The sequence below is a fragment of the Haliotis cracherodii genome, unplaced genomic scaffold (genome assembly GCF_022045235.1).
Source record: "Haliotis cracherodii isolate W230 unplaced genomic scaffold, xgHalCrac1.p SCAF_1, whole genome shotgun sequence".
Lineage (NCBI taxonomy): Eukaryota > Metazoa > Mollusca > Gastropoda > Lepetellida > Haliotidae > Haliotis > Haliotis cracherodii.
The window spans coordinates 19,796,075-19,857,364 of NW_027266264.1; the positions used below are offsets into that span (position 1 = coordinate 19,796,075).

The 61,290-nt window shown below is 38.7% G+C and overlaps 3 protein-coding genes across 4 annotated transcripts in view; 1 reads left to right on the forward strand and 2 right to left on the reverse strand.

Annotated features, from left to right (window-relative positions):
* Nucleotides 1–3,069: 3,069 nt before the first annotated feature.
* LOC139461422 (dynein axonemal assembly factor 3-like) lies at nt 3,070–5,601 on the reverse strand. Its single transcript, XM_071242995.1, has one exon. It carries the CDS (start codon nt 5,535–5,537, stop codon nt 4,110–4,112), a length of 1,428 nt encoding a protein of 475 aa, XP_071099096.1. The 5' UTR covers nt 5,538–5,601; the 3' UTR covers nt 3,070–4,109.
* A 279-nt stretch (nt 5,602–5,880) lies between these two features.
* On the forward strand, nt 5,881–53,670 carry LOC139474207 (exostosin-like 3). Its single transcript, XM_071257117.1, has 8 exons — nt 5,881–5,943; nt 26,386–29,998; nt 37,701–37,802; nt 47,429–47,583; nt 50,825–50,952; nt 51,547–51,691; nt 52,276–52,404; nt 53,103–53,670. Exons 2-8 carry the CDS (start codon nt 27,943–27,945, stop codon nt 53,310–53,312), a joined length of 2,925 nt encoding a protein of 974 aa, XP_071113218.1. The 5' UTR covers nt 5,881–5,943; nt 26,386–27,942; the 3' UTR covers nt 53,313–53,670.
* Nucleotides 53,671–61,208: 7,538 nt separating this feature from the next.
* Nucleotides 61,209–61,290, reverse strand: part of LOC139461438 (calmodulin-like) — a 20,145-nt gene continuing 20,063 nt past the window's right edge. For both annotated transcript variants that reach the window (XM_071242996.1, XM_071242997.1), the window contains exon 6: nt 61,209–61,290. This exon is cut by the window's right edge and continues 447 nt beyond it. The gene's annotated coding sequence lies outside the window, so the exon portion shown is untranslated.

The window sequence follows — 61,290 nt, forward strand, 5'->3', positions numbered from 1 at the left end:
GTACACCCACTATTAGTGGTGTACATATTCAGAGTCTACTCTTCAGCAACCCATGCTTGCCGTTAAAGGCGACTATGCCTTTCGTAAGAGGCGACTGACGGAATCGGGTGGTCAGGCTCGCTGACATGGTTGACATGACATTGTTTGCCAATTGCGTAGATCGATGCTCATGATGTCAATCACTGGATTGTCTGGTCCAGACTCGATTATTTACAGACTACCATCATATACCGGGACCATTCCAGAGTGGCATTGAACAACAAACAAGCAAACAAAACAGAATCTAATGTGCAAAATTTTGGAATGAATGTACCAGGATGTTCACCATTCAGACTGAATCACCATTCAAGGTCATGGACATGCTCAAATTTATTTATACATCATGGTTTATTTGTGATAGTTACAGGAGATCTTTAATTGGCACTCGGAAGCTGCAGTATCAGTGAAAAGAGGGCTGACGTATAGATTTCAACTTCCTCCTCTCTGTGTGACATTTACATCAGGTGCTACTTTATTCCTACCCACTGGTTGATTAAGGTACTATCACCTGTACCGAAATGTCACACTGAAAGAGTTGTGAAAGTAAGATCCATGTCAACCCTGTCTGGGGGTACGGGTGGCCAAGTCGTCTAAGGCGCCGCGATTTGCTGTGTTTCTGGTGTCCCTTGGGCACACCAGAAACCTATGATTGTGGGTTTGAATCCCGGTTCACCCCGATTATGTTTCTAGGTTTGTCAGCACCATACCCGTGCTCGTAGGTTTCACGGAAGTGGTAAACGTCTGAGACCTGCATCACTTCGGGCATTCCTCCCACATTAAGCTGACACGCCGCGATATGAATGGAATACTGTTAAAAATGGCGTTAAACCCAACTCACTCACTCACTCACTCAACCCTGTCTTCACAGTTACAGAATATGACTTTGTGGCCATGTTCACTGTATTAAGCGCCCCGCTCAAATAAGAGCCTCCTGACCATCTTCAAGATCAGTATGTAAGTAATCTTTTCAAGCTGCATCGTCTTGGGCATATTGCAGGTGTTTTTACATAGTAAACACAGCAGTATAGATAGGGTATGTAACTGCCTGGTAACTATTGTCAAAGATGTTTTAGTTTTATTGATGTGGATGTTTTAGCTAAGTCTGTTCTCAAACGCTTGATCTCTACACACATTTAACTTGTGTATGGTTTTCAAAAGCGCCCCATTTGTCAATGTTCTTAGCACCTGAGGTGCTTGTTACGGTGAATACGGTATACATAATGTCTTGTGTAATGGAGACAAGACAGCAGTCCATAGCCACGACAGCAGGAATTGGCTTGATCATCTTGGGTTGTCAGGTAACCATGCTTCTGAGTCTACCACCTTGACCACATTAGCCTTTGCTACCACAGGACCGCCTTCATCGTCTAGTGGTAGAGCATCTGTCTGGAAAGCGGAAGGTCCGGGGTTTGATCCCTGGCTGGTCGTACCAAAAGACGTTAAAAGATGGTACTTGTTGTTACCCTGTCTGGCGCTCGGCATTAAGGGGCTAAAACAAAGACTGGTCAGTTCAGAGTCAGTATACTGTGTCCGAGTGGGGTATTCATGTTCAACTGAGGCGTGCTATCTCAGTGACCTAGCACTATAAATCGGCATCAGTCCAGACTAGTACAAACAGCCACACACACGTGCATGCATGTCACTATATAAGCGCAATAATCTTTGACACGACCTTAAACCCCATAACATCACCTCACCTTTGCTTCCATATCAGCTAACTTGAATTGCTGAAACTGAAAGATGGTGAAAAAAAGGCTGTAAGCATAACTAACTCAAAAAGCAAAAAGCATCTTCGAATAGTGTAGGATGACATTGTCACTCTGCAACATCAGACCGTCATCAAAGGATTACCCACTCAAGATCATTCTGGTCCCTCCTACATCAAGGGATACTAGGGATCAACTCTACTGGGCAACATCTAGGTTGTTTATTTGCCTTTGCATTCACAAATACTGGTAGTAGTGAAAATATGCAGTCATCCTCAAGGAAATATATCTTTTGCAGTGGAAGACTTTTTGACTGGAATGTTACAAACACAATGTACTTCAGCTTGTGTATTTACATTTGGTCATTTTGATAAACCAGGTTTGGGACTGGGGTTACCAACTGTTGAAATCAACACAAATAAATTCTATGCCACACTTTGCACATCTTGAGTCAGTGATTCAATTAAGAATGGACTTAAATATTTTTTGCGTTTGTACAGACTGGCATCAAGTAAATACTGTGCACAGTGTGAGTACGCGAGTGATTTATGAAGGTATGGACATTGGTGTCCTCCACAAGCACAAAAATTACTGTTGACAATACGAAATCTGACATTGTTCACAAGCCCCACCAATTCTACTTCCAGCCAGTCAGGAAATAGCAGTCTGTTAGTAGGCGTGGCCAAACTTTGTTTCAGTTTATGGCAACCAACACAAAAACTCTTTGCTTTGTTAGTCAATTAAATGCCACGAAATCGCTTGCGATTTATTTATTATCAATTACCCTATCAATGATCGGGACTGAATAAGTAATAGCCATGTAAATAGCAACTTTCTTAAAAATAAAATAGAGACTCAAAACAATATGCAATCATGTTCTTGTCAGACAGATGTACAGCTGGTGCTGTATGTTTTTCCCTGAATACATTACCCTTGTTTACAGAACCTGAAAGAGCGGATTGTCCATGCAAGTCAGTTGGGCAGTCATGCAAATACCAGTAGATGCAAAACTACTGATGCAGCCACTCCTGGTTAGCTGGTATAAGTTATTAAGTGCATCTTTATAATGCACCAATAAAGCTCCACATGATTAATCTGGTCAATGGATCTGTGAGCACTTGATTTTCATTCTCAGCTCCCTGGGGAACATACAATGCAAGCTGCTCGTGAGTTGCTGGAAGGTTATGTCACAAGACCATCTCATCCTACCAGGTACATGTACCTATTCACAAGTCGTTCTTTTAACTCCATACATGTGATGTTGACACAGGAATAAATACAAACAGAATCGGGTTTACCGGTATATCTTTAATTATCTCAACATTTAAACAGTTAACCCACCTTAACACTTAATGTATCCTTCCAGATGGCTGGAGATGAAAACAGTGAATGATTTCAGGAACAATGTTAAATACCTTAATGATTCAGCACCATAATTATTGCAACGTCAATGAGAATAAAGTGCAATTTTCAATCCCAGAATCAACCATTTCAGTCATACTGCCTACTAATGTTTGTTTGTTATTTAACGCCGCACTCAGCAATATTCAAGCTATATGACGGCGGACTGTAAATAATCGAGTCTGGACCAGACAATCCAGTGAGTGACATCATGAGCATCAATCCACACATTTGGAATACGATGACATGCATCAACCAAGTCAGCGAGCATGACCACCTGTTCCCTCAATCGCCTCTTATGAAAACATTTATAGTCACCATAATGAACATGATGAATAGACATATGTTAAAATCATATCTGACCTACCATGAACTCTTACTTCCATGACAAGATAGATCATGACACACTTCAGACATAACCATGAACCAGTGTGTTCATTATGGAAACAGAAACCAACAGAATGAACACTCTTTAGATTCACCTTGTGAATTACATGAACATCATTAACAAGAAAGTCTGAAAACCTGGTAGGTGTCAAAACAGATAAGTGTTTTCATTCATCCAACTTTCAAGACCCAAACAGTGTATTTGAACTATCTTCTGCATTCGAAACAATTCATGCCTTCATCCTTGATAGTCTGGTTTACTTGTGACACACATTAGGAACCTGCTTTTGAAAACGTGACTGGGGTCATTAGAACAACAGACTTTGGTAAAATGTCTTTTCATACTCAATGACGACATGCGTTGAGCTGTTTTCAAGGTGTCATCCAATCACATGAACATGCACCCTTCTCTGTTAGGTGTCAGAATACAAAGTAGATCATGATCCTATCACATGTATGTTGTATAATGGCAAAGTTTCCCATTCAGTGGAGGATTTGTGATTTGCAACCGAATTCAGACTGAGTCATTTGGTCATTTTCAACTGGACAGATTATCACCACAGAAGAATATCTCTATCACTCATCCCCTTTGTAAACATGTCTCGTGAAGCTCTTTGACTTGCAGCCAACTGTCTCCACTTGCTCACACCCTGCTGTTTTGGCCATTGATGCTGTTTTCTTCAGGAATTCTTCTGTTTGTTCCTTCTTAATTTCAATCATAAACTGAGCAGTTTCCAAGATGACTGTACATTGTTTTGCAAATATTTTGCTGACATCTGGAGTAAGCTGGTGGACCATACTATTTGAGAAGTATACAACATCAAAGAATTTCTGGTATTTGCTCTTGGCAGCAACATGATCCTTCACAGGGCCAATTGGTAAGAATGTGACCTTGACATCATCAACAGGGATGGCTTGGTATGGAAGTTCATGTTGTGATGATGATGCCATCTTTTCTTCCTCACTATTTTCTCCTTCTTCTTCTTCTTCCTCTTCCTCTGTAATTTCAGTCAATTTCACCGAGGATGACTGTTTGGATTCTTCCTTCACTGGTTGCTTGTACCTCTCACCTGTTGCAAGTTCATGCAGCATGGCTTGCATATTGAACTGTGAAACATCTTCTGCTGTTTTTGTGTACAAGTTATTACACTTTTTGAATAAAGACTGCTCTTCTGATTCAATTCCTAGTGAAATGTAAGGACTGACAATAATATCTCCCCAGTATCCCATCCTCCCATGCTTTTCTCCCTGATGGTCAAACACTCGAGCAGATGCCATGGTCTTATTTGGGGTGTCATATGTTCCCTCTCTGAACTCGAAAGCAACTCCAGTGTTTCTCCAGGTCTGATATTCGGACTTGTTCACAACGTCGGCGTCTCTTTCTGCGAGTCCCATATGATAGTCCCAGTCAAAAACATTCATTCTTGTGTCGTATCGTGTCTTTAAGTTTTGGCGCATTCGCAAATCCCAACATTTAGATACATCAAATGTGAACTTTGTATTTTGCCACAGTTTGAAGATACCCTCCAGAAAGTCTCGTTCTTTGAACTTGAGCTGTGATAAATCAAACACCGGAAGTTTTTCTTCCAAATAGTCAACATCTGTCACCATCTTGATGAATTCTGTTGCCTTTTTCTGGACGTACTGCATTGTTTGTTCCCTTATAAGTATGTTTCCATACAATTCTAGAAATAGCTCACTCTTTTCTTGCAAGCCCATTCTATCTTGCATTTCAAGGGCTACCGTCATAAGTAGAATATCACGGGCATAGAGTTCTAAGGCTGCTTCGCATACAAACATGTTTATTTTCTTGTGTTTGTGTCTCTTCCTGTTAGCAATTGTCTTCAATATATGTCTTATGTCTCCAGCTCCAACCAACAGAATATTTACCACATCATTTGTATCTTGCAACGACGTTTTCTCCATCAACGCTCCAACATCAGCATCCTGAAAGTCGATGGCAGGACTAAATCCCCACCACGTAATAGTACCTAGACCATCCATCCTTTTGCAGAGGTTACAATACGGGAGACGTAATGTTTCGTATGCTGTGCGAATCTGACGTGCACAAAACAGTCAGCATGCTGGTTCCTGTTTTTCAGTTGCTTAGTAACGCTGGCGACGACTGTTGTAGAGAGTTGTTCCCCTTTGCTCACTTCCGGGCACCTGTAAAAACCTCTAAACCAAATTGTTTGCTTTGTAAACTTTTAATCAGGGCTTACTTTTCTCACAATGCTTTCCTTATAGTTTTGTCATAATATGCAAGACGATAACATCTATAAATAATCATGAGACTAACATATGATCGAGAACTGAGAACAATTGCACATCTCGCGCTGGTTAGCGATTATTACATGGCGTTGACAGTAAACTTACGAAGTGTTGAAAACTGACGACTTCAGTATACATGGTAAGTCAGTCCTCAGACGTTCTTCCGTTGGATCCAGATGATAGCATTTTGATTGAAGATTTATCATTTGGAATATGACTACACGTACTGACTTCATATAATATAGTTCTACTGACCCAAATACACCCTGTACACAAACGAGAACGGTGGTAAAATAAAACGTTAGTTTCACAGCCAAGAAAACATAACTATATACAAATCTCACTCTCTATATATAGATACCAAACATTTAGTATTAGTATCATCACCCCGATCTCTTGATCATGATAGTTCTAATTTGTCTTCAACAGAAATTGTAAATTTAAAAATAACTCTCGTTACCTGATTGTCATCCATCACCGATGCTGAAAGGGTTGTTTGTTTTCTAGGGGCGGCCATTCTGTTAAAAAACTAATTTATAAAATTTAAAAAAATGGACAAAAGGACACAATAAAGGTCAAATATTACGAATAAAGAACTAAATGTAACGGCAACAATGCAGTTTACTGGGCTCAGCCCGAGCTCTACCATCCGCTCAATTACCGCATGCATGTCAATGGGGATTCTAATGACCTGTTAAACGAGCACTGATTACATGTGATAGAGCCTGTGGTCCAGTGGTAGAGTGTCATCTAATTAACGCATTAATTAGCAGAGCCGGTGAGCCCTCCTTGCGCGTTCGAGCCCCCACAGCGCTAATTGGATCTGAAAAAGTGTGCCTGGTAAAGTGCACTACTCCCAATGTAACTAATAAAGGTCAAAATATAAAACAATGAGACGCCGGTTACAAAAATACAAAGTTGAAATAAAGGTCAAGGTACACAATATTAATTGTCAAATGTTACTAAAAGACGTCACAAGAAAAGAAAGAACAATGTGTACGAAAGAATGTCAGTGAGCACGAAAGGACATTTACAATAATAACGTCAGTGAGCACGAAAGGACATTGACAATAAAGAACGCCAGATGGCGCTGCAATTTGTAAAACATTCCGAGTTTAATCGGCTTGTTCTGCCGTGTATATGATTGCCCAGGTGCACAGTGTATTACGTCACTCCTTAGTTGTTGTCCATTAATGCAAGTCAATAACCAGGAAGTGCCTGCTTTGTAAACAATTTCAATTTCCTCAGAATGTTCGATCTTCTGTAAGTAAGGAGTTATTAATGATACTTACTTCTGGCATCTTTTTGCCTTACCCCCCATCTATCAATGGCCAGCGATATAACCCACAGTTCCATAAGTAAACTTTCTCTATCGACCTGAACTAGATCATCTGCATATTCATGGCGACTAATAAGGTTACAAAAGTTACGAAGTCCGCACATTTTTCCCACGTTCTGCCCAGAATTTATTAGGAGATCATAAGGGCCATAATGCCATACTTCACAGGGTTAGAAATTGGCACTAGTCCTATAGTCCTTGCCAAACTGCCCAATAATAAAGGTATCCTAAGCACTAGTAGAAATTAGCCATTTTTAAAGATTTTGCTATATGTTATTATTATAAGAACTAGTGGACTGAAACTGTTAGTTTCTACCGCTGCTTCACTAGTATAAATACATACTTTTGGCATACTAGGAGTGCTTTTTATCTATCTATTGTTAATTTTTAACATTTTTCCATATTTTGACAAATTATTGTCATCTAATTTTTTTTTAAACAATCTTTAAACTTCATTTTTCATATTTTGTTGTTGATTTTTTAAAATATTTTTCTCTTACTTTTCGGTAAATATGCATTGAATACCTATTACTGATAACACATTCAGAATTTTACTAGTGCCGTTTTTGCACTTGTCTGGACAAATCACTTAAGTCTGGCATCATCATACTTAGTGGTTGGTAGAATTATGTCGTGTTTTTGTCCAATTCGGGCCTCCATACACAACTTTTCCCTGTACCGCAATACGATGGAGTTATCTCCCTTGTCAAACTGTGTGCGAGGCCCGGCTTTTATTCTGCGCTACTATTGTAAATATTGAACTTTGATAAGTAAAATATGCATAGTTAGATAAAATCAGTGACATCTGATATAGAGAACACAAATAATCATAAATGTTAGTGGGTGCATTTTGTTCCGTATTTAACAAGCATACTTTTTAGTCTACTCAAACGTACCTGGGTACAAAGCAGTATAAGGTGTGCCAACAGTGATCCTATCAGCATCACTGATACACATGTGTCAAGCTTCATGGTGTGTGACAACATTGTTTGTGCTATGTCAATACTTAACATGATGAACCATATGCAAGTGGGGAAAGATGGAATTGCTGAATTGATGCCACAGCATTGGTATATTTTTATCTTCAGCTTACATTTTTTAGGAATGACTGAAGACATAGTTTTATTATTGTCTATGCTGACCCAACTGTTTATTGTAGCTATGTGATGCTGTGCTTGAACCATCTCGCATCTGTTGGTCACTCTTACATAGCTACAAATCCCTCCTACATAAACTCTGAAAGAAGCAAACTTAGACAGTCAAAACACACCAGGTCAGTGAAGTGTGACATGAACTGGAGACAAGTAGCAAATCAGCAGACATGTTTGAGCTGAAACAGAACTTAAACATGTTAAGGGTAGCCTCCATCATGTGTCTATAGCAGCTTAATGCCCCAAGCAAGGCTTACTTTTCAGCATCATTAGGGTTTTCTTACCATTCCAGTAAATACTTTTGTGAAGTGACTTTACCTTATAGTCAAGATGTCAACTCCCCTAATTTCCATCAATCTATGTGCTGTGTAAAATATAATATGGTATTTGTTTCTGTAGGCATGGTAGGGCTTCCAGCTTTTTATGTATCAATAGATGGCTTCCTTTATATTGTTTATTTAATCAGGATAGATTATTTGTTATTCTTTCAGTGTTGGTAACACTGTTTTCTGTGAGCGGTAAAGCATCTGTATTCTTGGTAATAGTGATCAAAGCATTCACGCATGCATATCTGATTTCTGTACCTCGAAAACAAGGATAGTCATGGGAATATATATAGCTGTGCCATTATATTGTTGTGGATATTTGATACATTTTCAAATAGAGGCATTAAAGAAATAAAGCAGAATCATTTTAGAAAGATGACATCTGATTGGCCCAAGAACCCATGTATACTTCATCTTGATTTGGCAGTCAATCGTTGCTCAGGATTCACCTGACACGACCGTCTATAGGGGTGTTCTTGGATCTTAATGCAGAGAGGTATCATATTGTAACAGAAGATCTGATCTTAATGAGATTGCTTCAGATAAACAAGTGACATGTGTAGATTTAGATCACACAGGATCATTGAAATTATATAGCTACATGCTTCCGTGTGCATGCTAGCTAGTCTGACTAATGCCGTTTTTATAGCGCTAGTTTACTGAGATACCATTACAGAGTTTTAACATGAATATCCCACACAGACACATAGTACTGACTCTGAGCCGACCAGTCCTTATTTTATGTCCTTAATGCCAAAGCACCAGGCAGGGTAACAACAAGTACTCACTCTGGGCAGACACTCTATCGGACCACGGAGTTGGTCAGATGATTTACAGACTGTTGTGATATAGATGGAATATTGCTGACTGTGATGTTCTTTTATTAACACCCTTGGTGTATAACAGAATGTACCAGGAAGTATGTATTAATCATGGAAGCTGATGACTTCAAAGTTCAAGCTTCACAGGCCATACTGGCTATAGTCACTGCAGCTTAAAAGGACAGTACGTTGATGGTTCTGTGTGTTTTTAAATCCATCATGAAATAACTTCTGTATGTGACGTCACGTGCCTGATTCAATTCTCAAACCAAGACATTAGAGCTCCGCATAGCAAAGCTGACAAGGCAAACACTGTTTGAAATATCTCGCTTTGGTCATGTTTTTATTAGAGCTTAGAAAAGGCAAATTGGAGAGAAAGCTCGTGATTATTTCTTATGGATTACAAAATACTAATTGCCAGCTTGGTTGGATTAGGTTCACAATAAAAAATTCAAAACAATGGGTCAAATATCAATAGTAAAAGGTGATATAATTAATGTTTGTGCATTCATGAATGTACACTCACACGTCGAGGATATTGTCACTGTTGAATGTTATGAAGGAGGCCTGTACCTGTTTTTGAATACTGATAGTGATGGAAGACGATAAGAATTTGGATCTTCCAAATAGGTATCCAAACTGCACTTTGCAAGTAAATAAGAAACAAGTCAGGTCGAAAATGCCTTGACTTACCCTCTATATCAGTAGAAACTAACATTTTTAGTCCACTGCCCTTATATGATAACAAAACCCTTAAAATTTGCAAATTCCTACAAGTCCCTATGATTACCTTAACTGTTGGGCAGTTGGCAAGGACAACAGGACTAGTACCAATTTCAAACACTGTATATTGGTGCAGCCAGCCTTCTACTAGAAATTATCTCATCCAGAAACCTACCATGTTCATGTATACAACAAGGATGGATAATGCTATTTTTTGTACAAAACCATTCTGGAAAGGTCAACTCAATGCTGTCAACTGCTGTTTAAATCTGGCCACTTATTCAATCATTCGCTTCGACTGACAATTACTACAAGTAAATTTACTACTGTTTTGACCACCAGTCATATTTAGTTTCTTTAGTTCACTGGGCCTGAATGGGTCAGTTACATGCCATCTGGCATCTCTTGAAGTGAATGAGTGAGTATGGTTTAACGCCGCTTTTAGCAATGTTCCAGCAATATGACGGCGGGGGAAACCAGAAATGGGCTTCACACATTGTACCCATATCGGGTATCGAACCCGGGTCTTCGGAGTGACGAGCTAACACTTTAACCACTAGGCTACCCGACCGCCCATAACTAATAGAGCTCTAGATTTATGGCTTTGAAGAAGCAATCTTTATGTCATTGATATTATAACTAATAGCTAGATTTATGGCTTTGTAGAAGCAATCTTTATGTCATTGATATTGGCTTTGTAGAAGGAACCGTTATGTCATTGATATTATAACTAATAGCTAGATGTATGGCTTTGTAGAAGCCACCTTTATGTCATTGATATTATAACTAATAGCTAGATTTATGGCTTTGTAGAAGCAACCTTTATGTCATTGATATCATAACTAATAGAGCTCTAGATTTATGGCTTTGTAGAAGCAACCTTTATGTCATTGATATTATAACTAATAGCTAGATTTATGGCTTAGTAGAAGCAGCCTTTATGTCATTGATATTATAACTAATAGCTAGATTTATGGCTTTGTTGAAGCAATCTTTATGTCATTGATATTATAACTAATAGCTCGATTTCTGGCTTTGTAGAAGCAATCTTTATGTCATTGATATTATAACTAATAGCTAGATTTATGGCTTTGTAGAAGCAACCTTAATGTCATTGATATTATAACTAATAGCTAGATTTATGGCTTTGTAGAAGCAACCTTTCTGTCATTGATATTATAACTAATAGCTAGATTTATGGCTTTGTAGAAGCAACCTTTATGTCATTGATATCATAACTAATAGAGCTCTAGATTTATGGCTTTGTAGAAGCAATCTTTATGTCATTGATATTATAACTAATAGCTAGATTTATGGCTTAGTAGAAGCAGCCTTTATGTCATTGATATTATAACTAATAGCTCGATTTATGGCTTTGTAGAAGCAATCTTTATGTCATTGATATTATAACTAATAGCTAGATTTATGGCTTTGTAGAAGCAACCTTAATGTCATTGATATTATAACTAATAGCTAGATTTATGGCTTTGTAGAAGCAATCTTTATGTCATTGATATTATAACTAATAGCTCGATTTATGGCTTTGGAGAAGCAGCCTTTATGTCATTGATATTATAACTAATAGCTAGATTTATGGCTTTGTAGAAGCCACCTTTATGTCATTGATATTATAACTAATAGAGCTCTAGATTTATGGCTTTGTAGAAGCAACCTTTATGTCATTGATATTATAACTAATAGCTAGATTTATGGCTTTGTAGAAGCAACCTTTATGTCATTGATATTATAACTAATAGCTAGATTTATGGCTTTGTAGAAGCAACCTTTATGTCATTGATATTGTAACTAATAGCTAGATTTATGGCTTTGTAGAAGCAACCTTTATGTCATTGATATTATAACTAATAGCTAGATTTATGGCTTAGTAGAAGCAGCCTTTATGTCATTGATATTATAACTTATAGCTTGATTTATGGCTTTGTAGAAGCAATCTTTATGTCATTGATATTATAACTAATAGCTCGATTTATGGCTTTGGAGAAGCAATCTTTATGTCATTGATATTATAACTAATAGCTAGATTTATGGCTTTGGAGAAGCAATCTTTATGTCATTGATATTATAACTAATAGCTAGATTTATGTCTTTGTAGAAGCAACCTTTCTGTCATTGATATTATAACTAATTGCTAGATTTATGGCTTTGTAGAAGCAATCTTTATGTCATTGATATTATAACTAATAGCTCGATTTATGGCTTTGTAGAAGCAATCTTTATGTCATTGATATTATAACTAATAGCTAGATTTCTGGCTTTTTAGAAACAACCTTTATGTCATTGATATTATAACTAATAGCTCGATTTATGGCTTTGTAGAAGCAATCTTTATGTCATTGATATTATAACTAATAGCTAGATTTCTGGCTTTTTAGAAACAACCTTTATGTCATTGATATTATAACTAATAGCTAGATTTCTGGCTTTTTAGAAACAACCTTTATGTCATTGATATTATAACTAATAGCTAGATTTCTGGCTTTTTAGAAACAACCTTTATGTCATTGATATTATAACTAATAGCTAGATTTCTGGCTTTTTAGAAACAACCTTTATGTCATTGATATTATAACTAATAGCTAGATTTCTGGCTTTTTAGAAACAATCTTTATGTCATTGATATTATAACTAATAGCTAGATTTCTGGCTTTTTAGAAACAACCTTTATGTCATTGATATTATAACTAATAGCTAGATTTCTGGCTTTTTAGAAACAACCTTTATGTCATTGATATTATAACTAATAGCTAGATTTCTGGCTTTTTAGAAACAACCTTTATGTCATTGATATTATAACTAATAGCTAGATTTCTGGCTTTTTAGAAACAACCTTTATGTCATTGATATTATAACTAATAGCTAGATTTCTGGCTTTTTAGAAACAACCTTTATGTCATTGATATTATAACTAATAGCTAGATTTCTGGCTTTTTAGAAACAACCTTTATGTCATTGATATTATAACTAATAGCTAGATTTCTGGCTTTTTAGAAACAACCTTTATGTCATTGATATTATAACTAATAGCTAGATTTCTGGCTTTTTAGAAACAACCTTTATGTCATTGATAACAGGAGGAATAAATACAAAGAGGTTGTAATGCCTTGTTATGTATTATTGCATTGAATCCTGTCTCCTAATACAATGTTAAAATAGGCCTGCCTCTGAATAGTAAAAATATGGGAACTTAAAAATTATCTCAATTGTGAACAAAGTAGCTATTTTTTCCCATTTTGCCAGCCAGGGGAACATAGTTTACAGTCATGGATATATCCCTGTCTGTTGTTACGTTTGATCACTTGTGATGAACCACTGATGGATTTTTCAATGTTTATGCTTCCTGTGTTGTTGACGAGTACTGACAACCAACAGCTGATCAACAAAAGTACTTATTGTAAAGATGTCACTTCAGTTCTAAAACAATTTCAACAAATGGCTCTGAGACATGATTGTGCTGAGCTACCAACTTCCTTGAGAGAATTTTACATAGATGAATGTATTGCTTGATTTCAGCCATGTTTCACATATGTGTTGTTATAGAGATAGAAACATCAACCTACTTCAGCTCCTTGAGGATCATACTAATAGTGTTCCATTCTTCTACTTACCAGTATTTTCCTTAGAATGTATTGATTATTTGAACATCCGAGTTACTTCTAGATATGTACTACTACTGTGACAACTGGTGAACATTATCAGTGTTAATTTAGACTAGATGGCAAGGTACTTGTGTTGTCAACCCAAACCTGAAAATATAAAATTAGCAGAAAACTTTCAGAATCCCATTAATTTCTAACACTGATCATTATGCAATGTCTATTCTGACTGAGGTATAAACGTTTTGAACAGAAAAACACATACAAATTACTCAGATTTTAATTGTTCATTCGCATAATCAGACAGTCTAATGTTGTGTGCTGGAGTGAGGCTAGTGTTTGAGTTGTCTAGACTATCTGCCACTTGGCACTTGCCAGCAAAATATTGAAATAGAAATAAAAAATCAATATTGGTTTAACTTTTCCCAAGAGTATATTATATTTGGCAAAATAAGAACAGAGTAGAACATTTCAACAACAAATAGTTTGTACAGAAGTGTTTCATGGATTTGTCAAGTTAAACTTCTTGTATGTTTGGATAGCAGCCAATATTCTGTAGAAGCGTTCGAGTTTTCAAGGACTTTTGAAGCAAGTACTTCTTTAATGTCTGCAGTGATCATGGTTATTTTCTGGACCAGACAATCCAGTGATTGACATCATGAGCATCAATCTACTTAATGTCCCAGTGACCCCCAGTAACCATGACACTGATCTTTGCAGTTGTGAGAGCTTTACACTTCTACAATGCACCACCTGTGATACTGCTTGTCTGATGAAGCTGAAATTTGGCATGCAGGTTCATTCTTATGAAGACATGATATTTTGTTCAAGTCAGTGTGATTTTATTGTAATTCATTTTTTTATAATATTTACAAAATCAAATTATGAAAACTGTTTAAAATCTTGTTCTCAAGAACCACGAGGGTACTGTGCTTAAACTTTGTGGGAACGTTATGACCATACATTACTATTTGCATCTAACACAGTTGTAAAAATACTTTATTTTTATTTCGCGGAGTGCGGCGTTAAACAACAAACCAAAAAATATTTGGAAAGTTTAGAAAGTTGAATCCTGACATGGGACATCCTGAACATGTGTGAAGACTGAAACATAAGACAACTGCCTCAGCTGTTTGTCCCGATGTCATGAGAAGGGGCCATCCAAACAGCCTGCTCATGTACTTGCTGTGTCAGCGGTACCAGGCTTACAGACTTTACCATGATTACTGCAATTCCAGAATCATTTAGAGAAATTTAACAGCTCAGCCCAATCACTTTTCAATGTGATGTCAGTAAGATAGTATTACCGTTTGTTATTTCAGGTGGAACATGCACTTGAAAATAACTAGGTTTAGTTTTCACAAACAATATACATTGGTGTTAGCTTTTATGTTGAATGAGATTAGTGGCTAACTAGGAATTGCTGTGTTAGAAACAACATTGAAGGGTAAGTTAGAAATACTTAGTGTTATCAGGGCTTACACTCCTTGATTGTAAAACTTGGAAACCCGGTTTATGACTGTAATGTTTATTTCAGTAGGTTTTTTGTACAGCGGGCATTGGCATGGTGATATTTAATAGCATGGCCTGTATTCTACTTTGTTTATACATTTCTTGACATATGCTTCAATTCCAGATGTCAGGGACTTTGAAGTATGGACATGAATTTATGTTGTCACTCCAGCGTGTCCACACACATAGAAGAATATTGTTTGTCAATTTTCTCACATGTTGTTACTTTTGTACTGACATGAACCTTATTTTGAAAATGTTTTTCTCAGTCAGCTCTATGACTGTTTAAACTCTGTTGAAGATCTTACTGATTATGATCCTCGGTCTGTAATACCTATTCTTTCGGTTTTTCTATCGGGTATATGTCAATGATCTGTCCCATTTTTAGCGTTCCTGCCAGGTAAATGGCATAAATATTGGTGCCAGCATCCACTATTTATAGGTTTGAGGCCAAGATTTGCCCAGTTGTGTTCCTAGATGCTGGCGCCCTTTCCTCAAAAGTCAATCCACTCCCACATGAGGGGGACATAACTGCATGACTGACCACTAACCATGTGGCATTAACACAATCCAAAGCTTAATGCAGTCATTGGCTTATCACTATGTCTCAGCCAATGTCTATACAGTGTTAGAAATTGGCACTAGTCCTGTAGTCCTTACCAAACTGCCCAATAGTAAAGGTATCCTAAGGAATAGTAGAAATTGGCCCATTTTAAGGGTATGCTATATGTTATCATTATGAGGACTAGTGGACAAAAACTATTAGTTTCTAACCCTGCTATATATTGTAAATCTTTGAATAGACGCTTACCTCAAAATCTCTGAACAGATATTCCTTTTGGTGAGTGAGTGAGTGAGTGAGTTGGAATTTACGCCACTTTTAGCTTTATTCCAGAAATAACACGGCAGGGAAAACCAGAAATGGGCTTCAAACATTGTACCCATGTGAGGGCCTTCAGTGAACGAGCGAACGCTTTAACCACAAGGCTACCCCACCGCCCCTGGTAATCAATAAAGTGATTTATGCTAGAATTGCTAGATTTATGGCTTTGTAGAAGCAATCTTTATGTCATTGATATTATAACTAATAGCTCGATTTATGGCTTTGTAGAAGCAATCTTTATGTCATTGATATTATAACTAATAGCTAGATTTCTGGCTTTTTAGAAACAACCTTTATGTCATTGATATTATAACTAATAGCTCGATTTATGGCTTTGTAGAAGCAATCTTTATGTCATTGATATTATAACTAATAGCTAGATTTCTGGCTTTTTAGAAACAACCTTTATGTCATTGATATTATAACTAATAGCTAGATTTCTGGCTTTTTAGAAACAACCTTTATGTCATTGATATTATAACTAATAGCTAGATTTCTGGCTTTTTAGAAACAACCTTTATGTCATTGATATTATAACTAATAGCTAGATTTCTGGCTTTTTAGAAACAACCTTTATGTCATTGATATTATAACTAATAGCTAGATTTCTGGCTTTTTAGAAACAACCTTTATGTCATTGATATTGTAACTAATAGCTAGATTTCTGGCTTTTTAGAAACAACCTTTATGTCATTGATATTATAACTAATAGCTAGATTTCTGGCTTTTTAGAAACAACCTTTATGTCATTGATATTATAACTAATAGCTAGATTTCTGGCTTTTTAGAAACAACCTTTATGTCATTGATATTATAACTAATAGCTAGATTTCTGGCTTTTTAGAAACAACCTTTATGTCATTGATATTATAACTAATAGCTAGATTTCTGGCTTTTTAGAAACAACCTTTATGTCATTGATATTATAACTAATAGCTAGATTTCTGGCTTTTTAGAAACAACCTTTATGTCATTGATATTATAACTAATAGCTAGATTTCTGGCTTTTTAGAAACAACCTTTATGTCATTGATATTATAACTAATAGCTAGATTTCTGGCTTTTTAGAAACAACCTTTATGTCATTGATAACAGGAGGAATAAATACAAAGAGGTTGTAATGCCTTGTTATGTATTATTGCATTGAATCCTGTCTCCTAATACAATGTTAAAATAGGCCTGCCTCTGAATAGTAAAAATATGGGAACTTAAAAATTATCTCAATTGTGAACAAAGTAGCTATTTTTTCCCATTTTGCCAGCCAGGGGAACATAGTTTACAGTCATGGATATATCCCTGTCTGTTGTTACGTTTGATCACTTGTGATGAACCACTGATGGATTTTTCAATGTTTATGCTTCCTGTGTTGTTGACGAGTACTGACAACCAACAGCTGATCAACAAAAGTACTTATTGTAAAGATGTCACTTCAGTTCTAAAACAATTTCAACAAATGGCTCTGAGACATGATTGTGCTGAGCTACCAACTTCCTTGAGAGAATTTTACATAGATGAATGTATTGCTTGATTTCAGCCATGTTTCACATATGTGTTGTTATAGAGATAGAAACATCAACCTACTTCAGCTCCTTGAGGATCATACTAATAGTGTTCCATTCTTCTACTTACCAGTATTTTCCTTAGAATGTATTGATTATTTGAACATCCGAGTTACTTCTAGATATGTACTACTACTGTGACAACTGGTGAACATTATCAGTGTTAATTTAGACTAGATGGCAAGGTACTTGTGTTGTCAACCCAAACCTGAAAATATAAAATTAGCAGAAAACTTTCAGAATCCCATTAATTTCTAACACTGATCATTATGCAATGTCTATTCTGACTGAGGTATAAACGTTTTGAACAGAAAAACACATACAAATTACTCAGATTTTAATTGTTCATTCGCATAATCAGACAGTCTAATGTTGTGTGCTGGAGTGAGGCTAGTGTTTGAGTTGTCTAGACTATCTGCCACTTGGCACTTGCCAGCAAAATATTGAAATAGAAATAAAAAATCAATATTGGTTTAACTTTTCCCAAGAGTATATTATATTTGGCAAAATAAGAACAGAGTAGAACATTTCAACAACAAATAGTTTGTACAGAAGTGTTTCATGGATTTGTCAAGTTAAACTTCTTGTATGTTTGGATAGCAGCCAATATTCTGTAGAAGCGTTCGAGTTTTCAAGGACTTTTGAAGCAAGTACTTCTTTAATGTCTGCAGTGATCATGGTTATTTTCTGGACCAGACAATCCAGTGATTGACATCATGAGCATCAATCTACTTAATGTCCCAGTGACCCCCAGTAACCATGACACTGATCTTTGCAGTTGTGAGAGCTTTACACTTCTACAATGCACCACCTGTGATACTGCTTGTCTGATGAAGCTGAAATTTGGCATGCAGGTTCATTCTTATGAAGACATGATATTTTGTTCAAGTCAGTGTGATTTTATTGTAATTCATTTTTTTATAATATTTACAAAATCAAATTATGAAAACTGTTTAAAATCTTGTTCTCAAGAACCACGAGGGTACTGTGCTTAAACTTTGTGGGAACGTTATGACCATACATTACTATTTGCATCTAACACAGTTGTAAAAATACTTTATTTTTATTTCGCGGAGTGCGGCGTTAAACAACAAACCAAAAAATATTTGGAAAGTTTAGAAAGTTGAATCCTGACATGGGACATCCTGAACATGTGTGAAGACTGAAACATAAGACAACTGCCTCAGCTGTTTGTCCCGATGTCATGAGAAGGGGCCATCCAAACAGCCTGCTCATGTACTTGCTGTGTCAGCGGTACCAGGCTTACAGACTTTACCATGATTACTGCAATTCCAGAATCATTTAGAGAAATTTAACAGCTCAGCCCAATCACTTTTCAATGTGATGTCAGTAAGATAGTATTACCGTTTGTTATTTCAGGTGGAACATGCACTTGAAAATAACTAGGTTTAGTTTTCACAAACAATATACACATTGGTGTTAGCTTTTATGTTGAATGAGATTAGTGGCTAACTAGGAATTGCTGTGTTAGAAACAACATTGAAGGGTAAGTTAGAAATACTTAGTGTTATCAGGGCTTACACTCCTTGATTGTAAAACTTGGAAACCCGGTTTATGACTGTAATGTTTATTTCAGTAGGTTTTTTGTACAGCGGGCATTGGCATGGTGATATTTAATAGCATGGCCTGTATTCTACTTTGTTTATACATTTCTTGACATATGCTTCAATTCCAGATGTCAGGGACTTTGAAGTATGGACATGAATTTATGTTGTCACTCCAGCGTGTCCACACACATAGAAGAATATTGTTTGTCAATTTTCTCACATGTTGTTACTTTTGTACTGACATGAACCTTATTTTGAAAATGTTTTTCTCAGTCAGCTCTATGACTGTTTAAACTCTGTTGAAGATCTTACTGATTATGATCCTCGGTCTGTAATACCTATTCTTTCGGTTTTTCTATCGGGTATATGTCAATGATCTGTCCCATTTTTAGCGTTCCTGCCAGGTAAATGGCATAAATATTGGTGCCAGCATCCACTATTTATAGGTTTGAGGCCAAGATTTGCCCAGTTGTGTTCCTAGATGCTGGCGCCCTTTCCTCAAAAGTCAATCCACTCCCACATGAGGGGGACATAACTGCATGACTGACCACTAACCATGTGGCATTAACACAATCCAAAGCTTAATGCAGTCATTGGCTTATCACTATGTCTCAGCCAATGTCTATACAGTGTTAGAAATTGGCACTAGTCCTGTAGTCCTTACCAAACTGCCCAATAGTAAAGGTATCCTAAGGAATAGTAGAAATTGGCCCATTTTAAGGGTATGCTATATGTTATCATTATGAGGACTAGTGGACAAAAACTATTAGTTTCTAACCCTGCTATATATTGTAAATCTTTGAATAGACGCTTACCTCAAAATCTCTGAACAGATATTCCTTTTGGTGAGTGAGTGAGTGAGTGAGTTGGAATTTACGCCACTTTTAGCTTTATTCCAGAAATAACACGGCAGGGAAAACCAGAAATGGGCTTCAAACATTGTACCCATGTGAGGGCCTTCAGTGAACGAGCGAACGCTTTAACCACAAGGCTACCCCACCGCCCCTGGTAATCAATAAAGTGATACTGAATACAATATGCAAACAAGACATTTTTTATTCCAATTACGCATCCCATCTTCATGTAAATTCAAAGTATTATGGAATATACACCAGGTGAAAGATGTCTCTGAAATAAATAGACGCCCAGTTGTCTGTTCAAGTACACTACATGGTGCTTCATGACTTTTGGTTGGTTAGTAATTCGGCATGTTAACAGTCACAGGGATCTCCGGAATTGGAACCCTGTTCGCCATTTCTCATAGAATTTGCTAGTAATCTAATGGTATTTTTGATGAATAAACTTGATTATCAGGAGGGATACATACACTTAAAGGATCCAGGGCATCTGTTTAGGCTGTCATTGGTTTTGAAGAAACCTTGTTGCTCTTGTTCAATAGTTGTTTGTTTAATTTGCCTGATTACACTGTTTAGTGTTCAGGTCTTAGTTTGTATAGATACTGCTGATCAAGGCATCCCATCCCATTCTGCAACTTGGATACATGTGGGCATGGTGAAGATCTTGCATTACCTTTGTTTGTTTGTTGTTTGATGCCACACTCAGCAATATTTCAGCTATATAATGGCGGTCTGTAAATAATTGAGTCTGGACAAGACAATCAAGTGATTGACATCATGAGCATTGATCCACTCAATTGGGATACGATGACACGTCAACTACGTCAGCGAGCCTGACCACCCGATCCCGTTAGTCGCCTTTTACGGCAAGCATGGGTTGCTGAAGACCTATTGTACCCCGGATCTTCATGGGCATTACTAGACAGTTGCGATATGTATCACGATACTTGCATGTGCTCTTATCTTAAGGGGGCGGTTGGGTAGCCTAGTGGTTAAGGTGTTAGCTTGTCACGCCGAAGACCAGGGTTTGATTCCCGACATGGGTACAATGTGTGAAGCCCATTTCTAGTGTCCCCCGCTGTGATATTGCTGGAATATTGCTAAAACCATACTCACTCACTCACTCACTCACTCACTCACTCACTCACTCACTCACAATGGATGAAAAATTTGAAAATATTCATGTTTTCACTTCTAATTTTAACTACTAACTAGTGTTTGGTGTAACAGTTATCAAACAAATCATTTAAGGTTAGAATCAATATTTTTTACTTAGTGGGCAACTATGGTGGATACTTGTATCGATGCATCGAGGTATAGTCCTACCACTAGCTGCTACCCATCTTCCATACCTTAACCTGATACTTCCAGCTACTATGCCAAAACATGACCTAATCTATATTTACCAGGAGCTGTCTTATTTCTTGGTTGTACAATCAGGTAATTTTCTCTTCCATTCATCATGCTCAAGTTTGTATTTTGGAAGCACCCCAAAAAATGTAAAACTAAATGAGGACAGTAAATTTAAAAAAGAGTGCTTCTACAGGTAATTTTGAGAAAGTAGTAAATCATGGTAATAAATGTTGTAGTTAGGGTGTTGGTGTGTTGGTTGATGGGGTCTGATACAGGCCACAGGTGTGGACTTGGCTGACAGGCCGCATGTTCAAATGTTAAATAACCAGGCGTGTGTTTACATAGGGAAATATTTACCACATTCTGACATCCATTCCCCTCCATCCTTGTCAGGCCTCTAGCCACATCATATCTGGTAATGAGTGGATGGAAATACGTCACATAGGAGTTCTGAGTTGTTGAAACACCAAGTAACGTTCACAAGATCCTTGAACTTGAAAGGGAATCAGCCCTACATTCTAGTGCCTGTTTTCATTGAGTCTCAGTGTTCTGCAAATATGGCCTTGTAATTGAGACATTGTGTTTTGGGTATGAGGGTATTTTTTGACTGCTAGGTTTATCTACATGTAAGCTAACTTGTTAAAGTCAGTGACAGAATGACATTTCTAGCATGTTGCATAAAAGCTCGTAAAGATACTCCCGGTATATATCCATCAAGCAGTTCATGATTAGCCTAGTAAAGCAAACCATTGTCTCAGTTTCAAACATGGCTCTACATCTGGAACACTGTGTGCACACATTGCTTTATAAGACAGCCTTGAATATAGGAGTTAATCTATACAGCACTTCTGTTGCTTAGCTAGTCTATTCTGTGAAAAGATTACCATACTATCTGTTTCAGTTTGGAATACATCAGCACAATTTCAAACTTCTGTCATGGTTTTTTTGTACTGGTACGATGAAATTATGTTCGTAATTCACTGTATCTGGAACCAGTGAAAGTTCTGTATGTTAGTCTACCCTAACTGGCAAGTTAAGATTTTCCACAGATTCTGAAACTCCCATCTCACTGGGGCTTAAATGGAGTTGCTTGTTTCCATCAAAATTATATGTTTTGAGAGACTAAGCGTTAGTCTATAGACTCTACTAAATATCCAATGCTTGCTAGAGCCGACCACGGAGGAGTGGTTTGCCTTAATTGACAACATGTATTCACACAAGTTTTTATTCCTGTGTTTAGATTGCATAGCATGGGTACTTTTTGATGTTTCAACTTTCTATGAACTATGACGTTTTTGGCCCCATAAATGTGTGAGTGAATGTTGTGCTCCTTTTAGCAATATTCCAGCCATAAGATGGCAGATGACATCAAGAGTGGGCTCCACACATTGAATCTCTGTGGGGATTCAAGCCTGGATATTGTGCTACTGTTCTCAACTTTAAGTAATTAGCTTGATAACATGAGTTGATGAAAAAGGCTAGTCGATGCTCTTGCTTGGGAAGCTGCTCTGAGTGTGGTTCCATAAGTTTTGAAAATGATCCCATGTATTTATGCTGAAGGGGTCCCTGTCCCCGTGTCTTCAGTCTCTTGACAGAACACTGCTAACATGTAACATGTCAACCACTCACTGAAAATAATGTGCTTAAAATATCAGATACATTTATGTTGTACAATGAGCTATGAGCCCTCGAACAATGGAATAAGCTTTAAGCAATGAGTGAGTTGGGTTAAGCACTGCTCTTGAGCAGTATTCCAGTTACTGCTTAAGCAACTTCTATATTACAACTATAGATACTGTTTTGACGTTATGTAAAGCATGATCAGTTATATGTCTTATACTTCTAAGTGTCTCATTCAAGAACAGCTTAATGTCATGGTGATGTGGACGTTTACTAGGGTGGAAGCTGTGGGTAACAAAGGATCATAATTAGGGGTGGTTAATCTGGGATTCAAACCCATGATCTTCAGATCCTAACACAGCTAAGGGATGCAACTCGGACATCAAATGGCTACCCTTCTTCCAACAGATCTGTCCCCACACAGACTATTGCTAAAAAAACACACACACTCGCTCTAACAGATCTGGGCTGTTATAAACTATATTCCTTCATTAGAAAATGCATAGAACATGCAAGTTTGACAATAATTGTTAACTGATTTTGTGTCATATACATTGTATGCCATGAATATTCTTAAGACCCGCAACATCAGGCTGATACAGTAGGCTTGAGTATTTTTTCAATGAAAGAACAGCAGTGATGTGAATGTAATTAATACCCAGCTGAAGGCAGTCTGAGATGAGGGCACCTCCTAGTCAAGTGTTATCTTGTCACAGTTTTGGTTGTTGTTTAATGAGGTGCCTGTTTGTGTAGGTAGGTCCCTCCATTTCTCTCACTTAACTGGCTGGATGCCTCAGGAAGCAGTGTGGTGATACATTTATGCTGGTAAACATTCTCTGCAACTACAAATTGTCTGGCAACTGCTTGAAGATGTGTTTTTTTAACTGAATGTACAGAAGTAGTGTTTTGAGGGATTGGTTATTAACAGGTTTGTGTTACCTTAGCTGCAAGAGTCTAAGAAACATCATTGGCTTAAAGTTCCGACATGGACCACCAGGGTTCACTCTAGGAATTTCCTGACATGGGCCCTTTATGTCAAAATTTCAAATATTCCAACTGTATGCCATTCAGCCAAATGTAAATGTGCCCCACTGTATTTGAAAATGTGGGCTTTTTTCAAATTTAAGGGCTAAAAGCACAAAGCCCTGCCCTAGAATTATCCCTGGACCACTACCTGTACAGAACAAGCATCATTTTACAGCTTCCAGTTCTGTTTCACCAAAACAACAGTGTTCCTAGCCAGTGTTTAACAACAACAACAGCAACAACAATAATAACAACAACAATAATATTTAAGATACCCCTAATCCATATCCCAAACTATGCTCAAAGCTCAAAACACCAAAAGTCTCTCGGATCCTTTTTATTATATTTTATGACTATAATTTAACAACTGTTTTTTCTAGATGTTTGTCCACTCAAAGCACTACATTGGAAGTAAATACAAGTGATTACTTCCAGTGCTATAAGCCAATATGTCAGTAATATACGAAAGGAGGCACTGGATAGGTGGTAAAGTTGGGCTTGATGTCACGCATGGATCAATGTTCATGATGTCAATCATTGGATTGTCTGGTCCAGACTCATTTATTTACAGCCCACCGTCAAATAGCTGAAATATTGCTGACTATTGTTAAACAACAAACAAACAAAAACTAGTAACTATTGTTTGTTAGTTTTCTGTTTAATGTCACACTCAGCAATATTCCAGCTATATCATGTATATGACTGCTTTCTGACCAGATAATCTAGTGATTGACATCTTGAGCATTGATCAGTACTATTGTATCGGATACGATGACATGCATCAATCAGGTCAGCAAGTCTGACCACCGATCCCCTTAGTTGCCTGTTATGACAAGACCAACTCTAACCTGTATCTCATGGGGCCACTATGTACTTATGTGACTGGGGACACTGTCATGTGTTACAATGATTGACTTCACTATAAACCTGGCTGTATAATTTATGTGAATGCAGACATGAGAAAGGTGTCACAACTGGGCTTACTATCACTATAAACATGATGAGCTAAAGTCTGCATTGGGTTTAATGTGATAAAGCGATTGAGTCGTGACACCCCTACCTTTAAGGAGTCACCAGCTGCTGGTCACAGCCGGCTTGATATGGATATAAAGCAAAATGTTTGTAGTACAGGAGTGGGAACTTTGGACAAGTGTCACAGCTGTGCTTGATCTTTCTATAAACCAAGGCTATGTATAGATGGAGCAGTAGCATTTGAGTAGATCACTTTTACAGCAGGTTCTGTTTTTGTGTGGCTCGGGGGCTCAGCAACATGGTCTCAGTAATAACACATCAGTGTCAGGGGTAGGGTTATCATGGGGGTTGATGGTTTGGAGGGGAGGGGCTGGGGTGTACTTTAAATCAAAGCCAAGTTGTCAAAGGCACTTGCAAAACAGTTAGATCTGTTCAAGATGTCATACAATTTGTATTAAAAAGAATTTTCGTTCAGAAAGTATTTAAGCAAGATCTATCCATTTATAGCCTTGGAACTCTTAAATCAACTACTTTTACATCTGGAAAAAATATGTTTGTCACATAGCAGCTCATATAGTGATAGGTTTTGGGGAAGTGGCTGTCACTGTGCATTGCCTGTAAATGTAAATGTCAAGCATACTTGATGAAGCCTTATCACATCAGTATTGATTCTCCCTTTTCGTAATAAATTGAAAAATATCTATTGAGTGGATGTTGATGCCAATAGTGTGCCCTTTGAGCTGTTTTGTTTCTTGTTTTTAACCATATCAACAGCATGGGTTTTCGATATCTCATATATTTTTCAGTATTTTATATTTTTTGCACAATGACAGCTTAATGCTAAGATCACAGTCAGAGGCAGATGAAGTCTGACAAATTCTTCTCAAGGTCTTTCATGTGATAAATTTTTAAAAAATAACAAGAGGGACTGTCTTTTCGCTATTCCGGAGCTGATAATTGAAATTCAATTTGTTTTTCTCAAATTAACATTCTTTGGTTAAATCAGAAAAACAAACCTTTGATGTTTTTCTTCAATTGACAGTTTTGACATAGTATTCCTGAGCTTCTGCCCTCTGCAGCAGAGTATTCATGATATATGTTGGACCTATCCATTAGACACCCACACTAACTGATGTTCCCAGCTAGCTGTCCACTGATTGTCTGTTGAGCCACCATCAGCAATATTTCTGTTCCACTGCACAGACTGTCAATCACGACCAGCAGGTTTATTTTCTGACACAACCGTTTCTGTTCCAGATTGCCTCATGGATTGACAAGACACCATCAGTAGCCACGCTACCCCTCCCTAGCAACCAGGGGGGAAAGTAACGACAAGGGGGAAGTGTGCTTCCCACCGCTGGATTTCCTGCAACTCTCAACTGATCCACATAGAAAGAACCCTTGGTTTGGGCTGCTATGTTTGATGTAGATGTCAGGGATGTGGATTTAATCTATCGTGTGTGAGACACAGATTGACAATCGGCAATTGTGTGAGGAACGACTAGATGTGAAATTGTGATGGATAACCTCATTCCCCGAATTCTCTAGTCTCCGTCAACTGAAAGGGGAGACATTTCATGCTACATGTAAAGGATATAGGAAGCTTATAAATACAAGAGATTTCACTGTGAACTCATGAAGCGTTTTATTTTACTTATCTGAAACAACAGCTCTTTGTTAGAAGTGCAAGGATTTATTTATTTGATTATTGAGAAAAACTTGACATTGCGTAAGACATTTGTTTGATATGTGATCACATTTCTTTGATAAGAGGCATATTGCAAGGATGAGATTACATTATTGGTTATGAAGGATATTGACAGAGCGATTCCTGAAGATTAAATAATCAAATAAAGAAATGGAAGTTGAAGTACAAGGAGGATAAAGGAACAGCCAGCTAGAGGGGGAGGATATAATTGCATAACAGGGCAAGCTGAGGAAAAGGATTGTGACCTGATTTATAATAATCGCTTCCTGGGATGGTGGAAATGTGGGGAAATGCTTGAAAGAATGTAGTTAGTGAACGACCGGGGTAATTGAATCACAGAGAGAGGCAGGCAGTGGAAGCTGATACAGGCTGCATGTCAGCCTCATCCAGTATCCAGTGTACACAGACATAATACACTCTGCCTCTCAGCTGGATGTAGTCGCTATCATGCTCCTCAAGGTGTTGTAGTCTTCACTGAGTGCTGCAACAATCTCTAGGAGTAGGGAGATATTTCAGCTGCAGCTGCATCCATTGAGTGACAGTGAAAGCTCCCCATCAATTGACTGCATGACTGGACAGTTGTTGGCTGCCACACAGGATAACATTTGTTACTGCTATTGTGTTGGTGAGAAGACCTGCTTGTTGTTCTGCAACAGGTGACTTGATTACCTGCTTCAGAGATACAGTGTGGAAGTTGGAAGAGTATGGCATTTCTCCCACCTGTGAGCGTTGGCTGAATGACGTTTGAACACATGCCTAGATAGCCTCTTCAAGACAGTACTAGGGATATAACAATTCATTTAAATCAGAAGTCCTATTCCAGTATGCGGGTTTGTGACAAGTGGAGTGTTTTTTCCTGCACATATTTTTCGCTGGAGTAGGTTTCATGGATGAGTAACTTCATAGGACGCCTGAGCCACATGGGGAATAATTACAGTGTCATCAAGTTACTCTTTAGTACCCTGGTATGTGAATAATGGTTTTATTTTCAAAAAATGATTTTAGACAACCTACTTTTAGGTAAATTTACTAAAGTTTTAATGCCATGTTTAACAGTTTTATAGTACTTTTTATATTTATGATTTGACATTCTTCATTCAATCAAAATGAAAGTGGATCGTTCAGGTGCTACGTGGCTGCGTGGTCGAGTGTGTGTGTGTTTACGGCACATGGTCACATCAAAGTGTATTTTGGTATTTTTATGTCTGTTTATAACGGTGCCGCTGGTCGGTCATTACTATCTCTCCAACATTGCTGGGGACATTGACCACCCCATACATCGGTCAAGGACTAAACTGGACTACCCTGACAGTGATATTGATTTAAGTAAAAGCTCAGAGCTCAAACATCAAATTGAAGAACTGCGCCGTATCAAAGCATCTGTTAATAATGAACTGCGTGATTTAGAGAGCAAGAGACAAAAACTTCAAGCTGAAGTTTCAGGGTATACAACTCATATTGACACTCTAAAATCTCAATATGAGACGATAAACAAAGAGGTGAGTCAGCTGAAAATAGCCTTGGACCAGCTACGTGTGGAGAAGGAGGAGACAATTATGCAGTATATTCCCAACATCAAGGCACCACAGAGGATCTTGATGGAGGCCGACCCAAGTGAGAACATTCCATTGCCTATGTCACCCCAGTCCTGCAGAATGCATTCATGTTTTGACTACACCCCGTGTTCACTAGTGTCAGGATTTCCAGTATTTGTGTACAATCCTGAAGGCAGTTTATTTGGATCTCACAAAATTGTAGACTTTGTTCAGTCTTCTTTTATAAGTAGTTTACAAAAAAGTGTGTATGTGACAACAGATCCCATGTCTGCTTGTCTGTTTGTTGTGTTAGTGGGAGAGATAGCAGAAGATCAACTTGTAGATCGAGCCCATTTTGAAAGACAGCTTCACGACCTGCCACACTGGCATGGTGATGGTAGGAATCATATTATTCTTAATCTAGCCAGAAGCCCATCGAACAAAGAGTTCTTTACAGATGTCAACACTGGGCGTGCTATGATGGTGCAGTCAGTGTTTGTAAACAGTGTATTCAGGCCAGGTTTTGATGTACTTGTTCCTCCAAACTTTGGCATCGCTGAAGGAGATACATGGCAAGATTTGCCTTCAATGTCACCTGTTAGAAGAAAGTATCTCATTTCATTTTGGGGAGAGGCAATTTCCAGTAAGCTTGCACAGAACATTGAGCAGAACATACAAAGTATTCAGAACACAGTGAATGAGAATGGAGGTAATGTGCAGCGAGTGCCACGGTCAGTACAGGAAGTGCCACAGGGAGCAGGACAGGAGGAAGAACTCTCTGAAGAAGGAGAAGATGATGAAGAGGAAGATGGGAACTTTCAGGTCAGGACTCTGAAAGCTGCAGCAGATGCAACCAGGCTGGTGTCCCTTGAGGCATCAGTTGTTGCTGCCTTGAAGAAAATGCATAATCAGATCCCTGACACGCTGTTCCTGCAGTTTTCATGTGATGGACCTCGACCTCAGGGTAGCTATGCTGAGTGGGGTCTTTGTGGGAACAATGAACGAAGAAGCAAAGTACTCTCTCAGTCAACATTCTCCCTGGTGTTGCCACCTACCAACTTCACAATGCTTTCAACAACTGTGTTTCAGATTCGTTTGTACGAATCATTAAAATATGGTGCCATTCCTATCATACTTGGCGATCATGTGCAGCTTCCATTTAGTGAAATCCTTGACTGGAGACTTGCTGCAATATTTCTGCCCGTGTCAAGGGTGACTGAGATTCATTTCTTTCTGAGAACCTTTACTGATAGTGACATCTCACAGATGAGACAACATGGGAGGTTCCTGTGGGAAACATATATGAGTAACTCAAAACGGATCCTTGACACAACGCTAGCTGTTTTCAGAACAAGGCTTCAGATTCCGGCAAAACCAGTTAAAGAAGAGCCAACTCCAAGTGTGTTTAATGCTTCTTTCATTCCCCTGAAGTTCAATGGACCGGAGATGGAGCCAGAGACTGATGAAGTGCTTGGTCCAACTGAAGCCAGGTTCCCTTCCGAGAAGTTCTACAGAAACTACACTCAGTTTATCAACTATAACATCTTCAACAAGCCTGGGGATCCATTCCATCTGTACCCATATCAGCCCTTTGACACTGTGCTGCCATCAGAGGCCAAATATCTAGGTGAGTGAAAACCAGCTTTTACAATAGCCAGGGTGAAGATCCGGGGTAGAATAGGTCTTGCTACCCATGCTTGCCGTAAAAGGCGACTATGCTTGTCGTAAGAGACGACTATCTGGATCAGGTGGTCAAGCCCGCTGATTTGGTTGATACATGTCATCTTATCCCAATTGCGTGGGTAGATGCACATGACTGGATTGTCAAGTCCAGACTTGATTATTTACAGACCGCCGTCATATAGCTTGAATATTGTTGAGTGTGGCGTTAAACAACAAACAAACAAACAAACCTGTTATGATTGTTCACGATGTACAATTTAGCAATACTTGCCACTAGCATTAAAGACAACTTACTAAGGGTTACTATAGTGCAATAGTGTAAGACACTGCTGAAATGGTATTGTAAAGGATGTTCCATTATTGCAGGGCGGTTGGGTAGCCTAGTGGTTAAAGCGTTCGCTCGTCACGCCGAAGACCCGGGGTTCGATTCCCGACATGGGTACAATGTGTGAAGCCCATTTCTGGTGTCCCCCGCCGTGATATTGCTGGAATATTGCTAAAAGCGGCGTAAAACCATACTCACTCACTCACTCACTCACTCACTCACTCACTCCATTATTGCAATAGAAGTGCGGTTGTATGGTCATACCTTCTCATCTTCTAGAGTTCCTGGGTTTTTGTCACATGTAGATCTGACACATCCAGTGTTTCCTAGGAGCGGTAGTTTGCTGGGGAAGTTAGATGTTAAGGGAAGCAGTTCAGATTAGAGAAGCTGAAGTCTCAAATGTTACAGATGGTCAAGTTCTTTCCAGTGGTGTCAATTATTACTCTTGTTTTCATTTTAAAGCATCTGCTGGTATTGAAACAATTGAAAGTCTGGCAACTATTCATATTTTAACTTAGAGTGAGTGAGTGAGTATGGTTTTACGCCGCTTTTAGCAATATTCCAGCAATATCATGGCGGGGGACGCCAGAAATGGGCTTCACACAGTGTACCTATGTTGGGAATTGAACCCGGGTCTTCGGCGTGACGAGCGAACGCTTTAACCACTAGGCTACCCGACCGCCCCTTTTTAACTTAGAGGTATAGCCATTGTCCCATGGACAATTGCAATGCAGTGGTTGTTTGATCCATTGTGACACCCTTACTAACTGTGCTAGACAAATAACGCAACAAATATATTGGAAATAGGAAATATGACATTTTTCAGTATGTATTTATCATGTTTATAATTTTACCATGAGTTTGGAAATAACTCCATTCTGTTTGGTCAGTTAGAGGTATCAATCACAATAACCACCTCTGATGGAAACAACCGTTTTGATGGCACCATCACATATACAGTACCAAACTTTGTTTAACGGCTATTATCATGATTATCAATGTTTCCTTTAGTTACTCAGACATCACACTGAAAACATTGTACTCAACCCATGCAGTATCATTCAGTATCTAATCTTACACCAAAGAGTTCATGTTCAATTTTGTGATAGCAGAATGAAGATATACATTCTGTGTTTTCAGTGTAGAGCTAGGTTACCTGTAGATTTAATCCCAATAAATCTAACATTTGAAACGTCAACCTGCACATTCGATTCCAAAGTCGATTAACACAAATGATCATAGTTAAATCTACAGGTAAGCTATCTCTTCTTTGAAAAAACAGTATGTTTATCTCCTAATTGTATAAGTTCAGAATACTAAATGAACAAACTAACTGAATCCCTAAACTGTATTTATAATAGATCAAAATGTATACAAGCTACAGATGTAGATAGGACATTATTGACTAACTATTGGTCATTACGCAATCTTTACCAATGTTTGTAAAGAAGGTGTTTATGTTGTAGTATTTAAACATCACATGAAAAGTCATTCAATGGTATTATTCTTTGTGGAAGCCCCCTGCTATCTAAGCAGATTCCATGAACTCACTTTGAAATACATAGTCTCAGTAAAGACATTTTAAGTAGGGATGAAAGTCATTTCCTCTCAGCCTGTAGATGGATCCCAGCTGATGTTGGGTCTTGGATGATTGCCATCGATAATAGATACTGCTACACTTTGACTGTAATTTAATGCATGGTTACAAGAAACAGGTAAATGTTCTTTGGCTGATGGGAATATTTGCAATGGAGTGGGGCGACTCATTGGCATTGGCTAGTCAGAGTTTCCAGTGAAATTATTCAGGAATGTTTTACGATACCGTGGTAGTTAGATGTCAGAGAAAATAAAATGAATCACAGATCTATTGGTATCTGCTCTTCAGAGTAGCCAGAGAAATTATTCAGGAATGTTTTACTATGCCATGGCAGTTTGATGAGAGAATGAAATGTTACATTGATTTATTTGGCATTTCTCAAATTTGTTGGATCTTTTTTTTTTGTATTTGAATTTATTTTTTCTAATATAAGCCTTTGTTTAATCTTGAGTATCGTGAAGTTTAGCATTGGCTAGTCAGAGTTGCCAGTGAAATTATTCAGGACTGTTTTACGATACCATGGCAGATTGATGTCAGAGAAAATAAAATGAATCGCAGATCTATTGGCATCTGCTCTTCAGAGTAGTCAGAGAAATTATTCAGGAACATTTTACGATACAGCGGTAGTTTGATGTCAGAGAAAATAAAATGAATCACAGATCTATTGGCATTTCTCAAATTTGTTGGATCTGGATATTTGAATTTCTTTTTTGTAATATAAGCCTTTGTTTAATCTGGAGCATCATGAAGTTTAACATGTTTTGTTTACAAGTCATATGTTGACATTTAGAGAAGCAGATTTGGGTTGTGAAATTATCATGAGGAAAGACTTGTGTTTTGAGTACAAATAAATATCATGAAGGATGATTGTAATTTAAGAATCCCTGATGTGGGTGCATGTTATCATAAACAGCTCATGTTTTTAACTTGTTTATTGTGACATCAGTGCAGATCACTGTCAGGTCATAGTGGAAACATTTAGCTAGGATATGGGTTCTCTCTCCATGGACATGACTTTAACTTTTCCTGTAGCACCAGTGCAGATCACTGTCAGGTCATAGTAGAAGGTTTTAGTCAGGATCCAGGACCTCTCTCTCTCCCACAACCTCATCCTGGTTAAAAGCTGTTTCCTGATGTTATGAAGCTTGAAGTAGCAACTTCAAGCAAAGCAGAGTAACTTATTCTGAAGCAGTAATTGAAAACATCTGTTAACAACTTGGACATCGGGTTTTGCGGTACATTAAAGACTTTATAGGTTAAAAAATGTGTCATCGGGTCATCATAAAAGTCGCTGACATGTGCAAAAAAAGCTCTGACTTGATATTTTGTAGTCCATTGACTAGTTGGTCTCATTTCTTCACTATACTGACTTTAAGATTATCAAGATAATATGAGGCATGCTCAGTCAGAACTTATAAATATTTTTTACCTCCTGTAGAAATTTATCACAATTAACATGTTACATGAAAAGCATATGACATGAAGACCAGAACTTATTGGTAACAGCAGCTGCACATCTAGTTACATAATAATTGTCAACAACAGGTGTTAATTATTTTGGAAAGTTGTCACCCTTTGTTGTATGTGATTATTGAACCTTTATATATGATTGAAACTTACCATCTTCTAGTGTTACCGTATTTTCTTGAGTATAGTGCGCACTTATATTCCTTTATCCATGATTCATCAGTTATTATTTGGATAAAATTTCCAAACAAGAAATTGATATGAAATCTATGATTTATTAATTTTCCTAGTTTAAACATGTTTAAAGTAGATATGTGTTTGTGTTGTTGAAGTGTACAAGTAAAATGTGTTCTATGTCTTGTGAAGGTCTACACCTCTTTTTTATTGTTATCAACATGGATACTGAGAAAGAATGCATTTCGCATGTTTTGTAGGATTTTATTTTCTCTGTTAACACAACCCTTTTATAATACATTTCAAATTACTGATTAATCTTACATTTTCAAGGAATTCCCAACATGTACTGCAGGGGCGGTTGGGTAGCCTAGTGTTTTAAGCATTTGCTTGTCATGCTGAAGACCCAGGTTCGATTCCCCATGTGGGTACCATGTGTGAAGCCCATTTCTGGTGTCCCCCGATGTGATGTGTAAAACCATACTCACTCACTGATGTACTGCATGCAACATGTATAACAGATTAAACAAAATGAAGAAATGTTCATTCACTTACCAGATGTGACAGGAGTATGTCATATTTCATATTTCTCCTTGATGCAATATTCATGGATTTAGCATAATTCATGGAAGGTACAGCACATACGCATGTTCAGCCTGCAAATTTCACACAATACCATACAATGATACAGCTTCAACTTTACATGTTCATGTTGATATTCTCGTTCATGATGTTTGATGCAACTATTTGTGTATTAATGCTTCACATCTGACATATGTCATACCTCTGCAGACTGGGCCAGACTCTAGTTAAGGCATCAAATCATCAGCTAGCCAGGATAGCTGACCATGACTTCCTTGCAGTGCTTGACATTAATACTGGTCCTAGCCTAATATATTTTCTTAAGGACCTGTGAAATGAAATAAATGGTGGTCCGGTCGTCTTGTGTTATTTTGGGTAGGGATGAACAAAGTTATTTTAAGTTTGTACAACTTTGGAATTCAGCAGTATATGACATGTATAAGATAGTCTAAATCCTAAGCACCATTGTGCCTAGTAGAGATCCAACAGGACCAGAAAATATTTTATTGGTGCTGGTCCTTTGGATCACTGACAAATTTTGGTCAGTGTCAACTTGGTCAAGTACTGCCTTGATCTTTCCATTCCATTACCTGGTAATACCAGTGGTCATGAGTTTCACACAAACCTCAGTTACAACTATATGAACATGAAATGGGAAATTTGTAATTACAAATTGGGAGCATCCTCCTCTGTGCAGGTGGACATCTACCACACTCCAACATTTATTTTGACATGCTGTGAAATACTGTTCAACTGTTCTCGCTCGCTCATCCATGGCACCATAGGAATACATCCCCACAGGGAACACCAGGCTTCAGAGGGGGCACTTGGTAGAGGGGGATTCCGGGTAGGAATATAAGACTCCAGCAACCTGAGCTTGTTGTAAGAGGCAACCAAATGGATCAGGTGATCAGGCTCTGTGACTTGGTTGATTACATATCATCATATCCTCATTGCGGGGATCGATGCTCATGATGTCACTGGATGGATTGTCTGGTGCAGATTCAGTTATTTTCAAACTGCTGTTATGTAGCTGGAATATTCGTGAATAAGGCGTTAAAAAACAAACTCACTCCTGTGACATTTAGAGTGAAGCAGACATGCAGTTGCACAACAGAAATATTATTCAAGGCAGTGTTTAGATTAAATTTGCTCTCTCTCCATCTCAGTTAACCTGATTAGTTGCACTTGCCCTGCTCTAATATCAATAATTTGATTTGCCTGCTGAGAGTAATCTGGAATAACCAGAAGCTATTACATTCAGATGAATATCCTTGTATAACTGCTTGCACGACTGAGATGGATATTTGGTGTTTCCTGTCAGTGTGTGTACCTGACTTTCACCTGAGTGGGAGATTATGAGCCTTGATAATGCAATCAAGATGTCGACACTTCACACTGGGGAGTATTATACTCCATAACTTTATTACCTCCAGAATCTCTGTATGTGACTAGTGCCTGGTCGTCCCTTCAGACTTGTTCACAGTCTGTCTCCAGGGGCTGTGTTCTGCCTCAATAGGTGCTTGTATCGTGTATGTCTTGCTTTGCTTCAGTATGATCAGGATGAGAGAGTACATATAGATATGTCTGTACAATGACAGGATATATGTGTATACATGTTGATATATCAGTACAATGATATATCGGTATGATGACAGGATATTTGTATACATGTTGATATATCGGTATGATGATAGGATATGTGTATACATTTTGATATATCAGTACAATGATTTATCGGTATGATGACCATGATGACAGGATATATGTATACATGTTGATATATCAGTATGATCATAGGATATGTGTATACATTTTGATATATTGGTATGATGACAGGATATATGTATACATGTTGATATATCGGTATGATGACAGGATATATGTATACATGTTGCTATATCGGTATGATGACAGGATATATGTATACATGTTGCTATATCGGTATGATGACAGGATATATGTAAACATTTTGATATATCGGTATGACAGGATATATGTATACATGTTGATATATTGGTATGATGACAGGACATATGTATACTTGTTGATATATCGATATGATGTAGATACATCGGTATGATGACAGGGTATTTGTATGCATGTAGATATATTGGTACGATAACAAGATATATGCACACACACACACACACACACACACACAAACAAACACACACACAGAGGAGTGTGCAGGATAATATTCATGATATATACACAAACACAAATAAACCTTGATATATCCAAAGGATGCAATATATGTGTAAGTTAAATGGATATGTACCTACACATAAGTAAACCAACAGGGTATTTTTTAATTTTTTATAAAATCTAAGCGTGGTGAGAAGGGAGGCATTTTGTGTTTTCAGGAGATAAACATACTGTATGATAGGACTGATGATAGGACTAGATAGGCAAGAAGATGCTAATTTCATCAAAATGTTTTAAAAAATGCGAGCCTTGTGAGACAGGAGATAAACGTGATGTGTTTTCAGTGGAGAGCTAGCTTACCCAGACTTAACGGCACCAAATTTGCAGCAAGTTTCTTAATCTGTAGGTACTTTTGGACAATAAAGTGATGTGATGCAGGTGTTTGGTAGAGAGCATGGTGGGATAAAAGTGTAATTATTAAATCAATAATGGCCTGTATACATAACGTACACTTTTAGATGTATTGGCAAGTCTGTGTGTACTGGCAGAACTCATTGCTTCTGTGTCAGTCCCTTCCATGGTATATATGTACTGTTAGATATGGTCATGTGTTTAAAGGGTTAATTCTTATGAATGCAAAACCTGTTTGGCTGTCATCACACTATAAAAGGGGGCACGGGTGGCCCAGTCGTCTAAGGCGCCGCGATTCACTGTGCAGAGTTGCGTCCCTTGGGCACGCCAGAAATCTATGATTGTGGGTTCGAAACCCAGTTCGCCCCGATTATGTTTCTAGGTTTGTCAGCACCACACCCGTGCTCGTGGGTTTCACGGAAGTGGTAAACGTCTGAGACCTGCATCACTTCGGGCTTTCCTCCTACATTAAGCTGACATGCCGCAATAAACCCATGCGGCGTTAAACCCAACTCACTCACTTACTCACTATAAAAATCTTCTGATTTTCAACAGAAGTCCTCTTCCAGCCCAACTGTCTGTAGTAAGTTGTGCAAGTAGCACCCATACCTCATGCACATGGGTGAGGTGGGAAAACCTCAGTTCTTTCCTTTGTGTGAGAAAGAAATTCAGAGTTGTCATGGCACATTATTTGGTAGTTGTCACTAAGATTTAATTGTATCATCAGTTAACGTATTCCACTAAAACTAGACAATCATGATCCTATTTGCATAACAAATTGTTGATATTCTGACACAATCTCTATGTCAGGAGTTAGTAGTTAGAAACATCCTTGACTGACAGTACTCATTAAAAAAATATTTCCCAACAGTACAGTGAAACATAAAAGAAAAGATTATTTAATATTTGTCCTTGATGATAATATCATGTTCTTCTTCCCAGGCTCTGGCTATGGGTTCCGGTCAATCGGGAAGGGAGCAGGTGGATCTGGAAAGGAGTTCAGCGGAGCCCTGGGTGGAAATATCCAGCGGGAACAGTTCACAAGTAAGTAGCCTTAGACTGTACAGTACATTCAGAGTGTGGCAAGAGGCATCAGGACAAATCCTGTATTCAGCAGGACATGCAAGAGATTTAACCCTTTGGACATGTTGGATGCCGAGTTGATTTAAAAGTATTGAAAAGGTGTGCAGCACTGGGTCTAAATCGTACTATAAAATTTAGCAGAGATGTATAACTGGGGAAGGAGAAACAATTCTCTAATATTCAAACCCTGAATCATATTTTAAGCTGGTGTAGACAACTTCATCATGTTTTAATCTCCCTCCATAACATAATATGCTCCTGACCATGCACATGATGTAGTTCACATCTACAATGATTTGAGACCGTCTCCGTAGCCTAGTGGTAGAGAATCTGCTCAGAGAGAGGAATGTCCAAGGTTTGATCCCCGTCCGTGTCATACCAAAAGACATAAAAAATGGTACTTGTTGTTACCCTGACTGGCGCTCTGCATTAAGGGGGTAAAACAAGGACTGGTCAGCTCGGAGTCAGGATACTGTGTCTGGGTGGGGTGTTCATGTTGGGCTAGCACTAGAACATGAGCATTAGTCTGGACTAGTACACGAAGCCACACATAGACACATACACGTGCTTGCACACAGCTATATAAGTGCAATGATCTTTGACGTGATGTTAAACCCAAATGCATCTCACCTTCAATGATTTGAGACAAAAATCCCGTGTGAATATCTTCATGCTACAGACATAGGACAGCAGAGGTGTTCAAGTGTTCACCTGTCTCGCTGATGACATGGGTTTATATCCGTACATGGGTAAAGTATGGAAAACCCATACCTGGTGATCCTGCCATGATATTGCTTGAAAATTGGTAAAGCAGCAATAAGATAGACTCTCTCACTAATTGTGAAAAACATCCAGAACCATTAGCATTAACCAGTACCCTTTGTGTACAATAAGTGATATGGAATGCTGGAACTTAGGCCAAGAAAAAGAATGTTTTGTTGTTACATGGACCAAACAGGTATGGGTCGGTAGGTAGTTTGTTTTATATACCGGGGGGTAATATATATTTTTAACAATCTCTAATGCTAATTATTTGTTTTAAGACTGATGTATGTTTCTTGAATTTGTATGTCAAGGTAGCCACAGTGACAATAATAGGCAGAAAAATCTGATTTGACCTGAATGTTAAATATGTATTTCTTGGTGGCTGGTTCCAGCTGTGATAAACATATTTGGGTCGCAGATGAAACAATGGGACTTTTGGGGAACCTCAAAACAGACCCCCTGCAGAGAGGAATGCGTTTGGACAACTTGAAATCCATCTGTATCAAACGGTGTTATCTTGTATACTTGCACATGTAATGTTTACGACCAGAAATAACTTGTGCCTGGTTAATTGATAAAATAGAGATAACATACAGCCTTTAGGTGATGGTGATGACATGCAGGTGAACCTTCTGTGGACTGGCTGGTGTAGATATGTTGGATGCAGGCACTCATGGTGAGTCTTGCAGACAAACTCCTTGGGGAGTGATACTTATCACTGCTCTCACTGTCATTAGTTAATTCCCCAGAACTAACTATGTGCCACACACACAGACCTTCTCCTCACACTGATAGATGGCTGTGGTACTCTGTCTAGACTATGTCTTGGTCAGGTGGCAGTTAGGTCAATCACCACATGCTTTTGTTCAACTACATATCAGGGGTGAGAGGTAGCCTAGTGGTTCAAACGTCCTTGGTTTTGATTCATTGTGTGAGAAGCCCATTGATTATGTTTTTTGTTTGTTTGTTTGTCTGTTTGTTGTTTAATGTCGCATTCAGCAATTTTCCAGCTATATGACAGGGGTCTGTAAATAATCAAGTTTGGACCAGATAGTCCAGTGATTGATATCATGGACATCGATCCACACAATTTGGATACGAAGACAAGTATCAACCAAGTCAGTGAGCCTGACCACCTGATCCCATTAGTCGCCTCTTATGACAAGCATAGTCGCCTTTTACGGCAAGTGTGGGTTGCTGAAGACCTATTCACCCTATGATAATAGTTTTGAAGTACTAAATGTAAAAACTGTCTGGATACTGGGTTAGAATGTTCTCTCATCCTTGTCCAATAAACCAACTAAATATGATTTAATTTCACTATTTACAACTTGACTTGATTTGTTGTGAGGGTAATTTTACAATGATTTTGCTGGAGACATTCCCCTGTATGATTACCAAGTTTAACCAAAATCTTCCCGACATTTCGGATGACAATCAGTAATGTCCTAGAAAGTGAAATGATCTGAAACTTCTTGTGGTAGAGAGGATGGAAAAGCATCCCCAGGTTGGAGTGGTCCCCAGCCCAGTGGTCTAAGGCACCACAGCTTGCTATCCATTGTTGTGTTTCTCTGCCGTCAGGTGCTGCTTATCATAGGTTCCAAGCTCAGATTCATCCAGAGTCCCGACAATGATCTTTTAGCTGTTAGCATTACAATCTGCGTGTATGGTTCTAACCAGGGTGTATTTGAGCCGACTCACCACAACTTGGCGAGTTGAGTACTGGTGCGATCACTTCTTGTTTCAATCAGGAAAGTACAGTGTAATTTGATTGCACTGCTATTTTTAGCTGACTTGGAACAAGCTATGGTAGTAAACGGTTTCAGGGTATTTATCATAATAGAATAGACATAATTTGCTGGATAATTGAGGATGACTGTCATGTTACTGACATACTATTGAAAACCAAGTTAAAACCGAATTCACACTCACTCAACTCGGAGTGACTGAACGACATGACGTAATACAAATGTATGTAACTCTAACTACTCTTCCAAGCAACACACACTCAATCAATCACATATCACCAGTCATGTGAGTTACTACTTTGGCAGACATTAAACATAACCCACAGCATACGAAGAGTCTACCAGCATGTAAACGTAATGATGCTTGTAGAAGTTAAGACATATGGATACTGGTATCATCCCAAAAGTTACACCCTGTGAGATCAGCGTTAGAAATTGGCACTAGTCCTGTAGTCCTTACCAAACTGCCCAATAGTTCAGGTTTTTGCTACCGGTATATGTTATCATAATAAGGCCTAGTGGACTAAAAATGTTTGTTTCTACTGCAAAGTTGAGGCAGCAGGGCTGGTTTGTGATGGTCGTGTTTGCATCATGCCCTAACATGTAGACTTTTCAATATGGCTTCCTCAGCAGCCACGCTTTTAAACATCTAACTGGATATTCATGATTTGCTATTATGTTCATCAGATGGGATCTATAGAATCAAGAATTTTTATTTGTACAAAAATTCCCATTTGGAACCTGGTACAAAAATAGAACATTTATATGGTGCCTATGAAGCAACAGAAACAACAGGATGATCACATTGAGGACATCCATTAACTTAAAATGTTAACATAAAATCCCCCAAATCGTTGTTCAATGTAGTTTCAAGTCTGAAAAGGGCAGTTTTGCTAGAAGTAAACATATGACTCAGGAAGGCATGATTTAAGAGAGCTTTTCATTTTTCTGTTTACTGTAAGCCTTATGAAAATAAATGAATTTCTTTTCTAAAAGATTTGAAATGAAGAAGGGTGCAGGGAATTTGTCGTTCCACCAGCTGTTTGGACCTTGTCAACTGTCATCAGCACATGGTCCCTGCATCACTGATAGGGGCGTGGCTTGGCTTGGCTTGGCTTGGCTTGGCTAGTGTAATATACTTCTCCTTCTAGGAGTTGGGGGCGAGTGTTACACTTCTCCTTCTCCGGGTTGGCTTGTAATGGTTAAATGTTACGTACAGTGGAAGATAAGCCAGACAGACCTGGTGGTATCAGCAGGAAGAATGTATGTAATATGCAACAGTGTTCTGCTTCTGAGATTTGGATGAGATAACTTAGGTTGTAGGTAGGGTTTGTAGATAAGACTATTGGCAATAGGGAATACCTCTTGATTAGTTTACATGACATTTGATGAAGGAGAGGTTGGGGAATGTGTTTATTGAGATATGTATGATGATAGAGAAGGAAACTTATCAGTTTGTACAAATCATTGCCTGGGCCTCCAGTAGATTTATTTCAGTAATTACTAACAGGACAGATTAGGCTTGAAATGAGTTTCATAACAAACTCAAGGGGGTTCCTGGGGTCTTTGAGGCTTTCTCCCACAGTATTTTATCCTAGGGATACAATGAATGTTTTATTTCTAAATTAGGATTATGGCAAGGACCCTTTGACATTCATGCTTAGTTAAAAACATTATCATCAGTGTTAGAAGTTAGGGTGTCCTGGGTCCTTGAGGTGTGCTCCTGTTGTGCTTAGTGTATGCTCCTGTAGTGTATGATGTGTGCTCCTGGGGTCATTGATGTGTGTTCCTGTAGTGCTTGAAGTGTACTTTAGGGTTCCTCTAGGTGTGCTCCTGTTGTGCTTAAGGTGTGCTCCTGTTGGGCTTGAGGTATGCTCCTGTACTGGTTGGGATGTGCTCCTGTTGTGTTTGAGGTGTGCTTCTGTTGTGCTTGAGGTGTTCTTCTGTAGTGCTTATGATGTGCTGTTGTGCTCCGGGTAGTGCTTGGGGTGTGCTCCTGTTGTGCTTGAGGTGTGCTCCTGTTGTGCTTGAGGTGTGCTCTTGTGCTTGAGGTGTGCTCCTGTAGTGCTTGGGGTGTGTTCCTGTTGTGCTTGAAGTGTGCTCCTGTTGTGCTTAAGGTGTGCTGTTGTGCTTGAGTTGTGCTCCGGGTAGTGCTTGGGGTGTGTTCCTGTTGTGCTTGAAGTGTTCTGTTGTGCTTAAGGTGTGCTCCTGTTGTGCTTGAGTTGTGCTCTGGGTAGCGCTTGGGGTGTGCTCCTGTTGTGCTTGAGGTGTGCTCCTGTTGTGCTTGAGTTGTGCTCAGGGTTAGTGCTTAAGGTGTGCTCCTGTTGTGCTTGAGTTGTGCTAGGGGTGTGCTTGAGGTGTGCTCCTGTAGTGCTTGGGGTGTGTTCTTGTTGTGCTTGAGGTGTGCTCTTGTTGTGCTTGAGATGTGCGCCTGTACTGCTTGAGGTGTGCTCCTGTTGTGCTTGAAATGTGCACCTGTACTGCTTGAGGTGTGCTCCAGTAGTGCTTGAATTGTGCTCCTGGGCTCCTCAAGATATGCCCCTGTTGTGCTTATGATGTGCTCCTGTTTTGCTTAAGGTATGCTCCTGTAGTGCTTGAAGAGTGTTCTTGTAGTGCTTGAATCTCATGACTCCCTAAATTAGTTTTGATGCAACACCTATGACCAGAACCTTAGAATTGTCTGTTTAGATTTAATAACTGTTCATTATTGTGGTGTAGTTTATAAAAGACACATCAGTATAGCGAAACACACAGAAAAAATACTTATGAGACACATCTGTTACAGGATATCAAATAGTTTTGAGGTCAAAATGATTATTGTTGACCCCCAAATTGTTTGCAAGGGTTCATATGACAGGTTCCAGGAGGAAGGTCAGCATTACTACACAAACTAATTGGCTGAAAGGCTGACAATGGCAGGTCACCTCCCTCATGAAGGGTGTCAGCTTAAATGTTACATGGCTTGGATGTCCTCCACTGGCATTGTTTTCCTGCCATTTGATAGACTGACATTTTCTCTAGGATATGGTAGATTTATTCTTTAGCAAAATTATCATTTGCAGGCATTATGGGTGATGTAGAATGATTTATGAGGCGTTAGATGTCAGAACTTCCTTTTTACATTGGTAAGGCAAAAAATAGGCATTTGTGAAAAATAAAAAAATAAAAATAAATAACATGTTGCTGATTGTTTTCTATTATTCCGCATGAGCTGCATGCCTCTAAAATATTTAACACTCTAAAAATCCAACCTTTTTTCAGTCCAAATTAAATTTGTACACACATCATGCCATTCACAGTGTATTATATTCACAGACGGCCCTAGCTGTGGTCACTATGGCCTCAGGGGCGGTCGGGTAGCCTAGTGGTTAAAGAGTTCACTCGTCACGCCGATTCCCGACATGGGTACAATGTGTGAAGCCCATTTCTGGTGTCCCCAGCCCTGATATTGCTGGTATATTGCCAAAAGCGACGTAAAACCAAACTCACTCACTATGGCCTCACCCTTTTCTTCATACTTTGAGCTGTACAACACATAATGAAATAATAAAAGTACAACAATAATATCCTCTTTCCCTCTTTGGTCTATTTTGAAAAAGTCATGAGAAACAAGAATATATTTTATTTGGCCTAACATGGTATTTTGTGGCAGCAGGTTGAACAATGTCATTGTGACAGTGTGTGGTAAAATTTGTAACATTTCTGGTAAGGTTTATGAGATTGGTGGCAGGATTTATCCAAGAACAAATGTTTGGAGTTGTTGGCTGAAGAAGGAGTTTTAGGACTTCCATTATTCCAAACCATTGACTACACACTGAGACTGCTGATGGTGCTGCAGCAGCAGATCGCTCCTCCTCCTCAGTGATGAATATCAGGGATGGAAGTCAGGGGTCCCTGTCATGGGAGAATGTAAACAACTGCTGATTGATGGCATCTGTAGATGATGCAGCTATTACAATGGGGTCAACATGATCAAGGTTCCCAGAACACTGTGTTATGACACTCGCAGCCTTTACCATTATTACAATATGCTTTAGGTGTCATACTTCATGTGGTTGAAGTGTGGTCTAAACTTTAGACTCTAAAGTATACTTGGTGGCTGACTTATTTTTAACATTCAATCACTCTATTTTGATGCTGGTGATAATTCAACATCACAAAATAATTGTCAGATTAATCTCTTTTTATTGTATCACAATTAACTATTATCTGACCTTGCTGGTCAGAAATATGTTTTTAATAGACTTTTGCTGCTGGAAATGGACATCTGACCAGCATGCAGACATTTTACACTGAACATGTGAGGGTCTCAGAAAGTATGTGAAAATCAAGTAATCTAATAAGCCTTAGCTCTTCCACCACATAGCTCTGTCCTGTTTACCATGTTAAGAGCAGGTGCCTGTCACAATCCATTAGACCACAGGTTAAGTTTGACCAGGGAATTCAATACAAGATGTTTTTTTTATGCAAGCTTTGTGCCTCTTATACTGGCAGAGGCACCAGATTTGTTTGTTTCTGGTTATATGATGCTGCCTTGTGTCCAGCTTGGCAGTGGATGAGGACCTCTGGAATGTCTGCTGACCAAACTTACTGACGAGCTGACAGTTGTGTTACAAAACAAGATCCATTTTGTTGGGACATTTTCTGTGATGTGCACTGGAGTACCAGTATAATGTAAAGACTGCTTGTATCAGGTGTCCATGTCAGCTGAAGATGGAAATACAATACAATACAATACAATACAATACAATACAATATGTTTTTTCACATGAACGTATACGTAACTATACAATTAGTTATTTGTGACAACAATGATATGAGTATACTAAGGATGAGAATTAACACCTAGTTCTGCACCATCACTGTGGAATATATGGGTTGCATTAAAACAAAATCAATCTAGATAATCAAAAGGCTTGTCTAGCCAGCACTATTCCACAATCATATGAAATCACCATCAGGAAAAAAATAAATTTAGAGGAGAGAAATGTACTGTGTTATAAAGATTCATCAGAGACCATATAATAGATATCTATTATATGGTCTCTGGATTCATGTATGTTGGTCTACATCAGTGTGGAATATATGTATTTTGTATAACCTAAAGTCTTAAAAAACAAGTCCAGCCTCTACTTTTCTACATCAGCATCAGCACATTTTTTTTTAAGAGGAAATTTATTGTGTAATAAAAGATTTCATAGACTATATGTTTGTTTATACATAACAGTACACTGGTCCTTTGTTCCCTCACCCTGATATTGGTTCATGGTTTCTTGTAAACAACCTCAGGCAATACCTCATGAAATTGTACAGTTAAATCTCATACTGCCATTTGATCAAGTGCAATCAGGAAGAAATGAAGAAAAAATATTTGAATAAATACAACTTTTTTGTGATGTTATTCCTGTGAGTGCGCCCCCTGGTGGGGCGGCCTCCATCTGACACTATGTACATAGCACACGGACGAACGGCTGTTTTCATTCCCCAGATACCTTGCACTTCTCAATATGGAACTGGTTTATGGCCATATCGCTGTGTTCTCCAGCTGGGCTGGGTTTTTCAACAGCTTGCTCTGTGTACATGTGGAACTCAGACCTAGTGCTGGGGTAATTTACGACCACAGCTACAGAAAATCAACATGAAAATAAATACATCCATTATATAAATATGACAAGTCAAATTTTAAAGACGTCTATGAGGTAATTCTATCAGAAGGTGACTTAAACTAAACTTCAAGTGGTTTTTCTCTCTAATCTGCTAATAGGCAGCACATTTTCTAAAATATTAAAGCATGAGTTTTCTCTATGATGTTTGGTCTTTCATGCTTTATGAGTTACTTTAGGTACTTATAATGGTATGGGATTGTGCATTCCAGTCTGTCTATGACATCAGGTTGCAAAGTTTGGTGTATTTCTGAAGATAAGATCAGGTAACAGGTTCGAATACTTCTGCATGTAAAGTGGCAAAACTCCTTCCTGTGACAATCACCTATGTCTCAGATTAGCATGTGCTTTAGCTCAGCTGGAATTACATGCAACATGTTCAAACAGACTTACCTTCGTATTTAGTAGGGACAAATAAGTAGTCTAAACATTCAGTCTAGGAAAACTTTAGTCACAGTGGGTTATGGTAGGTTTCTCTGTTTAATCAACACGTTTAATATACAAGTTATGTTCCCTGCAATGTTAGGTACAGTCATGATCATACTGGTATTCTTTGAGACCTACCAGCATTAGAAATTGGCACTAGTCCTATAGTCCTTGCCAAACTGCCAATAGTGAAGGTATCATAAGGACTAGTAAAAATTTGCCATTGTTAAGGGTTTGGCTATGTGTTATCATTTTAAGGACTAGTAGACTAAAACAGTTTCTATTGCTGCCTACTCTAGGATGACGAGATGGTGGATCATGTCTGTCGTAGAAAAGGCGCTCATGAAAGTTGTTTTTCACTCGAATAAATCCAGTATTTCACTTCCCTGGTACCCTTGCACAGGTTGAGACCCGTGAAGAGTCCGGGGTAGAATAGGTCTTCAGCAACCTATGCTTGCCGTAAAAGGCGACTATGCCTGTCGGGTGGTCAGGCTCGCTGACTTGGTTGATGCATGTCATCGATCCAAATTGAGTGGATCGATTCTCATGATATTAATCACTGAATTGTCTGGTCCATCCTCAATTATTTACAGACCGCCGTCATATAGCTGGAATTTTGCAGAGTGTGGCGTTAAACAACAAACCAACCAACCAACTTGCACAGGTTGCAGTCTGTACTCTAGTTATATTCTTCTAAGATATAGGGGGCACGGGTGGCCCAGTCGTCTAAGGCGCCGTGATTCGCTGTGCAGAGTTGTGTCCCTTGGGCAAGCCAGAAACCTATGATTGTGGGTTCGAATCCCGGTTCGCCCCAATTATGTTTCTAGGTTTGTCAGCACCATACCCGTGCTCGTGGGTTTCACCGAAGTGGTAATCGTCTGAGACCTGCATCACTTCGGGTTTTCCTATAACTAGAATATTGTTAAAAGCAGCGTTTAACTCACTCACTCACTACTAAGATATATCTGACATTATGTTCCACCAGTTGTGATGCTGACATACGAAAGGGAGGCTGTCCTGATCAAGGCGCTGCAGAGACTGAAGGGTCTTCCTTTCCTCAACAAGGTGATAGTGGTCTGGAACAACCCCATCCCACCATCTCCGGAACTGCGCTGGCCTGACATCCATGTGCCCCTTGAGGTAGGTTCAGGCTGTCATTTGTTCTTTGTCAGGATTCAGTTATTTTCTGTTTGAATTCCAGATTTTAACAAACTGAATCCTTGGTCACCATCCTGACTGTGCTGGTAGGTTATATCAATGTCAACTATTAAAAAGTGTGCAAAGAGGCGTCAAACCCAACACTTTCTATCCCTCTTAAAAAAACAACAACCCCAAACCCACATAACCTCCCACCCTCCCACCAACCAACCTACCATACAACCAACCACCTCACCGTGCACCCAACCAACCAACTAACCAACCAACCAACCAAACCACCCACCCAATTCCTACTCATACACCCTCCTCCCCTAATCCCCCCAATCCTACCCTACATGAAAAAACACATCCACTCATACCTTTTGTAAAATGTATTTTTCATTTTATGTAATTAGTTTCCTTAGTGGGAATTTCCATCAGTCAACAGGGAACAGTAAATCTCTGCAACAGGAAATGATTTCCTGCCATAAAGTTAAAGGAAATAAGTGCAGAAATATCTCACAGTTTGTTTGAAATATCTAAACAGGTTTCAATGCACCAAATATGAAGGGACTGGTTCAAAAATCTTTCATATGTTTTTTGCTAGTCATAATTAACATCATTCATGTTATGATCATGAATCATATTGAAAGTAGACTTCATGGAACAAAGCAATGTTTTTGGTTATATAATGATAGCAATTTTTGGTACTAATTTCATTCTAAGTTAGTTTTTCTCAAAATGATAATTTGAGCTTTGAGACAACCCCCTACAGGAGGTGTGGCTCTTCAGGAGTCTTAGCATGTTGATTATGAGGATCAACATTTGAAAACATGATTATATTTGATGGATATCATATGTACATTGTGCAATGTTCTCAAAATATCCTTGTAACTATATCTTAACATTTGATTACTTCAAAGTTTAGTTGCGCTTAATTGTTTCACTTGGAGATAATGGTTTCCTGATGGCTTGTTGTAGGTACTTGTACAGGGTCTTGTTACATAGAGCATAGTTCACTAGTGTCATTCAGGCAGTACGCACACTTCAATTACAGGTTCTGAACACTCAAAACAATCCCCAAATATGCTACTCAAAAGAAGTTAAAGAAAACAGATTCTAGCAGATTAACTATAGTAATATGAAAGAGTCAAGTGTTGTTTGATTTCTTTCAATACCGAGTAATATATATTCCTTTTTTTCCCCTCCAACTATATCAGCCCTTTGGTTCAACTATTCTTCGTTTTAATGAAAAATCAAGTTTGACATTTCTTCAGAATCCTATATATCTTGGCACATAGTACAGAAAAAGTGGTAATGTTGATCTATTTGTGCTTCAGAGAACAAGTGCATGTAGCTTATTTCTGAACATCTAAGTACATGTGCTAATGATTATGATGATCGTTTCCTGATGTACATGGCATAGATGTTTTCTGTTTCTCAAGTGTGCAAATCATCAGGAAATATGTTCTTTAGAACCCTTATTAATTTGCTCTACATAGTTGAAGACTGTATATCATTATATATTTATGGCGACATGTACATATTGAAAATGTAAAGATTTATGTGTTAGAATATGCTTATTGATATAAATGTTGAGGGTGACTAGAGTCACGGGTGGCCCCGTGCTTGTGGGTTTCACTGAAGTGGTAAACGTCCGAGACCTGCATCACTTCAGGCTTTCCTCCCACATTAAGCTGACACGCTTAACTGGAATACTGTTACAAGCGGCGTTAAACCCACCTCACTCACACACTCTCTCACTCTAGGGTGACTATTTGGTAATTTTAATTATTGCAATAGTTAACATTGCCTTCACTTTACCGGAATGCAATTTTCCTGTATTTATTCAACATGATGTTAATTCTAACATTTCCACCATTTCCTAGGGTGCAAGGATCGACATTGTTTGGGAGTTAAGGAAGGTCACTCTGGTTATTGTCTGATAAAATGAAATCAACATGTGTCTACAAATCGGTCTGTCCGCAAGAGTTACTGCCCTTTATCAAAGAGAAGCTACTCTTAACCCTAGCCTATGAGACATCACGTTTGTGTTAGAGTTTGCCTGTCCTATCATAATGTTATGAAGTGCAGTTCAGATGTTCACACAGTGACAAAACGACACAAGGTAACAATTTGGACATGTTTCGGTCAAATCCAACTGTTTTATTTTGGAGAAAAGGTTCCAAGCAGAGGTCACAAGAACAGATATGGAAACTGACCCCACTAGGCTAACATCCTCGCTAAATTGTTTTGCAATTTATATCACCAAAGCTGCCAAAACTTGTAAAATGCCTTACTATTCTTTTGATAATAATAACAATTATCCCAGTAGTTTATCCAGGGTTAGAAATTAACACTTGCCCACTAGCCTGGGGCTAGTACAAATTCCCTCGGCTAGTACAAATTTCCCCATTGTTTTGACATTACAAGGGCATTTTATCCTTACTCAGGCTAATAAAGCTTTAAAGTTTTTAGTTTAGTTCTAACCCTGTAATCACCAGATTCCCGATGGTTAATTCGGACTCGATCACTGAATGACAAAGGAGACACCATGTTTGTTTGTAAACACTGAAAGTAGTCCCTACTGAACCTTGGATATTTGCATCTCTATCGGCATATGACCCCAACGGAGATTGTTTTATCCATGGCTTTATCCTGCCAAGAAACCCACCCATTATATGTCAAAAATGAATATATTCAGGTTCGATTTATTTCTTAGACCAGTTGCTTTTCAGTAGGGGCAGTGGGCCCTTGAAACTAAAACTAAAAATTGTGTGGTCTTATGATACTGAGTGAAAGTGACTTATTGCCAGCCAATGGCGGTAGTGAAACAGGGTACTTGCTTACTTACGGGCAGTAATGCACTCCTTAGACCTCCTCAAAGTGCTTGGACATGAGCCATTGTGTGTAGTAAAGAATAGAATCTCCATGCCAACTTTGAATACAACTAGCCCAATGCTTGATGCATTACCATGGCCAACTATGGTATGATTTGCAGTTGTCAGTGTTGGAAGTGCATCTGTTGAGATGTTATGGAGGTGTCCTATGATGCCATGGAGGGCAGGATGGTTCACATGTTGGAGGATGCTGCAGGTGTTCACAGATCTTCACACAGAGTAGTAACATATTGGAGTGAAGCATGATCTAATTGAGATTTGTTGGCTGGCGTATTTGTTGAGCCTCGCCTCATTATGAGTTACTTTTCTCTATTATTTTCTATGTAGATAATATATGTTTTCAGATTGTCAAGACATTCAAGAACAGCTTGAACAACCGATTCTTGCCCTACGATTCCATCGAGACGGAGGCAATTCTTAGTATTGATGATGATGCACACCTTCGACATGATGAAATCATATTTGGATTCAGGTGAGATGGCATCTGATGTTGAAAATGATGATACAATGTTCACAGTGAGAATGTGGTCAGTTACTCTTTGGAGCCAAATTGAGAAAATGATTCCATAGATAATATCTTTAGTTTCATCCTTGATGCTTGGTTGAGCAGATTCTAGTATTTCCTGTATGAACAGATTAGAGTTGAAAGATAATGTTTTCCATTGTTGCTGTTTATGATGTAAGTCTTGTACTGATGATTACACATGTTTTGCTATACTCAGTTTATGAATCAGACAATTCAAAATTTCTCATATGTTGAATGAAATTCAAATTTTGAGTAATATTTTCCTTCCTGTTAAGACTGTTAATTAACTTCAGAATGAAACTAAACTTCAAAGTAGGTTAATACAGGAATTGAAGTAACCCTTCTCTATATTTTTAACTGCCACAGTTCTCTTCAGAAATCACTAAGAAAACATGTCTCATAATGTTTTTTTTAAAAAGTATGCTTTTGGAAGAAAAACTTGTAAACCATGTGATAAAAAAAAGATGCTGTATCAATGTGATCAGGGTGGGAAAGTATATAATGGGACTGGATGATGTTTCATTTGCATCTTCACTATAGAGTGTGGCGTGAGGAGCGAGAGCGTATTGTGGGATTCCCGGGTCGGTTCCATGCATGGGACTTGAAGCACCAGTCCTGGCTGTACAACTCCAACTACTCCTGCGAGCTGTCCATGGTCCTCACGGGCGCGGCCTTCTTCCACAAGGTACCAACAAACAAGCACTGTCAGAGCTTACATGCAGTACCTCTTTGACATGGGATCAAGACCTTATTTTGCAGTAATGAATGTTCGGGGGGTCTTGGGGTGTCACTCCTGTAGTGTTTGAATCTTCAGTCATTCTCAATTTCTGACATTTTCTAAAACCCTCCATTGATTTTAACACTAATATGGGTTTTCCTCCCAGGATAAATGTTTACTGCATGATCTTGACAAATGCATTGTAATATGAGACCGGTGAGATTCTACAAGAGAAGAAGAGTTTTGCACAGTTGGTTCATGGACACAAAGTATTTCCATATGCATATTTTAAACAAATTGACATATTTGGAGAAAGGAATGTCAAGGAACGTGACCCTTTCATCTAAAGTTAAATGATGGAATGATAAATGGAACTTTAGCAGTAGCAACAGACATTGTCCTCCAAAACAGTTTTGTATTTATAAGGGAAGATAACTCTGTGACTCATAACAGTATCTGTCTCTGATGCAGACAATGCAATGGCCTGAACTAGAATCTTTTAGTTTGTGGATGATACGTGATGTTCCATGAGTGACTTATCTGTGTTCCAGTACTACTCGTACCTGTACAGCTATGTGATGCCAGCCGCTATCCGAGACAAAGTGGACGAGTACACCAACTGTGAAGACATAGCCATGAACTTCCTCGTGTCCCACATCACTCGCAAACCTCCAATAAAGGTAGGCACCAGTGCTGTGCTAACAGTCTTCACTGTATTAGTGGTCTGTTCTGAAACTGTAGAATTATTCAGGGTTCTATGTTAAGATATATCTTCTATTTTTCTCATGCTTCCAAGTGGTACAGAAGTCCATTGGAAACCTGAATCCCTAAAGTACTGTGGGAAATGCTAGAAAAATTATATTTGCCTGTTAAAACAAGATAGATTGTTTCACAGACTGTTGCTATTGTAATGTCAAGTAACTATCGATCAATCAACCTGTGGTTTGAAGTATTTCAATCTCAAGTAGTCTAACAACAACTTTACAGGAGACAAATTCGAACAAAACAAGAAGTTCAGATTATTCAAGTTTATTTAAGTCAAATGAGGGAAGTCTGAAAAGGACTATAGAAATATGAGCATGCAACATGGAATCTGTATTAGGAAATGTGTACAAGTTCTTTACACTTGAGACCAATGAAGATCCGGGTTAGAATAGATCTTTAGCAATCCATGTTTGTCATAAGAGATGACTAATGGGATCGGGTCGTAAGGCTCGCCGACTTGGTTGATGCATCTCATCGTATCCCAATTGCATAAATCGATGCTCATGATGTCAATCACTGGATTGGATGGTCCAGACTTGATTATTTACAGACAGCCGTTATATGGCTTATGTTATTATTTATAAAAGCTGATAATCCCCTCCTAAATCCACAGGTGACATCGCGATGGACGTTCAGGTGTCCGGGCTGTCCACAGACTCTGTCCAGCAATGATTCCCACTTCCAGGAGCGACACAAGTGCATCAACTTCTTCGTGAAGGTGTACGGCTACATGCCCCTGCTGTACACGCAGTACAGGGTGGATTCTGTGCTGTTCAAGACTCGTCTGCCACATGATAAACAGAAGTGCTTCAAATATATATGAGGCTGTGGACGGTGGGGTATCTAATCACAGAGGTATTACAGGGTGCTGTTTGAGACATACTGCCTCAAGACTTAGTGTTGCAAGTGTATAGTATGGAAGGGGTCTTACGGACGTAACATATTGGGCATTGTGGAAGGGAGACAACTCTTTCATAACAGCATCTGTCTCTGATGAAGAGAATGCAGCAAACAACCTTCCACGAAGCGATCCTGGGTCCACTTGCACAAAGCAATCTTAGTGCTGTGATCATAACTCCCAAAAATTGAATATAGACCTATGATAGTCATAGTGCTAAGGTCACTTTGTGCAAGTGGGCCCTGCAGCTGATGGCTTTCAGATGTAGGATAGCTGTAGTGCTGTAGTGCTGTAGTGGTTGTCTTGTGGAACAGGGCCCATGTCTTATGTTCTCCACTGCAGACAGACGAGGAATACACTAAGTGTATAGGAGGACATTCCCTCGTACAGAACAAGATCATGTCAATCATTACCAGGTTTCAAACACAGCGAAGCAGATCATTTTATCACTTCAGAGTGTTAACTCATGTGTGCTTTTATGGGGGAATTCAATGCAGATTATATTCAACGAATCACCAAAAATATTTCAGATATGTATGATTGTATATTTTCATCAAAAATAATATTATGTAAAGGGTGTAGAACAATGGACAGTGATAGAACAATTGTTCTACTGAGGAATGTTTTATCCAACATGCAACCAAAGAGGAGGTGTAGTTCTTGACAATAGCGATGCGGAGGTGTTGAACATGACATCATTATGAGGAGTTCAAGCATCACTGAGATTTCCCACAAACAGCCTTCACCAAAGAAAAGCAAGTCTTCCACTTGTGCAGTTGTGCACTTACAGTTGTGCAGCAGATGTGCTGCAGTGGCAACAAGTGCAGTTGATACTCTTGAGGCTGAGACGCAGCAGATTTAGCCGACTAATCCATAATCGAAACAGCTGTCTGTACTGAATGTGACTTGGAACAGCTGTCTGTACTGAATGTGACTTGGAACAGCTGTCTGTACTGAATGTGACTTGGAACAGCTGTCTGTACTGAATGTGACTTGGAACAGTTGTCTGTACTGAATGTGACTTGGAACAGTGCAGCTGTGCAGTAGCTGCATTCTAGGCTGGGGTCTGATGGTCTGTGAAGCTGTAGAAGGCTGCAGACCATGGGGAGAGACCTGTCTGGGATGAAGTGGAGTTGGGAGACAGAGTGACATACTTGATTCAGGAACCAGAGTTAGGCTAAATTGGGCCTTCGAAAACTGACAAATCCTGTCCAACCAGAACGGGCAAAGGCAGGCATAGATGATTGTCTTTGTCATTAGTCACTAACGACAAAATGAAAAAACCTGGTCACATCGTTTCAGGAACAGAACTGCCAAGAGTGTCAATTGCTATGTTGCCATTGATGTGTTCTCAGACCATTTATTTGGAATGTATAACTATAAGCAACTTTGAATGTGTGGACAGTGAAGAAGGCTGCTTGGTGCTGATGGCTGGATTTCAAGATGACATCAATACAAACAGGATCATCACAATCATACCATCATTTCCCAGAGATTTGATTCAGATTTTAATCATGTACACCCAACACAAACATGTTTTGGCTTCAAGCAACAATTCAATCTATTTCATCAATCAACTTTGGACATATACTTCATACTATCTAGGCAAGATGTATAAGTATAGATATATTATATACATCAGTGCTTTCTCAATTGGAAACTGTTGTAGAATTATGTTTTAGATTCAGAACGCATAATCAGAATTTTAATGATGATCAGTAATATTAAAGAAATGTACAAACGTCACCATGGCAACTGTAGCATTGTTCTGATAGTGTAATAGCCCTGCATAATAACTGTTTTCAAGAGGTGTTATACATCACCATACAGTCATGGTTACAGTGTTCATGGAATAATGGAACAGTGTTGCCTTGGTTTCATTGCTATTTTAGAAAGAGGCAGAGGTTTGGTGTTGGGGATATACAACCTGTTTGCAATGTTGTACTTGTTGTCTCATCTGTCATACATATTGGTAGTTTCTGATTCTTAACTTGTTTGACAGTTTACTGGTTGCATTGTGTCACATATTCTTTTAGTGCTATCGGTGCTGTAACTGTTCAGTGGTCAGTGTATATTGTAATACAAGTTTTATGCAAGTCATCTTTAGACTGGCTTGTTTTAATCCACATTGGTCTACATTTCATCCTTATCAGCCTTCATGTCATATGCACCTCAGTACTACGCATTTCCTACGTCTCAGTACATCAGGTGACTTTTCCTCAGTACATCGAATTTCATTTCCAACATCAGTACATCGCATAACTTTTCCTACATGTTAGTACATCGATTTTCATTTCATACATCTCGGTACATCGGACTATGTTTCATTCGCCTCAGTACATCAAGTTTCATTTCATACGTCTCACTACATCAGATTATGTTTCTTAGATTTCAGTGCATGGAACTTAATTTCATGTCTCAGTACATTGGACTTCATTTAATACATCTCAGTACATCTTGTTCATCAGAACACTATAATAATATCAGCATTTGTACGAGATGGATATTGACACTTGTTAATTTAAATATTGTACATATGACTAGAATGGCATTCACTGTGTGTTCTACCATGTATTCTGCCACACTTGTGCAATGTAAGACTATGGACTATCCTAAACCTGCCACCGACTTGCCATATTATAGGATTAGTGATCAAATTGCATGTCAAATTATCAATATTTCCCAGGCATTTACTACTATGCTTTTCTCTGGTCGTTTGTATGCCCTAAGTGATGCTGTAATTTGAGCTGATCTTCACAGCATATGACTAATAACTGACTTTGGAAACAATTTTCTTTGAACTTTGATGTCAGCAGTTACACCATGTCACCGGGGTCACAGTTACAATCCTTTGTTGTTGATTGCTTATGGTAATGTTGTGCCCTTACATGCCAGGATGTATCATGTCCTGGGTTCTAATCCTGGGTATGCCCTTAGGGTTATCATTGCCTGCAGTGGGTTACTACGACCACTTTAGGCGTTCCTACTCCCTTTGCCTGTCATGTGGTACTTGACTGATGTTGCAGTGTATAATTGCTAAATAACCCAGTTACTTGTAAGGCTTCTGTATTGGCATGTTTATCATAGTTTTACCTTATTGATATTAGATACACCAGGCTATTTCCTTGCAATACACCAAAGTAGTGCAATACACCAAACTAGTTCCATACAATACAGAAATCTAGTTCCACTCATTTTGTTGTGACTGTTATGTAGTCATTTAGTGGTACAAGGTCTAGATAAAAAAAACATGCAATCTTTCATTCCAGTCATTTATATACTTGGGCCATGGTATCTTCATACTAGTATGACTTGGTTGATGCATGTCATCATATCCCAATTCTGTAGATCCATGGCCATATCAATGCTTGGATTGTCTGATCCAGATTCGTTCATTTTCAGACTAACGTCATATAGTGAGAATATTGCTGAGTGAATGTAACTCAAAAAACAAACCAAATCATACTGATAAGATTGTTCTTGATTTTATTTTATCATATTGACATCACTGGTGAAAATATACCACTTGTCATATAACTAGCCACTACAGAACTCCTAACTACATGGCTGTGATAGTCCTGATTCAGCGTTAGATTTTAACTTGCTTTCAAGAAGGGACTTACTGACACAATTCTTTTTATCTATATTTTTATAACAATACAATGGAAACAATCAAAGTTTATTTTCAATAAAATTACAAAATCAAAGTGACATAGTTTCAGACATTGTGATAAAGGTTTGAACAATCATCAATACTTGACGTTATGTTTCGTCACCTGTGAATACATGGACCTCTTTGCGGTTTTGTCGCTACCTGTAACCAATGAGTCGAGCAACAGCCTGAGCAAGAGCGAAGCCAGCACATGGTTACATCACACAAACACTATCGTTGTTTTCCTTGACAGTGTGTGTAACACTGGTGCCAATCCTCAGTCTGCTCTGTGCACTGCCTGAATATTAGGCAATGGAAGAGTCTTACTGTGTTCTTATTTGTTGCCCATGAATGGCCTGATTCCATTAGCTTACTAAAAACACACGTCACTACTACATCAGATAGGGGCTATATGTGTTCACAGGTGATTGAGGAAAGTAGTGTGTACAAGACTGTGAATACTGAGTCTGTTAACAATGAGTGAGACCTGTGAGATTCGACAACAAATAAAAGTCAGGCTATGAAAAAATGTTTTGATGTTTTGTGTTGAATGAAGAATCACTCAAGGGGGATAACTCTTTACACCATAACTGGCCTGACTACTTTGATAAGGGTTTTTATAGTGCTGAAACTGAGAGGAGGCGGATTATACTGCCAGCAGCCTGCTGTATATTGTTGCTGTATCAAATATATACCATGTATCTCATCATTCTTGTATGTTCACTGTGAAAATATAAATATCATGGAATTGTATGTATTAGTCACCATGATAACTGTGGTACCAGCAGTGAGATGTTTTATGAAATACATGGTGACAGTGTTGTTTACAAGTTGTATATTTCATGTTTATAAACATGCTGATCTCATTATGTATGGTGTTGTGTGGTCTTTGTTTGTTTGATAACAGTGTTTGTTTCACCTGATAAAAAAGTGTGTGTGTGTGTGTGTGTGTGCGTGTGTGTGCGTGCTTGTGTGTCACCTGATAAAAATAGTGTGTGTGTGTGTGTGTGTGTGTGCGTGTGTGTGTGTGTGTGAGAGTGGGAGTGAGAGAGTCTGATTGTGCTAGTGCGAACTAATGCCGCTTACATCGTGTGCTAACCCATTGAGATACCATGTCACAGTTTAACATGGATACTCCACTCAGACCCCTTGTACAGCCTCCAAGCCCATCAGACCTACATTAGCTACAGCCACACATATTTCTTAATTTTACTTTTTCTTTTGGAAAAACACCTTACAACAGTGTAATTTTTGTGACAGGCAATTTTGTTTTTCAAAAGTCTAAGGGTGCATAATTACTTACTTTTCGGGTACAGTTTATTTTTACGATATAATCTTAGCCCCCTGCCCCCGTCGAATAGCATCTAGCAAGCCCCGGCCAAGGCTTGATTAGCCTGTCTGGCTCTGACTTTGATTAGAATGCCTGGATTAGACTTTCCAGGATGGCATAGCATGAGTTTCTGATGGGTAAAACTCCATCCTCTCACTCACCTGTTTTGTAGCCAGGTGGGTCAGATTGGGGTTGTAATGTATGATGCCCTTTGCTAACTGCTGAAAACACACTCACATGCGATACAGATTTTCATGGAGAAAAACATGGATTCAAAAACATTTTATTGAAACTGAAGTCAGATTAAGATATCATGATGTGATGTGAATATACACAAATGTGAAATGTTGGTGGCATTGAGAGAAGAATCACAGGCACAGTGTATGGACAGACCAAATACACATCTAGCATAAATACCAGACACAATACAATTTGTTAGCAGCATTTACATTTTCTGAGTTCATTGTTCTGCTATTTTTTTTCACAAAGTTCAATTTAAGAAACAAATAGCAAACTAATAATGAGTTCCAAAATAAACCTTGCACAGATAACAAAGGAGGCAAGAAAGCTTTGATAAGAGGCATGAACAAAGTGGCCACAAATTGGCATGACTTTATTAAAATGGCAAACAAATTCAATTTACAACAAAGTAATTTTCCCAAAATGTTTAATCAACACAGACATGATTTAAAAAAATATGAACAATACTGGTTTCAATTCATTCCCTGTTTTTCATCTTATACCAGGGGGACATGGGTGGCCCAGTCATCTAAGGCGCCGCGATTAGCTCTGCAGAGTTGCGTCCCTTGGGCACGCCAGAAACCTATGATTGTGTTCGAATCCCGGTTCGCCCCGATTATGTTTCAAGGTATGTCAGCACCACACCCGCACTCGTGGGTTTCACCGAAGTGGTAAAGGTCAGAGACCTGCATCACTTCGGGCTTTCCTCCCACATCAGCTGACACGCCGTGAAATAACTGGAATACTGTTAAAAGCGGCGTTAAACCCAACTCACTCACTCACTCTTACACCATGTTTATGACTACGAGGCGTTTACCTCCCTTACATACTGAATTTTATTAACATGGTCTTTCCACGGCCAGGCCATATGTTCGTCGAGCTAACCAGAGGCACTTCCTTGCTTCCAATTAGTGTTGTTCACGTTCTTGAAAATCCATGCATATTTTAGGGTTTAAAGAAAACTGACACTGTACAACCAACAAAATATCGGGAAATTTATGTGAGTGAGAAAGGTTTAACGCCGCTTTTAATAGTATTCCAGTTATACCACGCTGTGTCTGCTTAATGTGGGGGGAAAGACCGAAGTGTAGAATGTCCCTTTGGTGAAACCCACGGATATCGGTATGGTGGTGACAAAACTAAAAACATAATCGGGCAAACCAGGATTCGAACCCACAAACATATGGTCCAAGGTGGGCAACTCTGCACAGCGAATTGCAGCGCCTTAGATTTTGTCACCAGTGCAACTGGGAATTTCAAGATAAAGTAGACCAAATATGGCATGTTATGAACAATTGTTTAAATAAGCTGAAATGCATGTACTTTCTATTCTCTTATCTATAAGTCCTATAGACGTGTCTGAAACCTACCACAACTAGACTAAAGAATTATCTGATGTGTTATCGTGAAAACTTCCCTAACCTACACCCAACTGTACCCTCCTACACCCAGAGGGGACAACGTCTTGAACTTGTGCTGATCCCGACTCATAAATGCCGAGGCAAGTCCAGTTTTGTTGTCAATTAGCTCCCTTGTCGCAGGAATATTTCATAAATGACACTCCATGTTCTTGGCATACTACAAGTTAAAATGAATTCTAAAATGATCCTAATGATCCAGTTTCAATACTTCCTTATCACACAAGCTGAATAATTATTCTACTCATCTTTTCTTTGGGTTTCTCCATGTCCGTGTGAGATAGGATGACGTAATCTGATTAATATGATATTTTGTCATGAAAATACACTATAAAAAAATACCTTTCCTTTCGTGGTTGTCCTGAGGTTCGTAACAGTAAGTGATATCACAATATCCCTTTGAAAGGTTGAGTACACTATTCTCCGAATGTTAAAACAGAACAAAGGGTCCATGCATGTTCCTCTGTTGTACCTGGGATGCTACAAAGGGTCCATGCATGTCTCTCTGTTGTACCTGGGATGCTACAAAGGGTCCATGCATGTCTCTCTGTTGTACCTGGGATGCTACAAAGGGTCCATGCATGTCTCTCTGTTGTACCTGGGATGCTACAAAGGGTCCATGCATGTCTCTCTGTTGTACCTGGGATGCTACAAAGGGTATATGCATGTCTCTCTGTTGTACCTGTGATGCTACAAAGGGTATATGCATGTCTCTCTGTTGTACCTGGGACGCTACAAAGGGTCCATGCATGTCTCTCTGTTGTACCTGGGATGCTACAAAGGGTCCATGCATGTCTCTCTGTTGTACTTGCGATGCTACAAAGGGTCCATGCATGTCTCTCTGTTGTACCTGACATGCTACAAAGGGTATATGCATGTCTCTCTGTTGTACCTGGGATGCTACAAAGGGTCCATGCATGTCTCTCTGTTGCACCTGGGATGCTACAAAGGGTCCATGCATGTCTCTCTGTTGTACCTTGGATGCTACAAAGGGTCCATGCATGTCTCTCTGTTGTACCTGGGATGCTACAAAGGGTCCATGCATGTCTCCCTGTTGCACCTGGGATGCTACAAAGGGTCCATGCATGTCTCTCTGTTGTACCTGGGATGCTACAAAGGGTCCATGCATGTCTCTCTGTTGCACCTGGGATGCTACAAAGGGTCCATGCATATCTCTCTGTTGTACCTGGGATGCTACAAAGGGTCCATGCATGTCTCTCTGTTGCACCTGGGATGCTACAAAGGGTCCATGCATGTCTTTCT

Excerpts from the sequence above, each read along its gene's own strand:
- LOC139461422 (XM_071242995.1), bottom strand. The coding sequence starts at position 5,537 with ATGGATGGTCTAGGTACTATTACGTGGTGGGGATTTAGTCCTGCCATC.
- LOC139474207 (XM_071257117.1), top strand. The coding sequence starts at position 27,943 with ATGAAAGTGGATCGTTCAGGTGCTACGTGGCTGCGTGGTCGAGTGTGT. Across the intron at positions 37,803-47,428 it reads CCAGCGGGAACAGTTCACAA|TTGTGATGCTGACATACGAA; the intron begins GTAAGTAGCCTT and ends ATGTTCCACCAG. Across the intron at positions 52,405-53,102 it reads CTCGCAAACCTCCAATAAAG|GTGACATCGCGATGGACGTT; the intron begins GTAGGCACCAGT and ends CTAAATCCACAG.